General features: G+C 37.9%; 1 protein-coding gene and 1 long non-coding RNA gene across 2 annotated transcripts; both read left to right on the forward strand.

Annotated features, from left to right (window-relative positions):
• The first annotated feature begins 1,352 nt into the window (after positions 1 to 1,352).
• On the forward strand, positions 1,353 to 26,403 carry LOC114460164 (uncharacterized). Its single transcript, XR_003673561.1, has 5 exons — positions 1,353 to 1,476; positions 1,548 to 1,611; positions 25,161 to 25,550; positions 26,095 to 26,154; positions 26,289 to 26,403. It is a non-coding gene; the product is annotated as an uncharacterized LOC114460164 (long non-coding RNA).
• A 33,978-nt stretch (positions 26,404 to 60,381) lies between these two features.
• LOC114460155 (trace amine-associated receptor 13c-like) lies at positions 60,382 to 61,486 on the forward strand. The gene is made up of 2 exons (XM_028442195.1): positions 60,382 to 60,554; positions 60,676 to 61,486. Exons 1-2 carry the CDS (start codon positions 60,382 to 60,384, stop codon positions 61,484 to 61,486), a joined length of 984 nt encoding a protein of 327 aa, XP_028297996.1.
• Positions 61,487 to 72,089: the final 10,603 nt, after the last annotated feature.

Consider the following 72,089-nt stretch of genomic DNA (forward strand, 5'->3'; position numbering starts at 1 on the left):
AGTCAGTTCTTTTTGTTTTGTTTGCTTGAAAAGTTTACCACTCAAGTGTTTCATATAGTGGATGCCATCATTACTCAGAGGTCTATTGTGCTATTGTGACCGCCTACATTTGCACAACAGATTCCTTTTAAAGTAACAAGTTTTTTGCAGACTCTTTAAAGAGTTTTTGTAAGAATTGTTATTTCTAATCATTTAGCTCATGCTTGCTGAGCTATTGGAATTACTTGTAATACGATATATACAGTGTTGGGAACGTTACTTTAAAAAAGTAATTAGTTATAGTTACTCACTACTTGTTCAAAAAAGTAACTGCGTTAGTAACTAAATTACTCTATAATAAAAGTAACTAATTACCAAGGAAAGTAACTATTTGCGTTACTATTAAAAAAAAAAAAAAAAAGTTGCTCTATGTCAAATCATTCACATTTTTTAGATACGTATGTCGTGAGGTGCTTCATTAATTTTGAGTTGCTTACAACGGATGTGGACAAAGTCTTCACTCCTGGATATAATCAACACTTTACATACACGTTCTTGCCTTTGACCACAATTAATTTAAAGTAGCGTTTGTATCGTCACCTTAAAAATGTACAACTTTTCATCAGATTGCTCCAAGCTCACTTTCTCTGCTGATTCATCAAATCTGCTGTGTGTGTGTGTGTGTGTCAGGTGCTGGCACGTCGCCTTAGCCAATCATAATCGCTCACCTTGTTTTTAACCCGCCTCCTTTTGCTGGCACATGTGTGAAAACACTGGCTCTGATTGTACAGTACATATTTGTCACTGTGAGGATCCTAGTCTATTTGCTTTGTCTATGTTTTCTCCTCCCTGTGTGTTTTCCTTAGAACTGGCTCCACCCACCTTGTCTGCAATCAAGTCTGCAAAGCTGCTTCTCATCTCCAATCAAGCTACCTACACACTCCACAGTATAAGATCAGGCTCATTCTACCACTTGATGTCAGATCATCAGTTTACCAACCGTCATCTTTACACTTCATCCTGCAACTGAACGTGTTCAGCCCCTCCACCTCACATCTGGATCACATCTCACTCACTGAACATCAGGAACCTGCACCTTGGACCTCCTGCCAGCATCCTACAAACAACAATACGTTCTTTTGTAAACCTGACCTAAGACTGTTTGTGTAGCCCTGATAACTATATATGTGATTAATATTTATAATATTAATCTACATATTTATATAGGATTGACAGTGTAATTCATACTTATACAGAATTATATTTATTAAATATAATAATAAAGTATTTAAGCTTTAAGTTCAGTTGGGTGGTTTTGAAGGGGGTTCTTTGTTGCTAAAACTCATTTCTTTAAAGCGTGTGACGTCACTTCCTCCACTCCACGTTACTCTCGCGAGATTACGTTCAGCCAATCACGTAGCTCGGTCACCTATTGCAAACAGCTGTGTTTGTTCCCTGTCAGAGAGTGACGACACACACACGGAGCTGCTACAACAGGTTGGTTCTTTAACATCTACTTTAGGTTTTTAACAACTTTAGTCCTCACTACAACCTTTGTACACCTTCAGACTTCACCACCTCAGGGATAGGAGACATTTAATCCTGCTGAGCTTGACGTTTGAAAAGGAATTGGTGAGTTTAAATGTTTGTTGCTCAGGAGCATGCTATGCTAACTGAATGCTAATGTAATGCCATTGAACTATGTTAGGTGGCTAATGTTGTATTAGATACATTATGTTGAGTGCTGTTACCCCAGTATAACTGTTAACACTATTTAAGTATTGATTTGTGTTGGTTGAGTGAGTGTGGTGGAGCCATTTCAGCAGCAGAGGGCGCTAGAGGAGTGTCTCTACCCTAATCAGCCATAAAAGGAGGCTGTAATGAGCGTCAGGTGTGGCACTGGAGAACAAACGCTTTTTATCATGTGGAATGTGAACATCTTTACAACATAAAACGCTTTGGTTACATTAGGCCTGGGTGATATGGACCAATATTCATATCTCATAGATTATATAAACTCCATTTATTTATATTTTTCAATATAGTTTTAGAAAAAAAAAACAATAGGTCAAGGAGAAAAATACCACAAAGACCCTTTTATTAATCACTAGCAGCACAACATCAACATTTTGTTCCACTTGTGACTTTTTCCTTCATTAACCCTTGGGGCACCTTTACAAAAAAGTTCATCTTTGAGCTTGGGGAACAAAACGCTACACTGTAAAAAAAAAAAAAAAAATAAATAAATAAAAAAACATTTTTTACAGTAAAAAAACTGGCAGCTGTGGTTGCCAGAGCATTACCGTAAACCGTTTTGTTAGATTAAGTGTTTATCCAGACCTTTTACATTTAGGAACTACCGGTCTTGTCAAAATATTACCATCATTAACACTGTTTCTACCTTTACGGTAAAGGAAGATTACCGTACAATTTACAGTAAGATTTGATCACTCTAAAGCATACTGTAAAAATATTTATCAATTAAACATTTTCTCATATAATAAACTTATGCAGTAATTATTTTGTTACTGTGAAAGACAATTAAATTATAATATATGACTATGTATTATAGTACAGGAAATAACTACTCCTGCTTTAAAATACATTAAGGGCACATTAAGGGTATATTTTTTAACAATGTTAAGAATACAAATCCATGAAATTTTCAATTAACATTTGCTCACAAACTGAAATTTAGTTTACTGAGTAATGTTTGTATAAAAAGACAATATGAATAAAATAAATGTATCAAATTTCTTTCACTTTTCCATATAACTTTGACTTTATTTTCAAGATCATTAATTGAACAATGAAGCTTTAATATGGTGTTTTCATCTCAGATTGATGGTTGTGAGTAATGTCAGGATCCAGAGAACAAATTAGGTCACTTCCTCTAAACGTCCATGGGCAGACAAAGTCATTTTTAAAAAGTCTTTCAGCTGGATCAGTGGGTGTAGTTGTTGTGTTCCTTTAGCAAAAATACATAAAAAAGGTTGTTTTATTATTCACATATCTTCTGGCTGAGTACAGAAACACACCTATCAGCCTGGATCAATGGGAGTTTCCAGAGTAGGATGAAGCAAAGTGGAAAAATAGGAGAAAAACAAAGCTTTCAGAGGTTTTTCTTTTTTTAAAGAACATTTTCTTAAAGAAACAATGAGGAAATACTGCCTGTGTCAGTACAGTAGCTTTAATTGTACCCTGTATGTTCAATGGTTGAATAAACTTTAGCTTTATTTAACACAAGCAAAGGTATTGTCTCTTAAAATTCGAATATTCATTCAAACCTGAAGGTAAATGTTCATATTTGAACTGAAATGAGACGTTCAGTTAAAATATTTTTTACTTGTTGTTCTACCTCACCTTTATTAATTTCAATAAATGTTCCTTTTTTTTTAAATTGAGACTTTTAATGCATTTGTTATCATCATTGTGTAATTTTTATGATGTAAATTGAGGGAGCAAAAGTAGTATCAGCTCAAAACTGAAACACAGCAAAGCTCCGGTTTGTACACGGACCCAGAGAGAAGTGACAAAACTACCGCTGATATTTCCCCAATCTTTCATTTCTAATCACATGCTAATGTGTTTGTTAGCCGCCAGACTGTGATTCAAATAGGTATTAATTAATAGGATTAGGTCTGAAAGCATGTTTATCACTGCACTCAGTGAGTTAGTGACGTACACACTTTGAAATACTGTGTTTTTCAGAATATAAGGTGCACCGGATTATAAGGCGCACTATCAATGAATGGGTCTGACCGGGTCTATTTTCATACATAAGGCACACTAGTTTATTATTATTATTATTAAGGCACAATAAGAGAAACAAAATAGTCAGATAAGTCAAACTTTATTCAACTCATTATCAATTCTCAACATTGTTCAGGTTTAACACATAAAATACAGAACAATACACTGACTTTTTCAGTTCAGTATGTTAAAGCACAGTACGGTACATATCACTCCATAAGGCTCCTGACTACAGTAGCCCTGAAGCACCAAAAATCCATCAAGCGGTGCAGCTTCATAGTTTACCAAAGATGTACTAAAACATTTTGACATGTTAATACATACATAAGGCTCACCTGATTATAAGGCGCACTGTTGATTTTTGAGAAAATTTAAGGATTTCAAGTGTGCCTTATAGTCTGAGAAATATGGTAGTTTTTTCTGCACTAGTGTTTATTCTGAACAGTAAACATCTTTAATTTATCATCAACTGTGTGATTTGGATAACATTAAATAGACATTTCTTAACTTGTAAGGATTCTTTCAAACAAGATATCTATTCTTTTATTTAATAAACTTGATTTAAGTAAAAGGAACTCTGATTGGTTTAAACCTCATTACCTCAACAACCTGGAGGTTTGTTCCAGCTTTTTAAAGTGACTTATTTACACTGACTTTATTTAATACTACTACTTTGTTCAAGACAGCTGACACTAAGTTTGTGATATTTAATGTATCATACCTGTCAAGTATCCCGTTTTGGCCAGGAAACTCATGTATTTTATACCCCTTTCCCGCCACCTTCCCGTATTATTTTCCCTGTAAAAATCCCGTATTTTAATGTAATCATCATTAAAATATAGATAAAAAACATTTGTCCGCCTCTCCAAACTGGACGCTATCACTAGCCTCGCGAGAACTGCCGCCTCACGTGACCTAGGTTGAAGTTCACTTCTCGCGAGAGTAGATGCAACTTCCTACAGTGGGAACAAACCCGGAAAATGGATGGATGTGAAGAAGACGCTCCGGCGAAAAAAACTAAAAAGTCATGTAAATACCTTGAGAGATGGGACAGTGACTTTACTTTTATAAAGAAGAGCAGGATGGGGTCCAATTACCGGTTCTGTATGATTTGCAACTGCGATTTTAGCATCACCTACGGAGGAAGGAGCGACGTAAATCAACACGAAAAAGCCACTAAGCACAAGCGCCAGCTTGAGGCAAAGAAACATGCTGAGAAGATGTCAGCATTTGTGACAAGAAATCCCAAAGAGGAAGATGAGGTCAGTAATGCGGAGGTGAAAATGGCAATGCTGTGTGCTAAAAAACAACGTTGCTTTCACCTTCTGTGATGACATCAACAAGTGTGTAGCTTAGATGTTCCCAGATTCTGCTATAGCACGAAAATACTCTGCTGGAGAAACCAAAACTACGCAACTCATCAAAGGTAAATTGAGTCAAATTAAGTATGAATGATTATGTCCTGCATGCATGTTGTAGATTAATTTTTACCTAACATTATTAACTGGCTACGTGGGGTAGAAAATGGATGATATTAATTGGGCACTCACTCAACAGGTGCCATAGCAGCAGAACTGGATGACGAGTTGGCCAAAACATGTCGATCTCAGCCCTTTTCACTTTTCTGCGACGAATCGAACAACAGAAAAAGAATTTGTCATCCTGGCTAAACTCTATGATGAGGCCACTATGCAGGTCACTACACGATTTATGGAGATGCCTACATGCAACGTGGGAAATGCTTTTGGCTTTTTCTCCTGTAAGAGACAGCACGTGTGAGTGAGTTCTGTAGTGTAGCTTGTTATGGGGAAGGTCTGGGTTAGAACGCACTCATTAATCCATCTAACTGACATTTACATGTGTCTGAGAAGTAAAAGCAGTGACTCCTAAAACTAGTATTTTTATACAAAATATATCTATAAATGCAGTTGTGTAGTTTTCTATATCGCCAAAATAGAAAGTGATTTACGTGATTCTTTCCGCTGTGGTAGACGTTAAAATCTCAGTGACTAATCTAAAGGAATGTGTAACTGTCACATCCTGCTGCTCTTTAGGAAGATAAACCCTACATCACATTTTACAACATATTTACACCAGTTCTTTGTTGTTTCATCATAACGTCTTCATCCATCTCTCTTATGAGTTGTTTCCTGGTTTGTTGCTGCTGTCGGCACTAATTTAATTTAATTTAATTTAATTTAATTCAATCCAATTCAATTTAATCAGATCTAATCAAATCTAATTTAATTTAATTTAATCAAATCTATTCAAATCTAATCAAATTAAATCTATTCAAATCTAATTTAATTAATTGAATTGAATTTAATCAAATCAAATGTAATCAAATTTAATCAAATCAAATTTAATCTCCAGGCCATTTCAGGTCACAGTTCTCTTCAGAGGCAGAGGAATGTTTTTTTTACATTTAATTTTTAATTATTACATTAAAATATGGTAATATGATATTTACAGGAAAGAGGGGTAAAATACTGGAGTTTCACGGCCAAAACTTGATACAAGAAAGTGGGAATAAACAAACAGGTTTTCTCTTTCTCATGGCCCGGCCCACCGGCCCAATCCCCGGTGTCCCCAGATGCCAGTCCACCCCTGCCAAGATGAGACTGTTTTCTTCCATCCATAACATTAGGAATACTCTCAGGTGATTAGATGTGAAGGGATTATTGTATTTCTTCAGCCTGTACTGTTAGTCTGACAGACTTACTGTTTGTAGGCTGTTCTCATTTTACAGGTGAAAAAAACATGAAAATAGTGGTGGGAAGTTGTGACTGGGTCATAGATTATTGAAGCTCATCTGTGTTACCTGAAATAAGAGTCTCTGCAGAGTCTCCATCTTGTGGCTCACTTGGTGATGCTTTTCAGGTTGTTTTTAATGTTACTCAAAGCAGTTTTGGGATTTTTAACATCCACAGTTTGTGATCTGTGAAGATCATCAGAGATGCAAAAACCAGACGAGCTTTTTAACCCAGACACTAACGTTGAAACTCTATCATCACTCTCTATTACAGTCCTAATCAAAGCCATAGCAGAGGCTGACATAATCTCAGCCTCTACCATGTCATCATGTCTACTTGGTTTAGATACATTTAGGTCATTCAGGGAATACGCTGACTCATATGTTTTTCATTATATAGCTCCAAATAGCTGAAGCTGTGCATTTCTGCTGGTATTTACAGTGAGCTGAAGGAATGTTTCTAGTCTGTGTGTGTGTATATTAGACTGTAGTTTGCCCTGAAAGGAGCTCAGCTTTGTTAATAACTACATATTTTATTTATAACCTTGTCAACAATGAGGAAGCAAAGTGAAGTTAATCAGGAAACATGCAAGAGTTTTAATAAATAGATCAAAAGGACAAAATATACTAATTTAGTAAATATGAATGCAATAAATTTCAGTCAGGACTGCTTTAGTCAAAATAAATGATTTATTTACAATAAATGTGCATTAGGATTTGTATAGTGCCTTTGAGTGCTTTACATGGATATGCATACAATCATATATTTGGTGGTATGGGTCTGTTCTGGGACCTCCTTGTCCTTTCCATGAGCTTACATGGAAAGCCGGAGGCAGGGAGAGCACTCCTCCCTGACCTTCCCTGAGCCCTAGCTAAAGGCTAAAGCAAGGAGAGCGGTTTAGCAGAAACCCCCTGGAACAGATCACAGCATATGTTAATGATAAAAAAATGACACCCAGTTACTTGGATACACACTGACCAGGAGGAGTTGGGGCGGAGGTGGGTTGCGCAATGCTTGCTGAGGAGGTAAAAGGCAGCTGTCGCAGTTTAAGTCGTGCTTCCTGTATGCTGTGACCAATAAGGGGCCAGTTTGTTAACTGAAGGTGTGGCTGGCTTGACGCCAGAGGCCTAAATCTATTTAGTTTATTTAGTTACTATCATGCTTAAAATGTAAATAATGTATATATAATAATTGCTCCACTATTTTTGAATCTGTCAAACACCTTTAATGGTTGGTTTTCTTTAACTCTATGACAAAGTTGTTTATGATGTATATGCAAACACTCATCTCACGTCATATATTTAAATCCAGCTTCAGGTCGTCCAGTTTGTTTTCCAGGGAAAAGACATTAGAACACAGGATGGAAGGAAGCAGCGTTTTTTGAGGATTAGCTTTTAGCTTGGTCGCTAGCCCCGCTCGGCATCCCTGCTCCTGCTTCTGATCACACCGCTTATGTCTCCTCTGCTGGCGGACACCGCTGGTACGAGACTCCACTGCTTCACAGGCTGCTGGTTGTAGCTGGCTCCGTAGGAGGTCCAGATCTTCACATCTACCGGACTATAACTCTTTATTTAGCCTAAATCTAAGATTTCCTGGTGGTCGTATTGTATTTTATAGTAACTACGCTGCAGGTTCACTGAGAAATGATTAGAGGTGACTGAGTTATCTGCTGATATATATCTGTTGCTAACGCGAGCCTCTACAGACGCAGCCTGTAGAGATTTTATAGGATACATGGGGTGAAGCTGCCCCGTGTAGTTAGTACCACCTCACTCTACAAACTTCTAGAAGATTGAAGGTCTTCTGCTGTGTGTGGGCTTGGTGAAATCCAGGTAGTAGATGATATATGCCTGAGACGGCGTTGTTCAGGGACGACTTCTTCTTCCTGTGTTGTATGGCAGGTGACACTCTCAGGGATGGCTCTGCTGTAAATAGGCTTATACTCAAAAAGGTACTACAGGTTGGCCAGGCCAGCAATATTTATTAATGTTTATATAACTATATAATCTAAAAATAAAACAACTCATATAACATGACAGCTAAGGACATGTTTCTTAACACTCATATTAAGATTTTAAGTATTTCAAACATATTTAAAAACTGAAAATGTACAATATTTCTATATATTGCACCTTTAATAAGGTTCCTCCTGTCAGGGTTTGGTGTAGGTGTGGACCTAAACACAGAGAAAGATGGAGGCAGAATGCAGGCGTAGCATTCCTGGAAACAGTCCATGTTTATTCCAAACTAAAAAAGTAAAAGGGCAGCACAAAGAAACCAGGGAACAAACACAGCAGGACATGAGGAAGGTAGACATTGGCAATGAACCAGCAAACATTCAGTGTTCAAGCACTCAGCTAAATAGTAGAGGAGGCCTGATTGGGAACAGGCCACACCTGGGTGGAAACATGAGGGAGCTAATCAGTCACAAACCAAGCACACAGACATCACTGGGGGGTGGAGCCACAAGCAGGAAACCCTGGAACACAGAGACAAGAGTTCCAGTAGAAAACAGAATAAACAAAGACTCAGAACACAAGGACTAAACACAAACTAAACAGAAGCTGACACCTCCATCCTGTTTAAAATACTGATGATTCAGCAGAAAGGCTTTGAGCCTGCTGGACACAAACAGCTTGGGTCAGTCCTTTTTTTACTGGTTACATGATGAATTATCAATGAAGAGAGACTGTTTCACTTTAATCTAATCCTCTATCATTAACCTTCTAAATGAATCCTTTAGAAATCATTTTTTAACGTTCTGACCAACAGTGTGCATTAGTTTGAGCTCTACTTCTCCCACTGATCAGTTGATGTCTCCACTACTGACCTGAGGGCCATTGTTGGGGTGTTGGGAAGCATCAGTAGACAGTCCCATGTCTGACGCTCACTGTTGTCATACAACACAAACTCTCTGATCTTGACTTTTACTCCACTGTTGAAGTCAGCAGACAGCTTCATGAATCTGACTGTGTGATTGTCCTCCATCCTCACCTGGTAACACAGAGAAACTATTAGGTCAGCACACTGTTTTAACTACATATACAAAAACTCACCCATTCACAACATTGACAATCAGAAATTAAATGAAAACTAAAATAAATCAGAGGTCAGCCAATTGACACACTTTTAGCAGGTTTAAAATACATATTGTTAAAGCTGCAGTATGTACTTTTTTTTTTTTTTTTTTTTGCTTCATTTGGTCATAAATCTGGGGCGACCGTGGCTCAGGTGGTAGTGGGTCGTCTTCTGATCGAGAGGTTGGGGGTTCGATCCACTACCTGACTATGTGTTGAAGAGTCCTTGGGCAAGACACTGAACCCAAAGTTGCTCCCAGTGGTCGACTAGCGCCTTGCATGGCAGTCCTGTCCCACTGGTGTGTGAATGTGAGAGTGATTGGGTAAATGAGCTGATATGTAAAGCGCTTTGAGACTGCTTCAGTGTGGTGATAAAGCGCTATATAAATCAAGTCCATTTACCTTTTTTTACCATCCATCCTAACCTTTGATGACATAATTAAAAGTTTTCTGAGAGAACTCTGGACCTCTGCTCCTCATGGCTCTGTATCTGAGCTTTAGAAAAACAAGGGGTGAGACGCTACATTTCAGCCAATCAGAGATCTTTTTACTGAAGTAGATGCGTGTTCACATCCTTTCTGTAGTAAAAGTGCAATGGTGGACCTTTCAGCAGGAAAAGTGGCTATTACAGCGTTAGCACAACAGTTAAAGAGGAAAAAAGAAGACCGACATATTGAAGCAACAGTTTAAAGCACATGTGTCAAACTCCAGTCCCGGGGGCCAAATCCGGCCCTTTAGAGCATCCATTTCGGCCCTCAGGAGCAAGTAAAAAGGACAGAGAAAACATGAATTATTTTTTAAATGACCAAAAACACAGTTGTAGATCTTTCAAATTCATCAACTTCACAATAAGTTTAGAGGTTTGTGGAGTTCACTGCTCTGATAATAAGCAAAGGTTCTCAACCTTGCGGTCAGAACCCCATTTGGGGTCATAGGATACTGTGAGAGGTCCACCAGGTACCTTCAAGAAACTAAGAATATTTTCTGAACAATTTTTATCCTTTTTCGACAATTAAACCAAACTCTCCATATTTTTAACCAAGTTCATCACTTTTTCTTGCCATATTTTTGCTCCTTTTAATGCATTTTTGCAACATTATTTCTATTTCTGGCACTTCTACATCACATTTCAATGCCTTTTCTGCACATTTTTTCCACATTCCAGACATGTTCAGCACTTCTAAACCCTTTCCACCACTTTTCCACCTAATGTCACATATGTTGACCCATTATTGTCACTTTTAACCTCTTTTCACCACATATCATGATTATTTTTGTCAATTGAACCACATTCACCATTTGTTATGCTCATTATTCACCAGTTTAAACTAATTGTTCCAATATTAACTCTTTGAACCCTTTTTTACCACTTTTTCTGTCTGTTTTTGCCCACTCTAATTTGCAACATTCAACCAATTTATCTGGTTTTTAAAATCTCATTTCACCACTTTCTTCATAATTTTAGTGTTCCATAACCAGGTACAGGAACAGCATAATTTCACTGAGACTTGGTAAACAATCCAGACTATAGGTGTCAAACGTGCTGGGGGAGGGAAGCCCTAGTTAGTCCAGTGTCCAGAACCTCTGCCTATCACTGGAGAAACAGAGACTCAAATATTAAACCTATGTTTGTATTTTATTATAAAACATCAATGAAAAATGCTGAAAACTAGGGATGTAACGATTCACTCAACTCCCGATTCGATTCACGATACTGGGTTCACGATACGATTTTCTCACGATTTATTTTACAAAATGGGAATGTTGACAAATGACTGAAAAATATTCCTTTATTTTTTGGGGAAAATACTATACTAATTTCCTTTTATTTTTCATTGTCAAAAAAATCCCTTGATAAACTATTCAAAATGATGCAATTTAACTGAAAATAAATCTTGAATGAAATAAATAAAGGAATAATACAAATGAAGAAGAAGCCTATTAATTTAAATTCTGGTTCTATAATAAACAATTCAAAACTGCGTAATAGTTCTTTTTCTTTTTAAAAGTGCAACTGAAAATGTATTTTGTGCCTTAACAACTGGACTTTTAAAAAAAAAAACAAAAAAAACCCAGTCATTTTACTGTATTTACGTCAGATATTTGTTTAGACCAGCAGAGGGCGCTGGTAACCCAGTGGTTGGTTGGCATGCAGATATTCCACCAGTGAAGAAGAGAAGCTATGCTAGCAGACAGAGCTAATAGTAAAACCTGACTTTTACAGATATTCACGTAATATTACAGATATTCTTTCGGTGCTAAAGGAGTAAAGAATCATTTATGAGCATGTTTAACAGTAAATGGCGGCCAGAAAGAAATAGTAGCAGATTCCGCCTGTCATGTCCGCTTCTGGAAGGATTAATATATAGCACCCTCTGCTGGTTAAAAAAAGTACTGCAATTCACGTTTCAGAGCATCGATGTGAACCGTGGTACCTATGAATCGATTTTTAACTGCCTTACGATTAATCGTTACATCCCTACTGAAAACATGAAACAACAATATTATGTATGTGAACTATATTACACGCACTAAAACTAAAATATAACAAAATGAATGAGTGTAACAAATTGTCAGCTTAACAACATTCAGCAAAAGCTCTTTTGCTGGTAACTATGGCAACATTCTGTTTGGAAGAAATGGAAGCTTTAGGCTCTAAAATGCTTTGATCTTTGAAGTTCTAAAATGCTTTGATCTTCACATGATCTTCATTGTCAGAACATTTCACAAACTCCTTGGACTCAGTGACTTTACTTATTGTATCTCTGAAAACAGCAATAATTTTGATCTAATGATGGAAGTGCATCAGTTTAATGTAAAGAGTCTGGAACAAACATGCTTAGAAGCTCTGAAGGATCATCTCTGTCCAGAAAAATGCATTGGGCTGTGGCAGTTTACTAAAGTCTGGTATATTCCCATTTTGTTTCAACTGAAATATGAGGCCTTTCACTTTATCTGTGAGAATTTTGAGGAGATTTCACTCTGTGAAGAGTTTTTGCGGCTTGAGGTGCAGGAGCTGGCTGATATCCTGGGTCAGGATGACCTTACTGTGACCCAGGAGAGCACAGTTTATCAAAGTGTTTTAAGATGGATAAACCACATGCCTGAGGAACGACAGGGAGCCATTTCTACTCTGTTACCAAAGGTACTACTGGGGCTGATGGACAAAAGTTACATCACAGACAATGTGCTTAACAATGATGTGGTAAAAACAAACCCTGAGTCCCACCTCTTGGTCTCTGATACCCTTAAAGTCATGTCTCAACCTTCGTTACTCTGCTCTGAGTCTGGGATCAACACCTTGTTTTGTCGTCGTTTGCCAAATGCCGTGTTTAGATTATTTTCTAAGACCATAGAGGCCTTTGACTACAGAACTAACAGCTGGATCACAGTTCAGACTAATTCTAGTCTGGAGAATACCATGGCTCACTTATTCCTCTACAGCACTGTTTTCCTTGGTAGATGCTTCTACATTGTGGGTGGTGGTTTAAGATGGACCAACCCCTCTAACAGAGTGTGGAGGTTTAACCTAGTCACACACACTTGGCAGGAGATGTCACCAATGCAGGAGTCACGGGCCTTAATGAGTGTTACTGAGCTAAAGGGATACATCTACGCTATGGGAGGCTGCAGGGATGATGATGTTACCTCACTAAGAACTGCTGAACGCTACCAGCCCAACATCAACCAGTGGACGTTCATTGCATCAATGAATGAAGAGAGGTTCAGTGCCAGCTGCACTACACTGAACAACAAGATTTACATATGTGGAGGAATGAATAATAGAGTACTGAAAACTGCTGAGTATTACAACCCAGATACCAACCAGTGGACACTGATCACTCCTATGGGAACACCTCGGTATGGACTTGGAGTCATTGCATATATGGGCCACATTTTTGCAGTTGGAGGAAGCAATGGGTCCGGACGTCTGAGGTCTGCTGAGGCTTATGACCCAGTGACCAACACCTGGTACGATGTCCCTGAAATGGTCCACAGACACAGATAATTTGACATTGCAGTGATGAACAAGAAGATCTTTGTTGTCTCTTGTAGCACAGGAAACAGAATTGTTGAGTGCTATGACTACACTACAAATACTTGGTCTGTGGTATTTTCTGGCATGGACCACAATGATTTGGTGAAATGCTGTGTGATTTCTGGACTTCCCAACATGGCTGAGTACTGTTCACCTCGTGAACCCATCATACCCAGGACACAGGTCTAAAAAAAGTCTAAACTAGATACTGAGATGGAGCAAATGTTATTTTCCATGATCCTAACTGGGAGTGTAACCTGCTCTGACCAGGTCTGTGTGTATCAATAAAAGTGTTTAAAGACATTAGAAGAACTAATGTGTGAATAAATGGATCAGTTCATGTCCCAGCTCAGATGGGATGGTTTTAATCAGCCTGGATCAACCTGAGTTGGTGATGATCTAGAAAAAAAATACTACATTTTAGTGGTGACAACATATAGCAGACAAATTTCATTAGAATTAATGTTGTGATTAGCATGTATTTACTTTAAATATCAAGACAGAACAATGCAATCCTGCAACACAACAAATCATTGAACATTTTTTAAAATATTTTTATATTTTAACATTTAGAATAATGCACTATTATAATACAATACCTACAGGTATAGTGTAAATGTCTCAAGGGAACAATAACAACAATGGTGCAGGACAAGGACATTTCTACTTTCTGTTAGTTTACTACTAGTTTACTAGTCAGTAACACAAATCTTAAAATCAAAGAACACAATGTGTGAGAAGGCCGGCCCTGGCCTACATCATAAGGTGGACAATATTTATATTTTATAATATCAACAGAACTGAGGCTCTCTGTGTCACCAACATAATACATGAATGAATGAATGAGGTTTTATCAGCTGACTAATGTAGATATTAATCTATATGTTTCCTATAGGATGTGATGGTAAATAAAGGATAAATATTCTCTCTCCTGTCAACAACACATCAGATTCACACACAGACGTGTTCACAACGATCCTACTTTTATTGGACAGCTTGTTTTCTAGGAGAACTTATTGTCAGGAGGCGGAGCTTTAGTGCTCGCTCAGATCCTAGCCAGAACATAACCTGGTCCAGACCAGGTTAGGTGTTCAGCCTAAGTTACCATGGTGATTTAGCCTGGTAAGAAGTTAGCCAGCGTCTGAGTACAGCACACACTGATTAAATGCAGGAAGTTAGAGACAGAGAGAAGAGGAAATCCAGCTTCAGAGGACAGGGCCTTTGTGTATTCTTCTTCTTTTTTGTTTATTAAGTTATTCATGTTTGTTTGGGGTATTTTCCAGATTTTTTTTGTGCATATTTGTGGTCATTTTGTGAAATTTCACAGTAAATTTGTGTACTTTTTTGTCCTTTTGTTCATTTTTGCTATTATTTTGTGTGTTCCTTCATTTTGAGCGTTTACTTTGGGGGTGTGACCAATAATAGACTGAGTATTGTGTGGCCCACGTCTGGTCCAAACCTAAAGCTAATAAATGATTGCTAATCAGGAAATGTCCAAATGAAGCTCTGTGATGATGGGCTTTTATTGTTAGACACGTTGTCCTAACCAACAGGACAGAGGAGTTCATCTGTTGACCAATATCATAGTTAATGTTGTTGTGGACTGTCCCAGAAAAGCTGCTGCTCTCTATTTGATCTAAAAACAAAGCCTTTGCTGTAAATTAGAGATAAAATATAAGAAAAAAACACTACATTTGAGGAGAATTCTTAAAACAAGAAACATTATCTGTCCATGCAGCAAGTTAAATTTACTTAACAAGAAATCTTGAAAAAAGATGTTGAATCTTAAAATAAGAAGATCCTGATAAGTATTCTAAAGGGTTAAAATAAGCAAAAATGGAAGAATATTAGATTAAATTACTTAAAATCAAACTTCCTACAGCACAATGATAAGTGAAATATACTGACTATAAACACACAATTCTTGTTAAAAAATGTTATATATTTCTTTTTTAATTTTGGCAAATTAAAGCTTCAGAACAAGAAGAAAACAACTAATCTAAGTAAAAAATGACTCAGCATTAGTGAAAAATGATTAAGCTGTTTCTTGATACAAGTTGACTCATCTTGAAATAAACATAAATCTATATTAAAACTAAAATCAAAACCTTAAAACCAGTTTTTGTTCTTAGAATAAACATCTTATCAGAATCACAACCAGGAGTATGAGCACCATCAACATTTATTAACAGTATGAACCGTACACCAGAAACAGTGGTTGCTGCACACTTTTTATGTCAAATTTAAGACAATTTAAGACTTTTTTTTTAAAGCAAAACCAACAGCAATGAACAAAACACATAATATGCTGCTGTATAAAGTGCTGTGATTTGTCACGTGAAGAAGGCAAAAACAAAATGATCAAACATTTGTGCAACACTACAATGTAAAGTATTCAAACATGTCTCAGTTCAAGGTCCATCTAACATGGGAGACCTAAGGACACTGAGGGAAAACTTGTGGCGTAGCTAGCCAAGTCAGGCACAAAACAACTTATTCAAAGGCATTGCAAACAAAAACAAACAACAGACCTGACAAAATGCTGCTTGACATTCACCTATTTTTCAACCAATGATTTCCAGAAACATGAAAACGTAAAAACCAAATACAGATAAAAACGGTGTATTTCTGATTGGTTTTAAATTTTCAATAATCCAAATAACAATGGTAACATATTTTATTGTTTAGTTTGTTTGTCTTTTTTAGGTGACGACAGTTGCAAACACTGCAGCTTCTCTGTGAACTTGTAATAGAGAATAAGAACGCTACGTCAACTGTATCAACTATGGAAGTATATCTGTACCATAATTCAATTTAAAATCCATTAACAGAAATGCTTTTTCATTTTCAGAATATAGCTGCATTTTTAACTCATAAATAAAATGAATAATAAATCATCCATTTTCATTTTCTTCTTCCCTTAAACATGACGCTCTGGTGGGAGGAGTCAATGCAGACTGGAGAAGAATTACAAACGGTGGAAAATCAGATGATTTCAGGTCAAAATAATGTGAGCAGCTGATTTTCTGAGGGTGCACAGATCCTAGATGACTAAGATAGTTTATAAATGTGATGACTGGACTACAATAGAGTTACACAGAAGTAGTTTGATATTTGCAACCACTGTTTATTTGTCAAAGGTCACATAATAATTCAATTAAACTTTATTTATACAGGGGCAATTCCAACAATAGTCACCTCGTAGCGTGAGATAACAGGCAACACATTGTGTGATCATTGGTTTCTAAGAAGGGTTTACAGATGAAAAGCTCTATTATAGCTAAGTGTGTGCTAATATGCTAATTATTGTAATATACAGTTTTTAATAGCAGACATGATATTTACAGTCATAATGTTACGGGCCCCAAGCTCAGGGGCTGGCGTAGCAGTGATATGTGCAATCTGAAAAACACTGAAAAACACTGTGAATGAACACGAGGTGTGCTGCCTTCAATCCAGATTGCATTTTCTTTAATCATTCACAAATCACTCTATTTCAGTACCACAAAAGTACACTCCACACTCAGTTTCCATCCACAACATATCAATATAAACACACAAGACACATAACATCATTTCACCAAATTAACATGGCATCATTTATCACTTGAGTAGAGCCTTTCTTGGACTGGAGAGGTTGCAGCAGACAGGACTTGGTTCAGTTGACTTTGAATGTTATAACGAGCGAGTAACGTTTGCACATCTGCATCACTAGTGCTTGGTTGTTGCTGTAGAGTGGGAACAGTACGCTCTCTACTACCAACCTCTTCCTCCAAGAGCACAGGACCTCGGCTGCGACTTACAATCTTCCCATCAATGATACATTCAAGTCTCTTTAGTAGCGGCAATCCTTGGTCTTCCCTTTCCAGGATTGCTCGGCATGTCAAGTACATGGTTAGATACTCAATGCAACTCTCTTCATCATCTTGGCTTAGCTGTGTTGCATCAAGTCCTTGGACTTCGCCAATAGTGGTTATGATTAGGTGAGCTTCAGTACCTGTCAGTTGGTGAAGCTTCTTCTTTATGCTCCAAACAAGTTGTTTTCTTTCGTCGGCTGACATCCTGCTGGTCTCAGATGCTTGGGTTCGAAGTGTCGCACTGTGCAGGCTGTGCACCCTCTTCGCTGGTCACTGGTCCCTCTGTCGCACACTGGGTCACACCTGGCACCGAAGCACAGCAGTCCCGACGTTCAGTATCACTGGATCAGCAGCAGCCCATGGACGAATGGCGTGCTGATCCCGGACGAGCCCCCACAATCTGTTACGGGCCCCAAGCTCAGGGGCTGGCGTAGCAGTGATATGTGCAATCTGAAAAACACTGTGAATGAACACGAGCAATGAACACGAGGTGTGCTGCCTTCAATCCAGATTGCATTTTCTTTAATCATTCACAAATCACTCTATTTCAGTACCACAAAAGTACACTCCACACTCAGTTTCCATCCACAACATATCAATATAAACACACAAGACACATAACATCATTTCACCAAGTTAACATGGCATCATTTATCACTTTCTTAATAAATGTTCTTCTTCAGCTACTAAGCTCACTCACAAAACACATTTAAGTTTTAACTAACACTTAAGATGGTCAGAGATCATTAACTTAAATCCTAAAATTAAAGTAAAGTGCATATTAACAGTTATAAAAGTAAATTAAACTCCCAAAACCGGAGTCACACATCTCGCGTGACTTCACACGTGTGGGAAAGGTTCGCCTGCTCTAACCCTCACACAAACATCGGTTCTAAAACACCAGTAATGTTTTTAACAGCAAAACATACACATAAACAACAAGGTAGTTACCTTACAGTGTGATAAATGACAGATTTTACTGTGTACTGACCTGAAAAACACTGTGAATGAACACGAGCAATGAACACGAGGTGTGCTGCCTTCAATCCAGATTGCATTTGACGGGAAACAGGAAGTTGCACCGTAAAACCCAACCCGGGGTGCAGCACCTCCAACACAAAGGTTCCTCTCTGCTCTCTCACCCTGGCTCAAATCAGGACAGCACTAATGACATGTGAAAAACCATCTATTTATTACTATAACATACAAAATAATAAAATAACTAAAAACAATGTGGTCACATTTTTAGGTGCACCACAATAATATATTGTGTTTCTTGGTGTGCAAAGGCTACAAATGTGTTCCAGTGAAATAATATTATTTTGACATTTATTTGAAAATATGTTTTAATTAATATTCCATCCCAAGGTACCTTTTTCAATGCAGATATGGTAAACAACACCAAAATTCCATATATTCACAATAATAAAACTATATAAATCTCCCCCATGTGACCAAACTATAACACTGCATTTTTATTATTTCCATTCATTATTAAATAATGACATGTATGGTGACCATACGTCTGGTTTTAGTCATGTCCTCTTTTGTTTTCATGTGGTGTCAGGGCTGTGTGGGGATGTTTGACAAAATACTGACATTTCTGAGTTTCCCAGGGACTTTGAACGCATCTCGAGGCATGCGTTAATTTAACCCTCTGGGGCCGACGGACGCGAGTTAGTTTTTATGCGATTCTTAGTGAGCAGAGATAAACCCTCCCACCTCACAGGTGTGTCATATCAACATGCTGATCATCATCAAATTCTTTCACATCTCACAAGATAAAACAAGTACAACTTTTAGCTGAGGATACAGATGTGGAAACTCCAAACATCAGCAGGGGGAATTTGCAGTGTTTTAGCAGCATTAGATAAATAAACGTGGTAATAAATAATAGGAGATATTTACACACACACATGGGCCTTTACACAGTACAGTGAGAAAGAGGGAAGATAATGGTGCATGAGTGACTGTGTTAAAGGACACAAAGCTTCAATTTAAAACAAACTGCATATCTCAGTTTTACCAGTAGGAGGCAGTGTGGTGTCGTGTTTCTTTCATGAACTCTCTGTTCGTGAACTCGTTGTTTCCTCAGTTTGCTGAGTCATGCTTTACTGAACAGATGCACTGTCGTATTCCTCATCTTTTCTCCTGTTTACACAGGTTTGTGAAGCTTGAAAACATGTCAACATGTGTAAGAATGTGGTTTAACACTAAAAGACAAGCTAAAACATAAATGAAAGGTAGTTAAAGAATGTTTTTGTTAAGAAGCAGATACTTTTAATCTGTGTTACGTGCAGGCCAAAATAGCATTGCTGATCGTAATGTGTTTGTGATTACTACAAAATAAGAGTCTGGTTTAAGTTATTGCTCCAGTACATTTCACTCAGTAATAAATATTGTGTTTCTGGTAAAAATGTAAATGTTTATATTATTAGGTTGTAGTCATTGTTAAACATGTTGAATGATAAAAGTATATAAAAGCTTGTAGTTGTTTTAACAAGGAAACACAGATAAATATGTTTATTTTTGATATTATTTTGATGGTTTACCTGAGGTATATTTGAACTAAAGGTAAAATAATTAAGTGCTGAAAGAAAGAAATTCTGTTTAATGGCTGAAAGAAATTTAATCTATGCAGTTTTACACTGTTCACACTTAGAAATATGGTAATGGTGATTTGTGTACATATGTCTATTGTGTGACTGAAAATGATGTTATACAGAGAAAAGACAGTAAAAATGAATTCATTTTAAATATTGATTGAGAATGCTGAGTGAAGCTGCTCTGAACAGACGTACTGTCGTCTTCCTCATGTTTTCTCCTGTTTACACAGGAACTTCATTAGTTTATTTGTCTTCAGTCTGAGACCTGGAACACATGACAGAACTTTACACAATAAAACATGTAATTCTTAAATAGACTTTTTATATTTTGTTTAGATAAAATCTAAGTTTAGTTTTTTAATTCTTAAACATGACAACAGTATAATGTACATTATAGTAAATTATTTTCCTTTTTAAAAAGCTGCATTTATTACACTTTGACATAATTCAATGAATGTTATTGTTTTTTTTTTTTTATTTTCAAGAAGTGATTACATTAATATCTTCTGTTATTATTTTTATTTTATTTTTTACTGTCGGCAAACTGGACATTTCAAAAGGCCAAACCAAGAGCAAATAAAGATACTTGATGGTAGACTACATTAACTGCCACTTTTAATCTTAAAGTACATATTAATACAAGAGCACATCTTAAACAAATATATAACAATTATAATGTAGTTGATAATGGAAAATTAAAAACACATTTTCCTGATATGTTACAGTGAGAAAAACACAGTTGGAGGATGTGGGAACCTCTCACTTGCACAGGTATAATAATCTTATTATTATCCTGCTGTGTGAGTGTGTGTGAAACAGGCTTTGTGTTGGTGGATTCTGAAGAGAATTCTTCTTCTTCTAATCATCAAATAATCATCTTACAGAACATTCTAAGAACTGTTTACAATCTATTAGAAAAACCTTTTTACTGTGTTTTTCTTTCTAAAAGATATTTGTGTTCTTTGTGGTTATCATGACCTCTGACCTTTGTGATAATCTAAGACAAAAATCACTCACTCTCTTCCTGTAAATGCATTTTAATTCTAAAACTTACAGTTGAATGAATTATTCCTCCTGTACAAAGTAAACACACAAAAATAAATAATACAATAAACAATATTACAATAAACTAAAGATGTGATGCAGATAGCTTCCCTCCAGAAAAAAACTATTACATATATTATTGCATACACATAATTTTGGTGTTTGAAAGGGAGTGGGTGGAAGTATAAACGTATTAGTCCCACCCCTTTTCCTACATTACAGTAACAAATCAATGTTCAGCATCCTGTTATCAGATCATTGCTGCTGTTAAGAAATGTATTGTCTCATCTTTAGGATTTTGATTAAATGCACGATTTAAATGACCTGATATTTGTACACTTTCAGTGATGATTCAAAGGAAGAAAATCACAATGAAAAAAAACAATGAGCAATGGAACCAATGTGTCACATTTATTTAATTTTAAACACTGAACAACAAACTTTGGTAACAATAAACAGTCTAACATACCAACAGGCAGCAGCAACATAAATCAAACATTAAACTATGGACACAAACAAAAGACAACTAAACACTATTCAACAATAACAACTTCCTGAACTGTTGGTGTCCATTTTCCAGCTGACAGCAGGTTTATGTTGGAATCCTGTGCAGCCTGATCTCTGGGTTCTTCAGTCCAACACTGGAACCAGAAGGTGTCGTCACCATCCGTGTGTCGCTGGGATATGAAGATGATTCCTGCTCCATGTCTCCATCCACACAGAGATGTGAGTGGAGAACAGATGAAGTGCTGAAGGTCTTCCCACACTCATCACATCTGAAAACATTCTTCTCATGAACTCGTTGGTGGTGATTAAGTTGAGATTTCCTCTTGTAAGATTTTCCACATGTGTCACATTTATGAGGTCTTTCTGATGAGTGGCTGGTTTGGTGACGTTTTAACTGGTAATATGTTGTAAAAACTTTGTCACACTGGTCACAGGGACACACTTCATGTCCAGTGTGAGATCTCAGGTGTTCATTGAGAGATTGTTTGTGTTGATATATTTTCCCACAGTGATCACAGCGATACAACTCTGTTCTGGAGTGAGTCTGCATGTGCAGAGTTAAATGTGATCTTAGTGTAAAAGCCTTTCCACACTGTTCACATCTGTGAGCTTTGATTCCACGGTGAATGAGGACATGTTGACTGAGGTGTACAGATTGATTAAAAGTCTTTCCACATTCATCACACGTGTGAGGTTTCTCTCCACTGTGAACAAGCTGATGGCGTTTCAGGTCATTCTTCCGAGCAAAAGCTTTTCCACACTTGTCACAGATGAATGTTTTTTCTCCAGAATGGATTCTTTGATGTATAGTGAGGTGTGATTTCCAGGTAAAGTTCTTCCCACACTGGTCACATGTATGTTTAGCTTTAACTCCAGCTTGGCTCTGCTGTTGAACTCTTTGCTCTGAAGTTTTTCTCTTAGATTTGTTTCTTTGTTGTGGCTGAGCTTCATGGTTCTGAGAGCGTTGAGGTGTCACTTTGTTCTGGCTTCCAGAGTCCTGTAGAACAGTTAGAGATTAAACACAGCGAAGGAACCAAACAAACATTTGTTTCTAAATGTGTTCCTAGAAAGAACAGTGGCTGTTAAAGATGGATCAGACATAGCATTAGGCTTCAGTAGGAGATCAACTTCAATAGAACATCCACATGGATGTCAGGAACCAAAGTTTACCAGCAGAACATTGACCAAAGCATCACTGCCTCCACAGCTCAGTGGCAGGATGGACATTAGCACTTGTCTCTGATCAAATGAAGCTTATTTACATCTTATTAAATAATCAGGAGAAAATATGAGGAGAAGCTAAACTTCAATCCACTCATTTCTCACCATGTTTGCTGTCACGGCTGAGTGGTTCCACAATCCTCCATTCACCTGTAACATCAGCATAGAATCAGCTCCACCTGAAGGATGGAAGAGACAGAATGAACATGAAGGATCTAGAAATATTCATCCATCCTTTGCAGTGTCATCACTTTGAAATTGACTAAAATGATCAGTTTGTTCAGAGATCACATGATGTGGAGGAAAATATTTAGATTTTGTGGCTGAATAATTTAAATTCCCATTGATTTGTAAATGAAGGTCTTCAGAGGAAACAGTTTGACTTTGAGGTTTGACTTTGTTCTTACAGGATTAATGAACAACTTGTAATGAGCTCATGATTGGCTAATTATGGTCCTATATCTGTGTTAATAGAATCATAGACAGAATGACAGAATCTACCAATAAAAATAAAATCCACTGTTTAATGCAGAAAGTGACATAATGTGAATGAATAAAGCTTTTATGACAAAGTCGTTCTAAGATCTTTACATTATCATCTCATTCACACAAGATTATTACTAAATATGTAAATAAGTTTAGAATAAAACAAGCAGTATTTACTCACAGGTTTTGAGAAAAATCACAAAATTAGTCATTAAAGTTGACATTATTATTATTAGAAACTTTGGTCCCAAACGTTGCTCACTGATGACATCTGCTGGTCAACGTTAATCTATATTATTAAAGCTACTTTAGTCGTTTCTGACGGTGCACAAGGAGATTCTGTAGAATGGTGAAGATTCTGCAGCTTTCATCTTTGCTTGAGTTGCTATGACAACCTGTCATCATTGAGCTTTCATCTTAGCGTGAGTTGCTATGACAACCTGTCAACATTAAGCTTACATTTTAGCCTGAGTTGCCATGACAACTTCTCAACATTGAGCTTCTATTTTATCCTGAGTTGCCAGACAACCTGTCAACATTGATCTGTTTGAAGCTGCTTTTTGTGATTAAATGTGTGTCATAATATCATAGGAATACCTGACAAGTGTGTGTGTGTGTGTGTGTCTGAGTTTGTGTGTGTGAGTTTGTGCAGTGAGCGAGCAAAGTGGGAGAGGTGCTCTGAAACAACCGTAAATATGAAACTCATAACTTCAATACTTACGACCTAAACTCTGTGTGTGTGTGTGTCTTAATTGTTCTTTATCCTGTCACACATGGTCCTGGGGAGCTCCTGTCCTGCATGTCTCAGGTGTTTCACTGAATCTAACCAAGTGTGATAACGAGCTGTGTTTTTCAGTGAACAAACATGTGATTGTATCTGACCTGAGGGTCACATGATCAACATTTAGAATAATGACCAATCAGAGCATTGACAGGAAACAACAAAAGATTTGTTTCCTAATGTTTTCCTTTTGTGATGTTTTGTGTATTTAAAGGCATTTTGTTGCTTTTTTAAATATTTCTGTGTATATTTGTAGCTGCCTTGTGAGTTTTTGGAGTAATTGTTTGTATTTTTGTCATCCTGTTGTGTATTTTTACCAGTTTGCTTTGTGTATTTTTTGTCATTTTATGTATTTTTGGCACATTTTGATGTATTGTGATGTGTCATCACTGTGGAATGTTGATCATGGTTCATAGGAACCTGTAGTTGTCAGCCCTCTGTGATTAATAAAGTATACATTAGTTATTATTGCCAACTTTTTGTGTATTTTTACTGTTTTGTGTACTTTTCTGTCTTTTTCTGTTAAAGGCATTTTATTTTTGTTTTTCATTTATTTATGTGAATATTTTTAACAGTCTTGTGTGTTTTTGGAATATTTTTCTTCTCTCTTTGTGTATTTTTACTGTTTTGTGTACTTTTCTGTCATTTCGTGTGTTTTTGGTGGCTTTTTGTCTATCTCCTTTTATATTTTGTGTTTTTTTTGTAGTTTAATGTCATTTTGTAACTTTTTCTCACATCTTTTGTAGTAGTTTTCTCTGTTTTTCTTATATTCCTGTGTATATGTGTAACTGTGCGTAGTTTTGTGTATTTTTGTTGTCCTTTTACTGTTTTTTGTGTATTTTTCTGTGGTTTTGTGTACTTATTGGATGGCTGCAGTGACCCCTGGGCCTCTTGATCTAAAACATGCAGGACAGAGGCTCTCTAGGGCTGATTTGGAGGAGTGTAACACATACACATTGTGTAACAACGTAACACACTGAGCCCTAATGGTCACATGACACCAGAACAGGATCAATGTTTGACTTTAATCTGTGTTTTTCTTCTTGTTTTCTGACAGTTCTCCATGATTGGTTCTCACTCCACCAGCACAAATGATCCTCCATCTTCTTCCTCCTCCTCTTCCTCCTCCATCATCCCTCCTTCCTCCTCCTCCTCCTCCATCATGTCTCCATCCTCTGAGGTGAAGGTGTTGGACCCGCCCCCACCTCAGAGTTCTTCCTCTCTGAGTAGATCACAGTTTGTGGAGCGTGTGCGTCACAGTAACCAGGCGTGCCAGCAGGGGGACTTTTCATTGGCTATCCAGCTCTACAGTGAGGCGCTGACCTTTCACCCCCACAACTACATCCTGTACAGCAACCGCTCAGCAGCCTACATCAGAGTGGGCCGCTATAGCCCCGCCCACAACGACGCCATCAAAGCTCAACTCATCAACCCCAAGTGGCCATAGGTAGGAGCTAATTTAATTTAATTTAATTTAATATATATCTGTGGTTGAGTCCACTACCACGTCCTATCAGGGGATCATTTGTTATTAGTGATTAATGCTGATTAATGGTGGTTTATGGTGATTAATGCTGATTAATGGTGGTTTATGGTGATTAATGCTGATTAATGATGGTTTATGGTGATTAATGCTGATTAATGATGGTTTATGGTGATTAATGCTGATTAATGATGGTTTATGGTGATTAATGCTGAATAATGGTGGTTTATGGTGATAAATTGTGGTTTATGGTGATTAATGGTGGTTTATGGTGATTAATAGTGGTTTATGGTGATTAATGGTGACTTATGGTGGTTTATGGTGATTAATGCTGATTAATGGTGGTTTATGGTGATTAATGGTGACTCTCACTATTAACTCTCACTAACTCTCATCCAGTCAGTGTGCTGTTAAACTTCAGAGCTCCAGATATTTGTTGTGAAACTCAGAGCTTTGACATCTTTTATATTTTCTAATGTGTGTTTACACTATTTACCATGATACTCAGGTAGCGCTGACTGTCTCACACGGTGAAGGAACAACATGAGATCCAGACTGAACATCAGAGGTGAGGCCACGTCAGAGCTCAGCACTCACACCTCTGTACATCAGTGTTACACTGTGTGTGTGTGTGTGTGTGTGTGTGTGTGTGTGTGTGTGTGTGTGTGTGTGTGTGTGTGTGTGTGTGTGTGTGTTTTCAAGGACCAGGAAGAAGCACACATCTGGATCCGGACTCAGCTGTCTGTCCTTTAGAAGTGACTATTCCATGGACAAAGTCATTAACTTCAAAGGAGGTCCATCTACTGACCCACAGTGAGTCCACATAAAGAAGGTTGCTGGTTGTCTTCCTGATGGTCCAGGGGCCTCATTTATTGATCCGTTCATAGAACTGGTTCTAAATACGTTCAGACCAATGAAATGTAGAATGTGCACCAGTACAAAAAGAATCAGTATTTATGAAGCGTGTGGACAGAGGTCGTACACACAGCAGTGTTGATTAATCCCACCTGTTCTAAAGCTAGCACACGTTCAGGCTCATTTACATTAAGACACGCCTCCAATTGACCATATTTGGTAGCAGCAATCCCTTTAACCCTCCTATTATTCTTAGGGTCAATTTGACCCCATTCACTGTTTATCACTGAAAAATAATAGACTTTATTTGAAGATTATAGGAGGTTCAGAATGTGTGAACAGACTTTTTCCAGTGGATTCTGACCAAAGCTATAAATGAAATCAAGGATCAACTAACAAACAAACATCCCGAACAACGACTCAGTACGTAACCGTATCCCTCTATGACCCATAGAGATGTTGTAATAAATCATCAGAGGTTGATCAATCATTTCTAATCATTGTAACACTCACCAATGGAGGCTCTGATGGTGGTTTATGGTGGTTTATGGTGATTAATGGTGACTGATGGTGGTTTATGGTGATTAATGCTCATTAATGGTGGTTTATGGTGATTGATGGTGACTGATGGTGGTTTATGGTGATTAATGATGGTTTATGGTGGTTAATGGTGGTTTATGGTGATTAATAGTGGTTTATGGTGATTAATGGTGACTGATGGTGGTTTATGGTGATTAATGGTGATTAATGGTGGTTTATGGTGATTAATGGTGGTTTATGGTGATTAATGCTGATTAATGGTGGTTTATGGTGATTAATGGTGACTGATGGTGGTTTATGGTGATTAATGCTGATTAATGGTGGTTTATGGTGACTGATGGTGGTTTATGGTGATTAATGATGGTTTATGGTGATTTATGGTGATTAATGCTGATTAATGGTGGTTTATGGTGATTAATGGTGGTTTATGGTGATTAATGGTGACTGATGGTGGTTTATGGTGATTAATGCTGATTAATGGTGGTTTATGGTGACTGATGGTGGTTTATGGTGATTAATGGTGGTTTATGGTGATTAATGGTGACTGATGGTGGTTTATGGTGATTAATGCTGATTAATGGTTGTTTATGGTGATTAATGCTGATTAATGGTGGTTTATGGTGATTAATGCTGATTAATGGTGGTTTATGGTGATTGATGGTGACTGATGGTGGTTTATGGTGATTAATGGTGGTTTATGGTGATTAATGGTGACTGATGGTGGTTTATGGTGGTTTATGATGATTAATGCTGATTAATGGTGGTTTATGGTGACTGATGGTGGTTTATGGTGGTTTATGGTGATTGATGGTGACTGATGGTGGTTTATGGTGGTTTATGGTGATTAATGGTGGTTTATGGTGATTAATGGTGACTGATGGTGGTTTATGGTGATTAATGGTGGTTTATGGTGATTAATGGTGACTGATGGTGGTTTATGGTGATTAATGGTGACTGATGGTGGTTTATGGTGGTTTATGGTGACTGATGGTGGTTTATGGTGATTAATGGTGACTGATGGTGGTTTATGGTGATTAATACTGATTAATGGTGGTTTATGGTGATTAATGCTTATTAATGGTGGTTTATGGTGATTAATGTTGACTGATGGTGGTTAATGGTGATTAATGGTGGTTTATGGTGGTTTATGGTGATTAATGGTGGTTTATGGTGATTAATGGTGATTGATGGTGGTTTATGGTGATTAATGGTGACTGATGGTGGTTTATGGTGATTAATGGTGATTTATGGTGATTAATGGTGACTGATGGTGGTTTATGGTGATTAATGCTGATTAATGGTGGTTTATGGTGATTAATGGTGACTGATGGTGGTATATAGTAGTTAACGGTGTGTAACTATTTTAGATCAGGTGGCTCCTGTTAAATCCAATCTATCTATCTGCCCATGCATTAATGAAGACATCCTAATTCTTAAAAAACTGTTGAAAGACTGAATGCTCACATATCTCCTGTTCTAAAAGAACTCCATTGGCTGCCAGTGTCTTATATGATACATTTTTAAATTCTGGTTCGAGTGTTCAGAGCCTTGCAGGGTCAGGCTCCTTCTTACATCAGTGATCTGATCCAGCCTTAACCCCTGCTCAGGCTCTGAGGTCTGTGGATCAGTATCTGCTGATGGTTCCTTGCACTGGATTTCAGACCAGAGGAGCAGTGACGTGCCGTCAGGGTAGGCAAGATAGGCAGTGCCTACCCAAGGGTGAATTGAAATTTTGATTATTTTATTATAAGTTTTTTTTTTTTTTTAATTATAAATTATTTATTTTTTCATTTCAAATAGCCTACAGTACCTATAAGTTTGAAAGTGTCCGCATTTTGTGCGTTTCATAGCCCAAATTATTAAACAGCGCTGTTTCCTGGAACAGCTGCAGTCTTTTTTTTTTTGCTTCGCTGTAAGGCAGAGGGAGGCCACGCCCCCTCCCAAAGGCCTGTCGCTCTTCTACCTCCGTTCTCATTGCGTGAGTTTACGCGTTTGTGCATGCGCAGTCAGGTCCCCAATATGACATCCATTTACACATAACGGCAGCGTAGAGAGGTGCCTTTGCACGTAACCGCGCTATGCTAAATGCTATACGTATGTTCACAGCACATTAGTGAATAGATGACACGTGACTGCTGCTGCTACGTTCTCTAGCTAGTGGGCGGGTGACAGCGCTAGAGATGATAGAGAAACTTTGTTTTGAGGAAAAACAACAGCTTTTAAAAGATGGAGACCAACACCTGAGTTACCAGAGCTTCAGCTAAGGTAAAGTCAGAACATTGTTGGTATTTTCCACAGTGAATGGTACAAAAGGAAGGATTGACTTTGTGGATGCTCCTCACTGAGGATGTTCTGAGTTGTCTTTTTCTCTGTTTCTGTGTTCCCAACACAAACAACAGATGTGCTGTCGTATCATGAGATATATCTTGTTGGAGAGTATGGAGGCTATATTAAATAATTGTTTATGTTTCTTTAATGGTTTTTATGATGTTGATTTTGTTAGATGGCTAAATGCTTGTTCATGTGGATCTTATTGGGTTTTTTCTTTCTTATTATGAATTTTATATTTTGATAAGCGCATTGAGATGACTTTGTTGGAAATTGCTTTATACAAATAAAATTGATTTGAATTGAATTAACACTTGACAGCAGAAACAAATGAAATTGTCATTGGTGGTTTTGATTTGCAACGTGCCTACCCAGCCCTAGTGGTCACGGCACGTCATTACACACGCCCCTTAAAATACGGAATCTGTCCTTATTTGGCCATTGAATGGGGCGTCCCGTACTGAGCCAAAACGGAACACTGTTTGTTCTGTATTTGCATAAGTCATCTCCGTCAGACCGTCACACACACACGCACACACACAAACCTACTAAATCTGAGAATAATGATCAAAATAAAACACAGGAAATGCCAAGGCCAGCAACATTGTTGTGGCAGGGTCTACATAGGACCACCTCTATCTGTGGTGTGACCTGTGTACCTGGCTGTGTGTGTGGTGCTTTCAAGGACTGTTGGAGAAAGACATACGACACACTGGAGCTGTACAAACCCTAAACATGTCCAACTTTAGAGAGTTTTGAGTGTCAAACTGTGGAGTGTTTGACGTCAAACAGCTTCAGGAAAACAACGCTGTAGATATGAACAATCATCTATCATCATCTCCTGAGGCTGATACAGTAGATACATCGTGGTTGGATTGATTCAATGGACTACTTGGATTTGATTTAATGTTTAGGATGTGGAGATTTTAAAGTCAAATGAAATACAATAAATTTAATTTATTATTATAGTAGTAATATATACATATATTCCCTAGGTTGAAAACATTTGTAGATATTTCTATATATTGTAGTGGTTCCCAAACTGAGGTATATGTAACCCTAGAGGGACTTGAACACCTTTCAGGAGGTACACAGATATTATCACAGTATCACAGATTTATTTATTTTTTTTTACATGTGCACAGTCTTTTTTCTCATCCATCAATAATAATTTGAGGTACAAGTAATGAAAATACACCAAAAGGTGTAATTCAAATTTCAAAACAAGAAAAACTTCAGAAATAAATGAATAAAAAGGCCTAAATTCAATGTTAATGTTAGACGAGACACAGGAAAGAGTTTAGACGAGCCTGCAGACACTAACAATGTATAACAATGTAAAATATAGGAAAGTACAGCTGTAGTAGGTGAAGTTGAGTACATAGTGGCATAGTTTATCACACTAGTGGATGCAGTAATAAAAATCACCACTAGATGTCTCAGCCTGTAAAATGCCTTTTTGTACATAGTTTGCATACTATTGTTGTATAGCTTTTGTATATTGTTTTTGCATATTATAAATGTAGCTTATGTATAGATTTTTTTGTTGCAAACAATGTGGTTATTAAAATTTGATGTTATATTATGTACCTATAATATTGTAATGCTATTATTTATTCACTGGATTTGTTGTGTTATACATTAAAGACAATAATAAAAACAGATCTATTTCATTTTTTTGGTTAGGTATATTTCATTTGGGGGAGAGGGGGGGACGCCAAAGAAAATCTCACCTTGGGCTCCACATTGGGTAGAGCCGACTCTGCACATACTACTATTTAAACTGGACTTCTAACTGGTTAACATTTTTTTCCTGTTCTACTGCATTATCATTGTTATTGTGAGGCTAATGCTAATGCTAATTGTAAGGCTTTCAGGGACAGACAGAGCTGAGACTTTCAACATGGCTGCTGCTTGGTTCAAGGATGTGCAACATCAGATTTGTTTGGACTGCAATGACACCATTCATAAATTATTTCTTAAATAGAGCTTAGATTAACATCTTAGATTAAGCAGATTAACTAAATGTTAAGAATATTGTAGATGATGTCACAGGTTTTCTCAAATAAAGCAAGTTGCTTTACTGATGATGATGTCATAGCTTCTCTCAGAGTCCCAAGCCCAGATAAAAGAGGATGGTTGGACGTTTTCGCTAGCAATTCCACCCCACATAACAAACTTTTAATTAAATCTGATATTTTAACAATTAACAATACATGACTAAATGTATTTATGTAATGTGGGTCTAAAGCATCAAAGTCATGAAATAATTAGATAACAAACAGTGAGGTCTTTGACCTGCGTTTTGTGCGATAACACGTGTTATAAATTGGTGCTATACAAATAAAAATTGATTGATTAGTGAAGTTATTTTTAGATTTAATGGCTTCTTTCAATGGCAAAATGAAGAAAATAAAAATCAAGAATCAAGAGAAGAAAGTTCATTTTTAGTTCTAACTTTGTCTCTCTCTCTCTGCAGATGTATGCTAGCCTATATTACAGTGCTAAATATATACATACATCTTATGGCCACTGCACTTGTTAATGTTAATGATAGGTTCATGCTAATGGTAAGTTCTTATTAGCTAATGTTAATGCTAGGTAAATGCTATTGATAGGTTAAAGCTAATGCTAGGTTGATGCTATTGTTAGGCTAATGTTAATGCTTGGCTAACGCTAATGTTAGCCCAATGCTAGGCTATTTCTAATGCTATGGTCCTTGAGCCTTGGCTCCTTGGGGCTTTCTCGGTGTGTGTGTGGGGGTAGTGGCTGCTTCTGGACCTAAGATCTCTAAGGCGTCAGGAGGGGCTGCTCGCTCATGAGGGGGGTGGCCTGGAGCTTGGCTCCCGTTGTTGCTGCCGGCCTGGCTGCACCTTCGAGCCCAGGGCGGAGCCTGGGTTCGCAGAAGCAGTTCTTCCAAAAACATTGGTCATGGATGCACTGGCCTAGGGCCGTGGGATAAACTCGTACTGGGTTTAATCTTAGACACGTTGGTCCCAAATACCTGTTGTAGGTAAAACCACTCACTCCGAAGCTGGGTGCTGTGTCACCACCTTACATTTCTCAACACTTGTCATCAGACTGGCTGAACCAATTACACAACACAAGAAACACAATATGCACAACTATAGCGTCACATTTCACTCTCAACTTAATTTTCCTACCCTAATCCCTCTTCCCTGTTCCCTTCCCCCTCACCTATGTGTAACACTGCCCTCTCTTTTTATATCCTCCCTTAGATAAAGTATTTCTTACCCTTCCTTAGAGAGGGCTCATAAGGGTCACAATTATAAATAAAAATAAATTAATCTATCTATAAAAGCAAAAAAGGTCTGTGTGTGTGAGCGCGTGTGTGTGTGGAGCGAATATCCCCCCTTAGTCAACCTGTTCCAAGTACCCCAAGTATGTACATTCGTTATTTTGGAGTAATTTGGTGTTGCAAAATGTTCAAAACGTTTATTTTAAGATTACGAACCTCTCAGTAATGAGCGCGATATTGAGCGCGCTACTTCCGGTTCCAGGTTCATAACGTCACTGTGTCGCAGCTTGTTTGGGTTCAAAGAAGAAAAAAAAAAGTTAAATATTAACAACGTTTTTCTACCGCTAAAAGTCATTTAAGTTAATATTTCATGGTTATGAATATTATTCTCGTGATTCCAAACTTCCTTTAAATCGCGGGTCACGGACGTCACTTCCTCTTCCGTCTCCATGACTGTGGGCGGCGGCTTTGCTGACGGCCGTTAGCCAATCATATCACAAACATTTTGCTTCTTCAGACCGAGGAATGTAACGTTTTTGTGAGCGGAAGGGTCCACAACATGGCTCCACTATGATTATTGTTTGTTCTGTGCAAGGGTGAGGGTTTCTTCTTTTATTATTCTATGTGTTAAGATGCTAGCAGCTACAATGTAAACACACACACACGGCTGATGCACGTGCGTGCACTACAGCAGGATATACATGCTGAACTTGCGACTTTGGTGTTGCAAAACGGTTATTTTTTGGTGGTACTTCCTTGTGTCTTTTTTTTTTTTTTTTTATTTCTCACCAACTTGTGACGGATTACATGCATGACGTGCGTGTGTGAGAGATAACGCACGGAGATGGAGGTAGACAGGGACATACACCACACACACACATACACACACACACACACACACAAACACAGTATTTATAATAAAAATATACTAAATGAGTAAAAGAAAACAAAAAACTAAACAATATTCATACAAAAAGTACACAAAACAAGAACAGAAATGCACAAAAATATACAAAAAGGCTCCAAAAGCACACAAAATGATGCAAAACAACATACATTACAGAAAAATACACCAAACAACAACAAATATGAAAATGACTCAAAATACACAAAAATAAATATTTATACACAAAATGACAACAGAAATGCATAAAACTACACCAAAAAAGATACAAAAATACAAAAAATGTACCGGGCACGGCAACAAAAAACTATAATTACAGAAAAAATGTGCAAAAAGACAGATACAAAAATACACATACATTACACAAAAAAAAAAAAAATATATATATATATATATATATATATTTTATATATATATATATATAAAAATTTGTGAAAAAAACAAACACATTTATCAAGTTCATGTCCCATAGAATTAAACCAGGTAAATCTCACTCACACTATTTTACTTTGCACCTGCAAATAAACCCCTTTATAACACTACAGAGTACAGAGTATGTACACTTATTTGTACATTCAACCTTCAAAGCACATACTCATTTGTCCATAATTGACAACTCTACTTAAGCTCCTCCCACTATGTGAATGCATACGTGCGACGGGCACTGCACTAGTTCATTTATTTGCGATTTTAAAAAAAAGACCATTGACAGCATGTGCAGATAAGGCAAAAAAAGAGCAACTGTTCCAGGAATGTCTGGCTCACAAACCATAGCCTTCAAACATTATGGCCCACAGCAAGATGTAGTTGAATAGCCCTGCACTACATACTACACACCAGTGTGCTGTCTACTCACACACTCAATAAGGCTAACTGAGTTATGTTAATATATATTTAATTATGACTTTTTTTTATTTTTATTTCAAAGCATTGTTTTCCTTTCTTTCTATCTCTTCTTATTGTCAGTTACACTTTACACTTTTTCACATTTTTGCACAACATCATATTTCCAACTCCACACAGGTGTCTTTTTTTTATTGTCAATGATTATAAATGTTCCTCATTGTGGGATTAATTATTTTATAGCTTATAGTCTGTACTGTACAGACTTTATTGAGTTTAAAGCCCCCTCCACCAAAAAAAAAAAAAACTAATGTTTTTACTGGTGGTTTATACTGAGATAAATGAAACTGTTTTGAAATGTTTAATCATATTGTGTTATTCTGTTCATCTGTACATTTCACTGCAAGTCAATACATTAATGAACAGCTGTGTGATGTGGTGTTTTCCCAGAAATGAGGACACAAGCACTTTTATTTCACAGTTATAGTTTTTATTTCATAAATCTATAAAAGTAACATTGTAAACAACAGGTAAAGTGTGATCTAATAATATTTGATAGTCTACTGCTTCACTTCATTGTTTCTAATAAGCAATTGCCGCCTAATTTGAACTGACTTAACACTTTGTGTTTTATTCACATATGAAACGTGTTTGTTTCATCATTTCTATCATTTGTTGAACTCGACAGAAATCAACTTGCTGTGCATGTGATTGATGCACATTTATCTCCACATCAGCAACTTCTGATTGTTCTTCAGATCAGTTTTACACAAAAATATCAATAAGTAATTTTTTTCAGGTTAGTTCACTCCACCATGCTTTCATAGTCATGACAAATCTCCAAACATAAACAAAATAAGTAAATTGTTATAAGATTTACAGTATGTTGGCCTCACTGGAGCCAGACTTCAGGATCTGAAGAGAAAAAACACATTTCACACATTTCCTGAACCAGGGATACAGAAACACATAGATCACAGGGTTAAGCAGAGAGTTGAAGTAAAACAAACAAATAACAAAAATGTAAGATGATGGATTTTTCTCTTCAAACCCTGTTGTAAGTGAAACAATTTAAAATTGAGTTAAACACAATAGAAACACAACAACCACTACACCCAGAGCTCTAGCAGCTTTCAGCTCTGACCTGTTAACCTTCAGTGAACTCTGAATTGTTACCACTGTAACATGAGAGCGCATGGCCTGGGCCTGAGACACAGCCACTATAAACACTCTCACATACAGGACCACTATGATGCTGAATGGAATGAAGAAAGAGAAAATTAGATCAATAACTCCACCATGAATGTTTGTGTGATTAATGCACATTAGTTTCATCTGAAACAATAACATTCCACTGTAAAACATCCCCAAGTTGGTTTTAACTTTAATAATGATAAACAGTTTTGACTTCATAATATCAAATACAATGTGTGAAATCATTTTCTAGAAACATCAGCAGGTGTTTTCTTTTCATTCATGGCTAAAGTAAACAGAACTCTAAAAACATTCATCACATATCACCACAGTTTTACAGTGACTGTATTAAATCCCAGCAGCACATTGTCACTGACTTTTCCTCTTTACAGTATGTTGGCCTCACTGGAGCCAGACTTCAGGATCTGAAGAGAAAAAACACATTTCACACATTTCCTGAACCAGGGATACATAAACACATAGATCACAGGGTTAAGCAGAGAGTTGAACAAAACCAGACCTGTAACAAAACTGTAAGATGATACACTTTTCAGTCCAAACGTTGTTGTTAGTACAGCAAGGTAAAGTGGAGTTAAACACATTAGAAACACAACAACCACTACACCTAGAGCTCTAGCAGCTTTCAGCTCTGACCTGTTAACCTTCAGTGAACTCTGAAGTGTCACCACTGTAACATGAGAGCGCATGGCCTGGGCCTGAGACACAGCCACTATAAACACTCTCACATACAGGACCACTATGATGCTGATTGGAATGAAGAAACTGAGAACAACATTCATAATTTTAGCAACAGGATGGACATAAATCATACATTCTCCAGCACAGGAATCAAACTGACCTGGATTTTCTATGTTATAAATTTGCCTCAGACAGTGAAAGACAGTAGAACCAGACCAACATAGAACAATGCATATCTTAGCTCTGTTTTTAGTGACTTTAGTTTGATAGTGCATTGGATCACAAACAGCCACATAACGATCAACTGATATCAACACAACAGTTCCTATTGAAGCAGAGGCGGCAACATAACCTAAAACAGTATTAAAAACACACCAGCCTGCACCTAAAAACCAGCATCCATCAATAAGAAATATCAGAAGAACCCAGACAAACCCAACAGAGAAATCTGACACAGCCAGAGAGAGGAGGAGGAAGTTGGTGGGAGTGTGCAGCTTCCTGGAGGAGTTAGAGAGAAACACACTGATATCATTATATGATACAACAATTATCATCAAAGCAGAAAACAGCAGGAGTCTAACAACATAACAAGTCATAAAACAACAGAACATGTCAATACCTGAAGTGTGAGATGGAGATGATGACCAGCAGGTTGAGAGTTAGAGTGAGCACAGAGATGGAGGACAGGATGATGTGAAGGAGCACAGACACTGAGTGAGAACGCACGATCCTCCTGCATGAAGAGTTTCCCAGGTGTGGATAGCAGAGCTCAGCTTCATCAGGTGTGCTCATAGTGAGGAGAAGAAGATGATGAGCTCTGCATCGTTCTGACTCAGCCTCTCTGATGAACAACTGATATATTATTCCTGCTCCAACACAGGGATGTGGAGGCTGGACCTGAGGACTGGACCTCCCTCAGAGACCGCCTGCTCTACACATTACGTAATGCTGAAATAACTTTATTTAAATTAGTTCCCTGTGGAAGCATCAGATACATCACTTTAACTGTGTTCTCCAAACATGTGGAGCAGACGTTCTACTCCAAAGTCCATTAAAATCCAAAGGTGTCAGAGTTCCTCTCCTTACCTTGAAGGCCAGCTAGCCTGAGTAGAGAAGTTATTTAGCTGTTTTTATCTGTGGTTGTATTATTTTTGTAGAATAGACCTCCTGATTGACAGATTATTATTCTGCTCCTACATTATGCAACACTAAACAATTCTGACCTTTTTCATTTATTACTGAATTCTATCAGCTTAGTAAACTCCACACTCAGCATTTATTAAAAACACTCACTGCTGAGATCTGATTCTTATTCTCATACATTGATAATCTTTTCATAGGAGTGCTGTAGACATATTTGTAGAATCTGTGAAGCTTAACACCTGTGATTAATTTATTGTCACATTAATTTTAAACCTTTTTACTGGAATCATTAATTAGGGTCTGAAGTCTTGGAATGGAATGTAGGAACCCATTGTTTTTGCATTTATTATTACTAGGTCAGTGCCCGTAGGAAGTATGTATTACTATAGAAAAGTGGGAGGTTCAGTAGCTTTTTCATGGATGGTTAAATGAGGTTGTGTTTGAAGGTGGGACGTCAGGAACATTTAGGTTTGTTGTGAAATGTGTAGAGTGATAAATATTGTTTTCATGTATTTTGGCTTTGTGTAGGGAGTTGAACCCCATCTAATTCCATTCCAGTTTGTTGTCCTCGCAGATTCGGGTCTCCTCAGACCAGAACAGACTTGGTCCGGACTCGTTTAGTGTCATTAATCCACAACAGTCAGTTTAGATGCACACGGATTCTGTAAAGCATTTATGAAACAATTTATTAACGGTATCATTGCAGTCCAAACAAATATGACGTCGCACACCCTTGAACCAAGCAGCAGCCATGTTGAAACTCTCAGCTCAGTCTGATCTTTTTTTTTCTTGACTGCAAAAGAAAAAAAAAACTTCAGTTTAATATTGGCAAATGAAAATAGTGTTTTGTTGAGAGTTGATGAATTTGTCTGTTGTCATTGATGTCTAACTTCACCACTATTATCATCAGTAACTATCTAAACTGGTCATTATAGAAGCTGATCCACAGAGATATTTGAAGAACACACACACAGACCTTCTTCTTCTTCTGTGTTGTTTTATGGCGGTTGGCAACCAAGGCAATGAACATTACCGGCAATTATTAAATCCTAAACCCTATTCATTAACCCTTTTTGCACAAGGAATGTAATAAGCTGGTGTCACGGCAAATTTGCGGTTGACTTCATTTGGAGACATGATTTATGCTCTTGTTGAATGATGCTGTTCAGTCACAGCATGATGATTTTATAAAAAAGGATTTATTATAAACTAAATGAAAAAGAGTACAAAAAAGGTGTCCCATCCTGTTGGGAGGAAAGGAGGCCAGCCACAACTGACTGGGAAAGTTCCACAGCTTAAGCTTTTATACAGATAGAGAAAAAAGTTTCACCCTGGAGACGTTGGAGAATGATGAAGAGGTGGATGCATTGAGGAAGGCTGGCGCCACTGCTATCTGTCCTTGACAGTGTGTGTATCTGAATGTGAGTTTTAGGTTGGCCTTGGCTGGTTAAGATGGAGCTGTGTGTATGTAAAAGAATATGAGTTTTAGGTATGAGGCCTTCAGCAGAGACTGTGTGTTGCTGGCACTGTCTGTACTGTTAATTTAACATGACTCAGCTGTTCAAAAGTGCAAAGAGTAATGCAGTCATCGTGTATTAAAACATGACAAATTGTACACATGAACACACATTTGATGATATGACGATGAATATAATAATTGCCATAACACTGGTTATTAATATTAAACTGATGAACTCCCTCTCTCTTTAATTCCTCCATCTGAACACAGACCTTCTTCTTCTTCTTCTTCTTCTTCTTCTTCTTCTTGCTTTTAAGAGGTAAGGATTAATGACTATAATACATTGGGACATTGGAATATTAGGACATTAGAAGATTGGAACATAGGGATGACATTATCACTGTAGAGGTAGAATGATGACATCATCACTGAAGAGATAGGAACAATTTTCTTCTTCTGTGTAGTTTAACAGCAGTTGGCAACCAAGGAAAGGAGCATTACCGCCCACATAGGACCAATTTTCCAATTCTAATGTCATAACTGATGACATCACTGTAGAGCTAGGACTGATGTCACTGAAGATTGGAACATAGGGATGATCATCACTGTGGGCTGTAATGCTCCCTGCCTTGGTTGCCAATCGCCGTAACCCACAGAAGAAGAAGACATTGTCACTGTTGATTTGGGCGTCCAAACAAATCTGACGCTGCACACCCTTGAACCAAGCAGCAGCCATGTTTAAAGTCTCAGCTCTGTCCCTGAACCACAGAGATGGTTGAGCCACACACACACACACACAAACACACATTTTGCTGCAAAGTTGCAATGCTAATTTGTGTTAGTATGCCAACATTTCAAAATCCCTATAACTGTGAAACACAAATTTACTGCTTTGAAACATTTCCCATCATGCCTTGTGTTTTTGACTGCCGCCATTTACGGTCATGTTCCCTGTTAGCAATTATAGCAAGCCTTAATAGAAAAATGCATATAGCTCTCAAATACAGTGTTCAAACTGCTTCATGTTTGATACATATGATGACTGTCCATCCCTTAACAAGACTCAATGTGAAAATTACCCCTCATGCCTTGCGTTCTCAGATGGCGTTACTTTTATTGGCGTATGACGCTAACACCTCTAGGGGAAAGGTGATATGTTGAGATGACCTCAAAATACCGTTGGATGAATTTAGACAGATTTGAGCAGGTTGCTGATGAAGAAAAAACAAGCTGTGATCAGTGGGAGGGGCCTATTATGTCACCAGAAAATCATTTGCCATTTCCCCGCCATTACATTCTAAATGCTGTATCTTGGCTATTTTTCAATGGATTCGCATCAAATTCACTGAGAGTGATTTTTAACTGGTTTTCTCTTTTTACTGGGTTTTTAACTAATATTACTGTGTAAACAGGCCTTCAAATTGGTTTTCCTTGTTATACTGTTTTTTCCTGTCCTACTGCAATATCATTGCTATTGCTAGGCTAATGCTAGTTTATTGCTATGTCAATGCCAATTCAATTCAATTCAACTTTATTTATATAACGTAAATTACAACAAGGTCATCTCAAAGCGTCTAGAGCGGATCAAACAGGCCAATTCTAGAGTTATTGTTTCCGCCGGTCTAAGAGCGTTCCCATTCAAAGTCTAGAGTGATTAGGTAATGTATAAACACAAGCGCACTATTGACAGGAAGTGTGGGAGATGATATAGAGTGCACTGTTTTCCAGAACTTTATAGCATCGAATCCACATCTCCTTTAAGTGGGAGATTGTGGCCTTCCTGATCAACTGTGTACTTTTATTCCTGCATTGCCTGAAGGCAAGCCAGTCAACATGGGACTGAAAGGAAAAGGTTTTCCTCTAAAGGACATTTTTGTGATAGATAAATTCTGCCAGGTCATGGGAGAATCAGGGACTATAACAATTCTTGGTCCTACATTTTTTCAGGGGGCATGTTTGTTGATGATTAGGCTAAAAGTATTCTTGAAATATGACCAGGCACCATCTAAGGAGGAGAAATGATTGATTCACTGCTGCAATGTCTTGAAGAAATTACTGCATGTTAAAGTTCTTCAAAGAGCGCTTGGTCACAATTACTGATGGCTATTTGACTATGAAGCCAGAATGTGTACATACAATGACAAAAAGGTCACTCATTTGGCTGAAAACTCCAGGTTGATAGTTCGAAAAAGCATTCGTAAGAATTAAGTCATTTAATGTGGAGGATGAGGGGGATTTGGGGTTGGGTCTGGTAGGCTCAGATATAATGTGGGAGAGGTTTTAAGCCTTACATTGCTGCAATACTATGTCATTTGGATTGATCATGTCCCAGTTTAATTCACCCAGGAGAACAATTTCAGAAGAGACGTAAGGTGCTAGGAGTTGTATACTGGCCCACTTAAAGCACTGTATTTACATGTGGGAGAGAGTGAAGGTGAAAATGAACTGATTTAATGAACTACGCTGCTCTAACTGTAGGTGACAAATAGCGCTGGTGTTTGTGGATGAGGTGCTATTTGTTCTGAGGCCTTTTTTCCATACAAAGGTGGCATATTTACACAAGATTTATGAGTATTCCTTCATTTACATAAAGTCAAACAGTTTGTGTTTATATCATGGTTTACGTATGCTGTGTGAATTGCACAATGTTATTCTTTCTGTGGTTTCCTGTTGTAAACGCAGCACAATTCTTTTGAAGATCTGGCCATTGGTCATGTTGTGGTCTTGGTTCATTCTGGTCTCGGGCAAGTCTTGGTCTTGGATAATGTGGTCTTGAGTACAACACTACTGTAGGCATTGCACATTTAAGTTTACGTGGTATGATGGTTGTGGTCTTTCTCTTGATTTGATATCAGTTGCGGCAACTGGACTTGAAGTTTATTTTGGGGACATTTCACCTCTCATTTGAGAGGCTACTTTAGTTTAATTTAAAGCATCGTCACTTCATCTTTTAAAGAAAATGTTTCAATTATTATGCATGATGAAGGCTTCTTCTCTGGAATTCACAAGTTTGACAGACAAAGTCCAGGAGCTTCTAACCAATTTGGTCAAAGATGAGGTCCAGCATGGTTTTCCTGCTTCCTCCCCTTACATCATGGCCTCTCCAGGCCTTTAAAACAGGGCTGAAATGCAAAGAATGGGGTTAGTATACATGAAAATATATAAAAGTATAAAAATATATATATATTTATATATAAATATATAAAATATATAAAAGTATACATGAAAATGTAACATGAAAATACACTGATTTAATGAACTACGCTGCTCTAACTGCAAGTTGCAAATAGCGCTGGTGTTTGTGGACGAGGTGCTATTTGTTCTGAGGCCTTTTTCCATACATGGGTGGCACATTTACACAAGAGTTATGAGTGTTCCTTCATTCACATGAAGTCAAATAAGACCAGCGCAACTGGTGGCTGCGGCACAGTTTGTGTTTATATCATGGTTTACGTATGCTCTGTGAATTGCACAATGTCATTTTGTCTGTGGTTTCCTGTTGCAAACACAGCACAATCCTTTTGAAGATCTGGCCATTGGTCATGTTGTGGTCTTGGTTCATTCTGGTCTCTGGCAAGTCTTGGTCTTGGATAATGTGGTCTTGAGTACAACACTACTGTAGGTATTGCACATTTGAGTTTACGTGGTATGATGGTTGTGGTCTTTCTCTTGATTTGATATCTCAGTTGCAGCAACTGGACTTGATGTTTATTTTGGGGAAAATTCACCTCTCATCTTAGAGGCTTCTTTAGTTTAATTTAAAGCATCATCACTTCATCATCACTATGCATGATGAAGGCTTCTTCTCTGGAATTCACAGATTTGACAGATATTAAAGTCCAGGAGCTTCTGACCAATTTTGTCAAAGATGAGGTCCAGCATGGTTTACCCGCTCTTCTCCTTACACCATGGCCTCTCCAGGCCTTTAAAACAGGGCTGAAATGCAAAGAACAGGATTTTTATTCACCAACAAACTGGCTGACTCAAGGAATGTGTTAAATTCAGCTTCTGCGGTCAGATTCAGAATGTTCAGAGACAGAAAATTCCTACTTTTTCACACAAAATCCATCCTCTTGCATCATAATTTGAGAAGACGCTTTATTATCAGGAGAGCAACATGGTTACATGACTAAAGAATGTTGTTGCTCAGTGAAACACGTTGGTTGAATGGAGGGTTGGGTTTACCTTCATGTGTTTACTTTGTTTTTCTTCACACCTTTGATTGGACCAATCCCTGTGGGACTGAGGCTGAGTCAGCAGGTAATGATACAAGGTGTGGCCTCAGAGAATAACACACACACAGTGTAGTTCTCTATCACTATGATATCTGATGTAATGAATCTTCTCTCTACCTGTGAACAGCCCCCAGAGTCAAACCTCAAAGGTCAGGTACTGAAAGGTTACAGGTATAGTGTATATGTGAACATTAAATATTACATGTATCTTTGAGTCTGAGGTTTATCTTGTTTTCTAATCAGATGCTGTCACTGATAGAATTAATACAAATGTAGTTTAATACCAATAATTTCTTCCTAAATTCGTACCAAGTAAAAAATCCAAACTGGTGGTTCTTCATTTATTCTACTTCATGTTGGAGCTTAGTCTCACTGTGTCAAAACATCAAAACTTCTACCACTGGTTCTCGACTGGTGTGGCTTTGGAGCCCAAGAACCAGCCATGATCTGAAAATCATCAAGCAGGTAGCTTGACCCTCAATCTGTCATCAGCACCAGTTTTTAATCTGAAACAAACTGAATCAAACTAAAAGAGCAAACAGAGAAAGTAACATTTATCAGTATTAGAAACAAAGCATGTGACCCTCTGTAAACAGGTCTGTGAGCAACTGAAAGATCTCCATCCACAAGTTAAGTCCTGTCCAAAGATCCCATTTAAGAGAAACCACCATCATTACCTTTACTGGTCTTAGTGAACATGGACTCTATACTCTGACATTTCCCCCAAAGGAGAACATATGTTCAAAAAGTCTGATATTTGCAAGCAAAAAGAGACAAAAACAAATAGGCAGCACATCTCACAGTTTTGATTTACATTAAGGGTTCTCATTCATGAAAGGGGAATGTTCACTGCAGTACAGGTAGGTACCAACCCAATTATCACAGATCTGTTAAAAAAAATGGAAACTGCATATTTTATAAAGACGTGATGCAATAAATGCTGATTATTTGCAGCCAAAAACGGATCATTTACACATTTAAGATTATTAGGTATATGCTATGGGACCATTATTGTAGCAAAAGTATATGCAAATGTACTTTGATGTATAATCTGTAAATATTGGGCCGAGATTGGATGAGTTCTGCGACTTTTGCTACACTCTATTTGTAGAAAAGTCATGTGTGTGCAGCGATTAGTCAGGTTTAGTCAGGTTATTTACTTTAAAAGTCCTTTCAGAGCAGACAGGAGATAATTAAACATTTGCTGCTATTTTGTTCAGAAGAGTCGTAGTGCCTGTTGTGACACAGTTGGTGACCAGACTAAATGGTTGTTCCAGTTGCTCCAGTGGAGCCACCATGAACCACCAGCTCTGGTAGCTGATTGTGAATATTGGTAGCTGAAACAAAGTTGCTGGAGTTTGTATTTACTCACTGACTTCAGCCACCTGGTGCTACTGAGTGGACAAGAACCACCATTGTGTTGGGTCACAGAATTTATCACAACAACTGTCCGAAAAAGTCATAGTTTGTGGCGTTGTGATTGTGTGTCCATTGAAGGATATTTCTTGTTTCTTAATTTCTCTGCCTTTTCATTTATTAACTTACATTCTCCATTTTTAGCTGTTTTTTTTCCTTGTGCTGCTGCAGTGTTGTTGAAATACATAATACATAAAGGAAAAAACAGCTGTTCATCAGCCTGTTATTGATCAGCCCACCAAGAAAACTCCTGGTACTCACGATGGTCCATCCACCCCTGTGTGTACTTGTTACTGTTTGATCATTTTGCCTTTGGAAACTCACCAAGAAGATCTGTTTGTTTTACTATAAAAATATCAATATTTTCTTTCTTTCAGTTTATACACATACACACTCACCTCAACTCTATCGTGTGTTAGCAGCAACTAAGAGTTAATCCATTTATTAGTGTTTTCCTCATATTTTAGGAAAATCTTCTTAAAAAATGTGATTACAGATTCTGGTGTCCACATGGACCTAATGTTAAAAATATTATAAAATGACTCAGAAAGGTATATTTATTCAGTTGCCCTTGAGTTTTGGCTTTTGACGTAAAGAACATTTATTATTGGCTGCTGACAAAAGTTAACCTAATTTTCTCTTTTAAAAGTAAACAAAACATTTAAATTCTCTTCCAATTTTAAAGTTAAAAACAAGTATACGCTAAAACTTTTTTTTTTTATTAAAAAACATATAGATACAGTATATATTTAATATCTCAAACACAAACATAAAGGTACATTTACACCGAATGCGACTTCAGTGACTATAGTTGTTTAAGTCGCCCGTGATGAGTCTCTTGAACATAGTCACACTTTTTGCTCACTTCATTCCTTCATCTACCTCAGTGGGAGAAACTCATTGTTGATTGGAGATCATGACACAGCATCACTCAAAGTTGCTTAAAAAGTTCAACATTTTTAACTAGTTGCAACTTCCAATGACTTAATCTCGCGAGTCGCGTCACTTCAAGGGAGGTCGCTTGATGTTGCGTCATTCACATAGATTTTTTATATTATTTTTTTTAACTTTTATTTATTCAGGAAAAGTCCCATTGAGGTTAAAAACCTCTTTATTAAGGGAGTCCTAGAGAAGTTACACTCACAACATTCTGACAATTAAAATAATTTAAAAAAAACTAAAAACTGTTAAAAGCAATTAAAGTTTAAAATTTTGAATCTAATCTCGTCGCTAAAGTCGCGTTTGGTGTTATTTAAAGGGGTCATATCATGCTAAATCCACTTTTTTAGCCCTTAAATGCATTTTTGTTGTATATTTACAGTGTTTAGAAGTACATAAAAGTTAAAATTAGTCTCTTCAGGTGCTCCGTTGATATCTTTATATTCTGTTTTGGTCATATTTTTCAATCTGTTTCGATTTTTTGATTCTCTATTACGTTTTTTGAACAATAACGTCAGCGGAACTGCCAAATTAGTACATCAACTCCAGGTCCAACACTTCGAGCAATCCGCCATTTTTATTTCTTGCTTTTATTTTGTAGTCCAAGCTCCAGGATGCAGAAGTTACGAGAGGATAAGTCAAAATGTTGGGTTGTTGGATGTAGTAACCCACACGCTTCATTACACCGTCTCCCAGCATCAGAACCTTTTCAAAGTGTCTGGTTGAGTTTTATTTTTCACAGAAATGTACCCACATCTGTGGGTAAGGTCATTTTTGTGTGTGTGAAGCACTTCAAGGATGACTGCTTCATCAACCTCCGCCAGTATAAAGAAGGATTTACAGAAAGACTTTGTCTGATTGAGGGTTCAATTCCTCCTATCTTTGGAGACGACAAACAGAGCACTTCGGTAAGCTGTAAATAACGCTAAAAAATGATGATAAGATGTACCTGTCATTGTTTTGTTAGCATTAGCATTAGCAGTTGCACCGCCTTCATATGTTAGCGCTGTGTGCTCGTTTTAGATCCTTGATGATATGGCCTACGTGATTTAATTTAAGTCTAAAGTTTTCATTAGTCATTTCATTTTGCTGTTTTTGTCTCTATAAAAACTGTATTAAAATGCATTTCGTGATGTTAGCTTGGCGCTAGCGTTAGCTCGGTGCTTGTGTTAGCTCACTTGTTAGGGTTCTGCAGGTTCATCATCTTCATTTTCATCTCGCTCCACTGGGTCAGACTCTGGCTCAAACATGTAAAGCTGGATGGATAAGTCTTCTGTTGTTGACATTGTGTAAATAACGTGTGAATAAACTTTTTCTGCACCGCTACATAGCCATATCTCTTCTATCAAACTACAAAAATGGCCGAGCAGGGTGGAGTTGAACCTGGAGAGGGGGCGGGGTATGGAGTGTCTCATTTGCATTTAAAGAGACAGCACCAAAACAAGTTGCTCTCAGAAGAACATCAGAAAAGGGGTAGAAAGCATTGCAGTTCCGCTTTATATAGACCACAACTGTATGATTTACATGTAAAAAGGAAGGATTTAAAAGCCTGATATGTCTCCTTTAAAGTTTGATATATAAGAAGTGAGAAAATGGTTCTTGTGGTCTCTGAAATTTGCAGCAGGGGTGTTTTTGACCTCATTATAACGATATACTCTGGTGACAATTTTAGCGATTCATCAAAAACATTAAATTATCAAATAAATATATTTAAAAAATGTATTTGATGTCATTTGATATCAAAATGTTGACAATGAAGAGACACATCTTCAATAAAACAATTTCAGTCGCTTCTAAATCGATTTTGGCATCAGATGACAGAAAGTAACAAATTAATAGTTAAAAACATTTTGACTTCACAATAAATGTTGCTGTAAATTGTCCATGACATCATCAATATACACGACAGAGTATTGTTTAGGGTCTTAAAATGATACCAGTTCATTCCAAATTTGGGTTACTTTAATTTTTTTTTGATTTTGCCAAAAAATTAGGGAATAATGTTAGTACAGGGACTATATTCACGCAATAATTGTTGAGTCTTGTCAAAAATTTAAATTTTGGGGAATGGACTGGGATAAGTTTAAGACCTTAAATAATACTTTGCCGTGTATATTGACAATGTTATGGACAATATTGCAAAGGTCAAAATATTTTTGACTATTATTTTGTAACTTTTTGTCATCTGACGACGAAAATAGATTAGGAAGCAACCTATCTTGTTTTGTTGAAAATGTGTCTCATCGTTGTTGACATTTTGGGACCAAATATGACATAAACAAATGTTTTAAAATAAATGTATTTGACAATTGAGTGTTTTTGATAAATCACAACAATCTTCCTCAGGGTAAATCACTAAAAACTCATTAAGGACTACATGGTAAATCTGACACCTGAAAATCAGTAACATAACAATAACATTTACGTTTTTGTCACTTTTTAAATGCTATTAAATTGATTTATAAACATGCAATTGTGTAATTAAAACTTCTAAATAGATTGAACTTCAAGCGCTCAAACACCAGCATCATTCAACAATTTGAAATAAAAGCTTCACCTTTGACTCAGAAGCTACCACTACATATTAATTTGAAGTTGACACATGTATTGAAATAAACAGGCTACAAGCTGGTTAGCAAACAATACAAAATCTAAAACTGACAAAAGTTCAATTAAGAACATATCTTTCCAGTTTGATGGCATATCATGTGTTTTCTCTCCACCAAAATAGTGAAAAAGTGTCAATGGTGATATTGTTAGACCCCATAATAGTGTAAGGATCATTAAAACAGAAAGAATCTCAGAGTCTGACCTGTCTGTTTTGGTTTCAGTGTTTATTGTTTTGTTTTCAGACTTTCTACGTTAAGGTTGTTCGTTTTTTGATATTAGAATGTGATTTTGATACCACATGCATCAAATGAAATAATAAAAATACCATTCTGATATAAGGCTGCAGAAAGGGCCTTATAGGTGAGCTTTGCATTTTGCACTAACTGATTATTATAAAATATCCTGAATGAAAAAAGAAAATGCAGAAATAATATCAGTTCATGGGAGTGTGGATTGTATTGTATTCTTTTCATTTTCACTGTTTAAATACTAAATGCAGGTTTAATTGTTTCATTCATTCAAATGTGCAGATTATTTAAAAAATAAATGAATTAATCAATAAACAATAAAGTTTGGTTGTTGTTGTTGCCATGTTATCAATCCATAGTAATACAATTCTATTTACTACTATTGTCTCAAAATTAAAATGATGTTAAAGTGGCAACTAAATTGGTTATTATTTCAGTTGTAATTCAAAATTATGAACATTTCTGCTTTTAATTAATCCAACAAATAACCTACAAAACTCCGTAACTTCCATAATAAATTGAGTCGTACTGTGCTCCTGAACATGGATTTTCATATATTTTACAGGATGTCAGCAGAGAGGCAGTCAAAGAGGACCAGGCTGAGCATGTTCTGAAAATGTGGAATTTAATGTTAAATAATGTAAAATTTTGTGTAAATGTTACAATTTGAAAAAATACCCTGAAAAACCATTTGTTATAAGGAGAGATTTTCAATTTTATGCAATCTGAGTCAGTAGTAGAACTTCATGAAAACAGCGAATTCAAATTCAATGAAAATATTGATAATTACCAGTAAAAGTTACACGACTTATTCTTGTAGAAATAACTCATATTTGTAAGTAAAGTTTACTTTACTTACAAATAACCCTTGCAACTTTATAGAATTTACTCAGGATTTCTGCGTGGAAAAACTTGTTCTAAGTAAATAGCACTCATTTTGGTTTTCAGTGACTGGTGTGGACCTGCAGCTCTTGAGGATGGTCACTATGAAGATGTGTAAATAAAAGAAATGGTTTGATTTCAATAAATTATTATTAAACCTAAATAAAAGTAGTTTTATGTTATTTGGAAATCAGAGGAAAAATATATGTAAAAGTAAACGTTTAGGTGTGATCTTGGATCACGGGATCTACTGGAAGTCACACATTAAATACATTAAAGGGAAGATGGTGAGGAGTATTTCTATTGCTGTCCTGGACAAAATAAGGCTCATTCTTAATTAAAAAAACATTTCACACTCTTTATTATACACTTATTTTACTATATTTGATTTACTGTCTAGAATTTTGGGGAAATACATACATAACAAACATCCAATCGTTTTTTATAATGTAAAAAAGATCCATCAGACTAATACATAATGCAGGATACAGAGAACACACACATGGATTATTGTTAAAAACACCAGATTTAAAACTTCCAGACCTCATCCAACTCTAAACTGTCCAAATGATTTATAAAACAAGTAAAGGTTCATTTCTAAAAGGGTTGAGAAAAGATTTATATAGAGAGAAGGAGAAAATAATTTAAGAAAATGACATGTAAACATACAATATGCTAAAACAACATTGAAAAAGATGAGTATAATAATATCGAGTTAAATTATGGAACTGTCTATAGGATGTTATAAAACAAAGCACCAACATAAACCAGTTTAAAAAGCTTTTTAAATCATATATCGTTAGTAAGTATAAGAAAGAAGAGAAACAATTTTACCTTGTACAGTAATAATATATAATATGTATATCATGGTATAAATAATATTAATACATCATAAACATGATAAATTATATATTGCCACTCTAAATTTAATTGATGAAGTTTGTGTCATAAATATGAAATAGTACAATATTAATATTATGTACATGTCATATACAGTATATTAATGTGTATGTATGTATATGTGTGTATATTTGTTTGATGTGAATGTATAGATTAGATCAGATGAGATAGATTTTATTAATCCCTTGGGAACGCTCAATCAGGGAAATTATAATTCCAGTAGCATTACAGAAAGAAAAGCAGCACTCAGAGTTGAAATAAAATATGAATACATAAATACAGAATATAGAGGGTATAAAATATTAATTAAGAAACCAGAATGCACAGAAATAGATAATAATTAAGCAAACAAGGTTGGTGCTACAGACTACAACTACTGTTACTTTAAACTGTATATAAAACGTGTGCAGAATATATATTAAATGTATATTGTAAAAATAGTAATATTGAGTTAAATTTTTTTTGTGTGTAATATTATCTAGATATTCTTGTTTTGTTTTGTTGTGATGGGGTAGATATGTACAGACCATTCCAAAAAATTATGGAAATCATGGAAAAGTTGTTTAATTTCCATTATTCCATTTAAAAATTTAAACAATTTCAATTCGATTTCTTCACATTATTCAATTTTTTTTAAAATCCTGTTTTCGTGGGTTTTCAGAATCAGAATCAGAAATGTTTTATTGGCTAAGTACAGTTTTTAGGACAGTACGAGGAATTTGACTTGATAGTCGGTGCGCGAAGCAAGCAAAAAAAACAAAAACAAAGAAACAACCCAGCAACAATAATAATAATAGTATTCAGACTGAACTGAACCCAAGAGTTATTATGGTAGCACAAGACAGGTACAATATACACACAAAATACCAACACCAAGCACATCAGAGGGAAATGAAGAGGAATGGTCTCAGGAGGTCATGATGTTCACGATTTAGTTGCACAAATCTGATTTGGTTTCATTGAAAACCAATGAAGTGTATCTTTTATAATCAGTGCAGCCCTACAAATGTAACATTTGGATTATGTTACATTTATTATCAAATGTATTTATGCTTATCTGCACTTTGTTATATGATGACTTTAAATACAACAAGGGTGGGGCTTTATTTATTTACTCTGGTTAAGGTTATTCCAGGCCTTCAAACATCCTTTGAACATGATCAGGATTTTTTCAGTTCCACTTTATGCAAAACAAGTCATCTCATGGCACCCGTCAAAAAGAATGAAGTTATGTTTTCATGAAAAGAACACAACATTTCCACATGAGTAGCATCAGCCAGACCCTCCAGGAATTTGCGATCGCAACTAGAAATGCATATTCAGCCAAACCCTGCAAATACTGTCCAATCACCTCAATTTTAATCAATCTGACTAAAGTTTTCAGTTGACTCGGTGCCATAACGCGGCTGAAGTCTGTCCACTTTGTGTAAACCACATCAACTTCTGAAGCCGGCAGCCACCAGGAGATCCTCGATGCGACTGGAATCACCATTTAGTCTGGTTACAGACTGTGTCACAACAGTTAAACTGACTCTTTCAAGCAAAATAGCATCAAATGTGTCTAAGAAAACAACCTGATTAAACCTTTGCTATTATATATGACCTTTGACAGAGCTTCATTACCGGCACCATCTAAAACAGCCAATATCATTGGTGCTTGCGCCCCCTGGTGGTATCTCTACGCAAACATTTACAAATTGCTGAACATATGAGACTTTTCTGCAGCAAAAGTGTTTGTAGCGAAAGTCATGAGTGCATTGATGAGATTCTCACAGGAAAAGAACCATTTATTTATTTTAGGATTTTTTTTGTTTTTGTCTCAAAAACTTAAACAAACTGATTGTCTGTAATATTCTCTGCACTAGAAACCTTTAAACTGTGACGAAATAATCCATATTGTTCTTAAATTATTGTAAATCTGAGCTCTTTTCTCTATTGTTATAAAACAATTCTGTGGTAATCAGGGTTTTTGGCAAATTGACCAGTTTAGGCAAAGTTATAGAAAATAATAAAGCCTCAAAATGACACAACTTTTGCAGCAGTTTTTTTTTTTTAAAGCTGCCACAAAATCAGGCATTTTAGGACACAACAATCACAGAAATTCAAATCAAAATGTTTTTGACTTAATTTGTTTATTTTTGTCACCTGACGCCAAAATCGATTTAGAAGCGACTGAAATTGTTTTATTGAAGATGTGTCTCTTCATTGTCGACATTTTGATATCAAATATGACATCAAATACATTTTTGAAATATATTTATTTAATAATTACATGTTTTCGATAATTTGCAAAAATCGTCACCAGGGTATATCGCTAAATTGAGGTCAAAAACACCACTGCTACAAATTTCAGAGACTAATAGAACCATTTTCTCACTTCTTATATATCAAACTTTAAATAAAATAGGATTGTGTTTTGTTCTACTATGGGGAGGGGGATCTGATTTTATAAGGTGTGTTCACACCAAACGCGACTTTAGCGACTAAATTACATTCAACATTTTTAACTTTATTTGCTTTTAGCAGTTTTTTATCATTTTAATTGCTGTCAGATTGCTGTGAGTGTAACTTCTATAGGACTCCCTTGAAAAAGAGGTTTTTTACCTCAATGGGACTTTTCCTGATTAAATTAATAAAAAAATAAACAAATAAAGGTTAAAAAGTTTTACAAATATATATAAAATGATGCAACGTCAAGCGACCTCTCTTGAAGCGACGCAACTCGTGCACTTTAGTCGCTGGAAGTCGCTCCAAGTTGAAAATTTTGAACTTTTTAAGTAACTTCGAGTGACGCTGTGTCGTGATCTCCAATCAGCAATGAGTTTTTTCCTCACTGAGGTAGATAAAGGAATGAAGTGAGCAAAAAGTGTGACTATGTTCAAGAGACTCATCACGGGCGAGTTAAACAACTAGAGTCACTGAAGTCGCATTCGGTGTAATTTAAAAAAAAAAAAAAAAAAAAAAAAACAGTTTTACCATATACTTGTTTTTAACTTTAAAATTGTAAGAGAATTTAAATATTTTGTTTACTTTTAAAAGTGGAAATGTGTTGATTGTGTTATCTGCTCCATAGGTTACCTTTTGTCACCAGCCAATGATAATTGTTCCTTACGTCAAAAGCCAAAACACAAGGACAACTGAATAAATGGATTACAATAGTTAATTGGGTTTCAAATGATCAATATACCTTTCTAAGTCATTTTATAATATTTTTAACATTAGGTCCATGTGGACACCAGAATTTTACTAAAATGTGAGTAAAACACTAATAAATGGATTAACTCTTAGTTGCTGCTAACACACTATAGAGTTGAGGTGAGTGTGCCGACATGTATAAACAGAAAGAAAGAGAATATTGATATTTTTTGTAGTAAAACAAAAGTAAAATGATGAAAACAGTAACAAGTACACACAGGGGTGGGTGGACCATCATGAGTACCAGGAGTTTTCTTGGTGGGCTGATCAATAACGGGCTGATGAACAGCTGTTTTTTCCTTTATGTATTATATATTTCAACAACACTGTGGCAGCACAAGGAAAAAACAGCTAAAATGGAGAATGTAAGTTAATAAATGAAAAGGCAGAGAAATTAAGAGACAAGAAATATCCTTCAATGGACACACAATCACAACGCCAGCCACTATGACTTTTTTGAACAGGTGTTGTGATAAATTCTGTGACCCAACACAATGATGATTCTTGTCCACTCAGTAGCACCAGGTGGTTGAAATTAGTGAGTAAATACAAACTCCAGCCACTTGGTTTCAGCTATCAACAGTCACAATCAGCTACCAGAGCTGGTGGTTCATGGTGGCTACACTGGAGCAACTGGAACAACCATTTAGTCTGGTCACCAACTGTGTCACAACAGCCACTACGACTCTTCTGACCAAAAAAGCAGCTAATGTTTAATTATCTCCTGCCTGCTCTGAAAGGACTTTTAAAGTAAATAACCTGACTAAACTTTTACCATTATAGATGATCTTTAATAGAGTTTAAAATGTGCGTGACATGGTGGTATTCCCACACACAGATTTACAAACTGCTGCACACACGTGACTTTTCTGCAAATAGAGTTTAGCAAAAGTCACAGAACTCATCCAATCTAGGCCCAATATTTACAGATCACATATCAAAGTAAATTTGCAAATACTTTAGCTACAATAATGGTCCCATAGCATATACCTGATCATCTTAAATGTGTAAACTGATCTGTTTTTGGCAGCTAATAATCAGCATTTATTGCATTACATCTTTATAAAGTATGCATTTTTTAACAGATCTGTAAATATTGGGTTGATACCTACCTGTACTACAGTGAACATTCTCCTTTCATGAATGAAAAACCTTAATGTAAATTAAAAATGTGAGATGTGCTGCTTTTTTGTTTTTGTCTCTGAATAAATGTCTCTTTGCTCCCAAATATCAGACTTTTTGAACATATGTTCTCCTTTGGGGGAAATATCAGAGTATAGAGCCCATGTTCACTAAGACCAGTAAAGGCAATGATGGTGGTTTCTCTTAAATTAAGTGTTGTAATGATTACGGGAACACGTTTTTTGTAAACTCAACATTAAGCTAGTGGAGGTCGTGGGATCTTTGGACAGGATTTAACTTGTGGATGGAGATCTGTCAGTTTTCAGAGGGTCACATGCATTGTTTACAATACTGATAAATGTTACTTTCTCTGTTTGATTCAGTTTGTTTCAGATTAAAAACTGGTGCTGATGAAAAGATTGAGGGTCAAGCTACCTGCTTGATGATTTTCAGATCATGGCTGCTTCTTGGTAGAAGTTTTGATGTTTTGACACAGTGGGACTAAGCTCTGACATAACGTAGGATAAATGTGTTACCCAAAGAAATATGTTAATGCATTGATACAGTTCATAAGGTATGTTAAAGTTTAAAAATAAATAAGTTAAATATATTATAAAAATATGGGTAAAAATAGTGTTTCATTCATGTTTAACAATATTTCATAACTATTAAAAGTACCAAAGTATAAGTTAAAAACATGTAAAGTATAAGATGCCTTTGGTGTATTTTATTTTTGTTTTATTGTGAAGAGCTAGAAGGAAGTGCTGTGTATACAACTGCTGCCAGTCATTTGTTGTATTAGCTTTACATGAGTAAAAAACCGGAAATGATAGGCAAGGAGATGCATTAGCTTGACCGCGAGTACCGGAGTAAAAAAGTTGAGATGTGTGCCGCTGTTTGAAAGAATAAGTGAGTTTCTGGACCGTTAACCCAATGGTCGGTGATGTACACTTGTTTCATGCTTCCTGGAGGATTACCTATGGACTTTGTCAGCCCGAGATTCGTCCTGCAGTAAGGTATTTCTGAGACTTTGAAACGGGTTAGCGCACAGACTTTAGCATTCACTGGCTAGGTGGATGCTGCACACGTGGAGTAGTTTAGCTAACTCAGCTTGCTACAAGGACTACTTTTCATCATTCCGGCCTGGATGTGAAGATTAGTCATAACTGAAGTGCTTAAAGACTGCCAGAAGAGTGTCTTTGGGTGTATCTTTTCTACGGACATCACTCACGGAAGACTAGGCCTGGACCAGCAGATGGAGATTCCGCCGCCATCTTGGAGCAAACTTTGCCTCCGCCGCCATCTTGGAGCAAACTTTGCCTCCGCCGCCATCTTGGAGCAGACTTTGCCTCCGCCGCCATCTTAGGGCAGAGTTTCTTCTCACTTACACCTGAATGTGAGCCACACACTGAACTACTGAAACAGGTACCCTTTTTATTTGTTTTGCTCACAGAGTGAAGTGGCCATTAAGTTTTGGGCCTCACCGCTCCCAAGCATCACTCAGGCCTGCAACGACTAGGTTTTATTTGCTAAATAAGCCGGCTCGTGTGAGTGTGTGTGTGATTGGTGAGTGGGCCCCTCACATAACACCTATTATAGTACATAATCTTACAGACAGAGGTGATCTTGTTGCAGAGATGTGTATATTGTTTGTTAATATGTTTAGTAAAGTATAAGATCACTCTTAATTTACAGTTTGGTCATTTTGCATATTTACAGGTGTGTGACTGTGATTTGATCATTGAGTGTGTTAAAGGTGTAATGAGAGTTAATATAGCGTTTAAAGAGTACATAGGACTTAATAGTTAGTAAAATAAATGGAGTAGTTTATTTTTATTAATCTTTAATGGTATAGGAAGAACTGAGGAGGCCCTTACCTGATATAGTGGGTATAGGTGGGCTACAAATGAAAAACCACCAGTTTGGATTATTTACTTGGTTTGAATTTAGGAAGAAATTATTGATATTAAACTCCATTTGTATACAATCTGTCTGTGACAGCATCTGATTAGAAAAAAAGATAGACCTCAGACTCAAAGATACATGTAATATTTAATGTTCACATATACACTATACCTGTAACCTTTCAGTACCTGACCTTTGAGGTTTGACTCTGGGGGCTGTTCACAGGTAGAGAGAGGATTCATTACATCAGATATCATAGTGATAGAGAACTACACTGTGTGTGTGTTATTCTCTGAGGCCACACCTTGTATCATTACCTGCTGACTCAGCCTCAGTCCCACAGGGATTGGTCCAATCAAAGGTGTGAAGAAAAACAAAGTAAACACATGAAGGTAAACCCAACCATCCATTCAACCAACGTGTTTCACTGAGCAACAACATTCTTTAGTCATGTAACCATGTTGCTCTCCTGATAATAAAGAGTCTTCTCAAATTATGATGCAAGAGGATGGATTTTGTGTGAAAAAGTAGGACTTTGCTGTCACTGAACATTCCTTGAGTCAGCCAGTTTGTAGGTTAAAAAAGACCCATTCTTTGCATTTCAGCCCTGTTTTAAAGGCCTGGAGAGGCCATGATGTAAGGGGAGGAAGCGGGAAAACCATGCTGGACCTCATCTTTGACCAAATTGGTCAGAAGCTCCTGGACTTTGTCTGTCAAACTTGTGAATTCCAGAGAAGAAGCCTTCATCTTGCATAATAATTGAAACATTTTCTTTGAAAGATGAAGTGACGATGCTTTAAATTAAACTAAAGTAGCCTCTCAAATGAGAGGTGAAATGTCCCCAAAATAAACTTCAAGTCCAGTTGCTGCAACTGATATCAAATCAAGAGAAAGACCACAACCATCATACCACGTAAACTCAAATGTGCAATGCCTCCAGTAGTGTTGTACTCAAGACCACACTACCCAAGACCAAGACTTGCCCGAGACCAGAATGAACCAAGACCACAACATGACCAATGGCCAGATCTTCAAAAGAATTGTGCTGCGTTTACAACAGTAAACCACAGAAAGAATAACATTCACACAGCATACGTAAACCATGATATAAACACAAACTGTTTGACTTTATGTAAATGAAGGAATACTCATAAATCTTGTGTAAATATGCCACCTTTGTATGGAAAAAAGGCCTCAGAACAAATAGCACCTCATCCACAAACACCAGCGCTATTTGTCACCTACAGTTAGAGCAGCGTAGTTAATTAAATCAGTTCATTTTCACCTTCACTCTCTCCCACATGTAAATGCAGTGCTTTAAGTGGGCCAGTATACAACTCCTAGCACCTTACATATCTTCTGAAAATGTTCTCCTGGGTGAATTAAACTGGGACATGATTAATCCAACTGACATAGTATTGCAGCAATGTAATGCTTTAAACCTCTCCCACATTATATCTGAGTCTACCAGACCCAACCCCAAATCCCCCTCATCCTCCACATTAATTGACTTTATTCTTACTAATGCTTTTTTGAACTATCAACCTGAAGTTTTCAGCCAAATGAGTGACCTCTGTCTCATTGTATGTACACATCCGATTGGGAACGCTCTTAGACCGGCAGAAACAATAGCTCTAGAATTGGCCTGTTTGATTGGCTCTAGACTTGTTTTGGGAGCTCACACAACCTCCTTAATCCTAGAACATTTTACCCACTCTAGGGTCTGTCGGTGTCAACGCACCTTTAAATGACAAAAACTTAAATATATAGTTTAATCTGAAGTAGATGAAAAGATTGATGAAAGTGTTGAAAGTAAAAGCAATATATATTCATACATTGCATATTTTAACTTGTATGAGTGGAACCATCTTGGGTCCCTCAGCATTTGGATTTTCAAGTAGGTTTAAACTAGTCATTCTGAAGATAAATAACCCCTCTAAAATTAAAGGAACAGGATTAGTGTGGCTTATTTCATCCAGATTATTTTTTACTGATTGTGTTTCATGATCTGGTGGAAAAAAACGGCTCTGTTTCAATATACCATACAAGTACGAGAGAAAGTCCCAAAGTTGCGTAATGTGTAGAGCAGGTGGTGTCTGTGGGAGGTCCAGTCCTCAGGTCAGGCCTCCACATCCCTGTGTTGAAGAAGGAATGGGGAATGAAAATTTAGTTTTTTTGAGACTTGATGAATTTGTCTGCTGTCATTTTTGCCTAACTTCACCACTATTATCATCAGGAACCATCTAAACCGGTAGTTATAGAAGCTGATCCGCAGAGATGGTACTTCCGTGTCTCTCTCTTTTTTCTTTTTTTTGTATCTCTCAACAACCTGCGACAAATTATGCACACACACACACACACGCACACACACACACACACACACACACACACACACACACTTCTTCTTCTTCTCTGCAGTTTTACGGTTGGCAACCAGGCAAATCTGACATTGCAAATCCGTTATTGCAAATCCATAATTGCACACCCTTGAACCAAGCAGCAGCCATGTTGAAAGTCTCAACTCTGTCTCTCCCTGAACTGCAGAGATATTTGAGCCACAGACACTCATACAGATTCCTTGCTTTATAGATATGTTAGTTCATTTTATTGCTTAAATGTGACCATCAGCAACACTCCCTAAGGAAGGGTAAGAAACATTAAAGGGAGAATATAAAAAGTGAGGGCAGTGTTACACCTTGGTGAGGGGAAAGGGAACAGGGAAGAGGGAGTAAGGGTAGGAAATGTAAGGGGTGGGGAAGAGTCGACTGTTTTAAGGTGAGAGTGAGATGTGATGCTATAGTTGTGCGTATTGTGCTAATTGTGTTGTGTAATCAGTTCAGCCAGTCTGGTGACAAATGTGGAGAAATGTAAGGTGGTGACACATCACTCAGCTTAATTATATTGGTGGTGGCTGTGAACAGAGGGAAGGAGTGAGTGGTTATCCCTAAAACTGGTATTTGGAATCAACGTGTCTCCAGTTTAGCCCAGTCCGAGTTTATCCCACTGCCCAAGGCCAGTGCATCCATGACCAATGTTTGTGCAAGAACCGCCTCTGCGAACCCAGGCTCCGCCCTGGACTCAAAGGTGCAGCCAGGCCGGCAGCAACATCAGGAGCCAAGGAGCTCCAGGCCACACCTCCTGTGTGAAACCAACTGACAGTCGCTACTAGGCGAAGTAGCATTAGCCTAGCGTTAACAAGAACCTTGCATTAGCATTAGCCTAACAATAGAATTAGCCCAGCAATAGCTTAAACCTAGCAATAACATTTACCGAGCACTAAATCTTCCAGTGCCATTCACGTAATATTACGTCATTTCAAATCCAAACGCTCAGTGCCATTCACGTAATATTATGTCAATTACATTTTTTTCACAGAGATTACGAAAACACACCCTGGCAGAGGTCCTTCATAAATATCTAAGCTGTAGTGTTATGTAGTTACCAACTGGTGCCCTGAAGGTGGCAGCAGTGCACCTTTAGATGATAGATTAGCCACTAATGCTACCATTAGCTAAGGAGGAAGAAGCAGGGACGGGGGAGATTATGGCGCTATGAAGTGATATTATGAAGTGTCCAGCAGCTCACAGCTCCATATACTAACACAGAACATGAGTGGACCTGAGTAGTTTATTGATAATGTTGCGATCGTGAGATAAAACCATCAACTAACCGGGCCAAACGGCTCATCTCTGCGTGCCGGGAAGAGGAGGAAGTTACGTCTGTGTGACTGACGGGGGGAGGAGATACAAAATACAGTCAGCAAAACATTCAACTGTGAGCCAGATAGCAAAATAATAATGTTGTCATCAAATGTTGTTATTTATTTATTTTTTTTATAAGGAAACCAATGTTCAGATGTTATAGTTTTCAATAAATCAAAAAAAAAAAAAAATGCCTGCTCCACATGTTTGGAGAAAAGAGTTAAAGTGATGCGTCTGATGCTTCCACAGGGAGCTAATTTAAATAAAGTTATTTCAGCATTACGTAATGTGTAGAGCAGGAGGTCTCTGAGGGAGGTCCAGTCCTCAGGTCCAGCCTCCACATCCCTGTGTTGGAGCAGGAATAATATATCAGTTGTTCATCAGAGAGGCTGAGGCAGATCATCTTCTTCTCCTCACTATGAGTACACCTGATGAAGCTGAGCTCTGCTATCCACACCTGGGAAACTCTTCATGCAGGAGGATCGTGCGTTCTCACTCAGTGTCTGTGCTCCTTCACATCATCCTGTCCTCCATCTCTGTGCTCACTGTGACTCTCAACCTGCTGGTCATCATCTCCATCTCACACTTCAGGTATTGACATGTTCTGTTGTTTTATGACTTGTTATGTTGTTAGACTCCTGCTGTTTTCTGCTTTGATGATAATTGTTGTATCATATAATGATATCAGTGTGTTTCTCTCTAACTCCTCCAGGAAGCTGCACACTCCCACCAACTTCCTCCTCCTCTCTCTGGCTGTGTCAGATTTCTCTGTAGGGTTCGTCTGGGTTTTTATGATTTTCCTTATCAATGGCTGCTGGTTTTTAGGTGCAGGCTGGTGTGTTTTCCATTCTGTTTTAGGTTCTGTTGCCACCGCTGTTTCAATAGGAACTGTTGTGTTGATATCAGTTGATCGTTATGTGGCTGTTTGTGATCCAATGCACTATCAAACTAAAGTCACTAAAACCAGAGCAAAGATGTGCATTATCCTATGTTGGGCTGGTTCTACTATCTTTCACTGTCTGAAGCTAAAGTCTAACATAGAAAATCCAGGTCAGTTTGATTCCTGCACTGGAGAATGTATGATTTATATCCATCCTGTTGCTGAAATTGTGAATGTTGTTCTCAGTTTCTTCATTCCATTCAGCATCATAGTGGTCCTGTATGTGAGAGTGTTTATAGTGGCTGTGTCTCAGGCCCAGGCCATGCGCTCTCATGTTACAGTGGTGACACTTCAGAGTTCACTGAAGGTTAACAGGTCAGAGCTGAAAGCTGCTAGAGCTCTGGGTGTAGTGGTTGTTGTGTTTCTAATGTGTTTAACTCCATTTTACCTTGTTGTACTTACAACAGGGTTTGGAGTGAAAAGTCCCTCATCTTACATTTTTGTTATAGGTCTGTTTTTCTTCAACTCTCTGCTTAACCCTGTGATCTATGTGTTTCTGTATCCCTGGTTCAGGAAATGTGTGAAATGTGTTTTTTCTCTTCAGATTCTGAAGTCTGGCTCCAGTGAGGCCAACATACTGTAAACATACTGTAAAGAGGAAAAGTCAGGGACAATGTGCTGCTGGGATTTAATACAGTCACTGTAAAACTGTGTGATGAATGTTTTTAGATTTATGTTTACTTTAGCCATGAATGAAAAGAAAACACCTGCTGATGTGTTGTTTCTAGAAAATTACATTATATTTGATATTTTGAAGTCAAAACTGTTTATCATTATTAAAGTTAAAACCAACTTGGGGATAATTTACAGTGACATGATATTGTTTCTGAGGAAACTAATGTGCATTAATCACACAAACACTCTTGGTGGAGTTATTGATCTAATTTTCTCTTTCATCTTTCCAGTCAGCATCATAGTGGTCCTGTATGTGAGAGTGTTTATAGTGGCTGTGTCTCAGGCCCAGGCCATGCGTTCTCATGTTACAGTGGTGACACTTCAGAGTTCATTGAAGGTTAACAGGTCAGAGCTGAAAGCTGCTAGAGCTCTGGGTGTAGTGGTTGTTGTGTTTCTAATGTGTTTAACTCCATTTTACATTGTTTTACTTAAAACAGGGTTTGGAGAGAAAAGTCCATCATCTTATACTTTTATTTGTCTGTTTTTCTTCAACTCTCTGCTTAACCCTGTGATCTATGTGTTTCTGTATCCCTGGTTCAGGAAATGTGTGAAATTTGTTCTTTTTCTGACTCCAGTGAGGCCAACATACTGTAAATATTATAACAATTTGCTTATTTTGTTTATGCTTGAAGATTTGTCATGACAGTGAAAGCTGGTGGAGTGAACTATATCGAGAAAAAAACTTTTAAGTGATCAATCTGTTGTTGTTTCACAGACCTGACATGTTTTTATATTTTTATGTAAAACTGATCTGAAGAACAATCAGAAGTTGCTGATGTAGAGATAAATGTGCACCAATCACATGCACAACAGGTTGATTTCTGTAGAGTTCAACAAATGATAGAAATGACAAAACATACATATTTCATATGTGAATAAAACACCTCATCTATTACAGTTTGTTTAAACAAAGCATAAAGTAAGTTAAAGTTAGGCAATAGTTTATTAGGAACAATGAAATAAATCAGCAGACTATCAAATATGATCAGATCACACTTTACCTGTTGTTTACAATGTTACTTTTATTGATTTATGAAATAAAAACTATAACTGTGAAATAAAAGTGACTTGTGTCCTCATTTTTGGGAAAACACCACATCACACAGCTGTTCATTAATGTATTGACTTACAGTAAAATGTACAGATGAACAGAATAACACAATATGATTAAACATTTCACAACAGTTTTATTTATCTCAGTATAAACCACCAGTAAAAACATCAGTTTTTTTGGTGGAGGGGGCTTTAAACTCAATAGTCTGTACAGTACAGACTATAAGCTATAAAATAATTAATCCCACAATGAGGAACATTTATAATCATTGACAATGAAAAATAAAATGACACCTGTGTGCAGTTGGAAATATGATGTTAATCAAAATAAAGTATAAAGGTGAAAAAGTGTCACTGACAATAAGAAGAGATAAGAAGAAAGGAAAACAATGGTTTGAAATAAAAAAAAAATTATAATTCATAATTAAATACGTATGAACTCAGTTAGCCTTATTGAGTGTGTGAGTAGAAAGCACACTGGTGTGTAGTATGTAGTGCAGGGATATTCAACTACATCTTGCTGTGGGCCATAATGTTGGAAGGCTATGGTTTGTGGGCCAGACATTCCTGGCACAGTTGTTTTTTTTTTTTGCCTTATCTGCACATGCTGTCTAAGGTCAACACTACCTGTAGTGCACTCTTTTTAAATCAACAATGCATGTTTTTTTAATTTTTTAAATTTAATTTTTTGCAATTAAATGAACTAGTGTAGTCCCCGTCAGAGGTATGCATTCATATAGTGGGAGGAGCTTAAGTAGTGTTGTCATTAATGTCCAAATGAGTATATGTTATGAAGGTTGGATGTACAAAAAGGTGTACATACTCTGTTACTGTGTAGTGTTATAAAGGGGTTTATTTGCAGGTGCAAAGTAAAAGAGTGTGTGTTTGGTTTACCTGGTTTAATTCTATTCAACATGAACATGATCAATGTGTTTGTTTTTTTTTTTTTACTCATTTTTATATTTTTTTTGTTTGGTGTATTTTTCTGTAATGTATGTTTTTTGGAGTCATGTGTATTGTTGTATCTGTTGTTTTTTTGCACATTTTTTCTGTAATTATAGTTTTTTGTTGCCGTGGTACTGTGATTCTGGAGTTATTTTGTGTGTTTTTGTATCTTTTTTGGTGTAGCTTTGTGCATTTCAGTTGTCATTTTGTGTATAAATATTTATTTTGAGACATTTTGTGTGTTTTTGGAGCCTTTTTGTATATTTTTGTGCATTTCTGTTGTTGTTTTGTGTACTTTTTGTATAAGTATTGTATAGTTTTTTGTTTTCTTTTACTCATTTAGTATATTTTTATTATAAATACTGTCTACCTCCATCTCCGTGTTATCCCTCACACATGCGCGTCATGCACATAATCCGTCACAGGTTGTTGAGAAATTAAAAAAAATTTAAACAAAAGAGACATGGAAGTACCACAAAAAATAAACGTTTTACAACACCAAAGTCGCAAGTATATCCTGGTGTAGTGCACGCATGCGCATTAGCCGTGTGTGTGTGTGCTTACATTGTAGTTGCCAGCATCTTAACACATGGAATAATATAAGAAGAAACACTCACCCTTGCACAGAAAAAACAATAATCATAGTAGAGCCGTGTTGTGAACCCATCCACTCACAAAAATGTTACATTCCTCTGTCTGAAGAAGCAGAATGTTTGTGATATGGTCGGCTAATGGCCGTCAGCAAACCCGCCGCCCACAGTCATGAGACGGAGGAGGAAGTGAAGTCCGTAACCCACGATTTAAAGGAAGTTTGAAATCACGGGAATAATTTTAAATAACCATAAAATATTAAATAACCATGAAATATTAACTTGAATCACTTTTAGCAGTACAAAAACTTTTTTAATATTGACCTTTTTTTTCTTTGAACCCAAACAAACTGCGACAGTGTGATGTCATGAACCCAAAACTGGAAGTAGCACGTTCGATACTGCGCTCATTACTGAGAGGGCCGTAATTTAAAATGTAACGTTTTGAACATTTTGCTACACCAAATTACTCCAAAATAACAGATACACACACTTGGGGTATTTGGAACCCATTGACTAAGTTACAGGTCGAACTCATACCGTGTCGGGGAGATATTCGCTCCACACACACGCACGCGCGCGCGCACGCACGCACGCACGCACGCACACACACACACACACACACACACACACACACAGACCTTTTTTGCTTTTAGAGATAAATTAATTTATTTTATTGTATAATTGTGACCATCATCGGCCCTCGCTAAGGAAGGGTATGAAATACTGTATCTGAGGGAGGATATAAAATGAGGGCAGTGTTATACATTGGTGAGGGGGAAGGGAACAGGGAAGAGGGAGTGAAGGGAACAGGGAAGAGGGACTCAGGGTAGGAAATGGAAGGGGTGGGGAAGAGTCAGGAACAGTTCAGCCAGTCTGGTGACAAGTGTTGAGAAATTGAAAGTGGTGACAGCACCCAGCTTTGGTATAATGGTGGTGGCTGTGGACAGAGGGAAGGAGTGAGTGGTTTTACATCAGGTATTTGGGACCAATGTGTCTAAGATTAAGCCTAGTACGAGTTTATCCCACAGCCCAAGGCCAGAGCATCCATGACCAATGTTTGTGCAAGAACAGCTTCTGCGAACCCAGGCTCCGCCCCGGGCTTGTAGGTGCAGCTTGGCCGGCAGCAAGAACGGGAGCCAAGCTCCAGGCCACCCCCCTGATGAGCGAGCAGCCCCTCCTGATGCCTGAGAGACCGTAGGCCCAGAGGCAGCCACCGCTTCCACACACACACGAGAAAGCCCCAAGGAGCCAAGGACCATAGCATTAACATTAACGTTGGGCTAACATTAGCATTAGCCTAGCATTAACATTAGTCTGACAATAGCATTAACCTAGCATTAGCATTAGCCTGACAATAGCATTAACCTAGCATTAGCATTAGCCTACCATTAGCATTAGTGTAACAGTAGCATTAGCCTAGCATGAGCACCTGCTCTCCTGTTGGGGGGCTCCTGTCAGCCCTGGATACTGGTGGGGGGGCTGTGGCCTTTGCTTGGGGGGCGGGCGTTGCTGCGCCGGGTGGGGTGGCTTGGGATGGGTTTGTTGGGAGGTCTGGGGTGCCGCGGGGGGTTTCCGGTTGTGCTGCTCGGCGCGTCTCTGGGGCCCGCGGTGCCGTGTGCCCGTCTGCGCCGTCTGCCCTCTCCGGTGGCCCGCAGTGCGAATGGGCCGGGCTCCTACCAGACAGGCCTCCTACATGGACACTTCATATCACTCACTCCCAGCTGGTCTGGCTCACCCACTTGTTGCACCACACTCACATACCCAACCCTTGGGGGGCTGGATGATGTGGCTGGGGGTGGAGGGGGCCTCCGCCTGCGCAACTAAGTAGTGGCGCAGGGGCGGCACTCCCACTTCTGGCTGCCCTACTTATCCCTCCAATTTTTATTACACCTCAACACACCACCCCCCGGAGGGTGGTGTGTTGAGGTGACCACCACTTCCACCCTCCGGAGGTATTGCACCACATACACATATATACACATAGGCTGGATGGGGAGCACCGCTCCCCTCCATCCATCCTTTTTAATAGCACTTCATACATTCACTAAACACATACATTCACTCAGGGGATAGGGAAGTGGGTAAATTCACACATCTGGGCCTTTCGAGTGGGGGCGCGGCCCCTCTGTTGATGGCTGGGCTACCGTGTGGGGATCGGTGTTTGTGGAGGGGTGTTGCTGGGGGCTCCCTTTGCGGGGTCCCCCCGGGCGGTGCCGGCCTGGTGGGGCGTGGGGGTGCCCCTTCCCTGCAGGTGGGGCTTGGCGCTTGTCTCGTGTCCTGGTTTCCTTGGGGGCACGCCTTGCAGCGTGTGGGTCCGGGGCAGCTTGCCACGCCGGTGTGGGGGATGGGCGCGCTGGGGGGTGCCGGCGTCTGCGCCGGGGTTGGGGCGGGGTTGCTTGGCGCGCCGGGGTTGTGCTCTTTGCTGGGGGGCGGCTCTAACTGTTCCGGGGGTTGAGGTCGGTATCGGCCACTTGATAGGTCTGTCCTGCATTCTGCGGGCTGGCGGGTGGGTGGGTTTTGCGCCTTTGGCTGGGGGCTGCTGCTCCGCATCGGTTGTGTGCCATTGGGGTCCCTCTCTCCTGTGGTGGCGCCGCCGGTCGCTCTTGCGCTGGGGGGGGCATTGCCCCATGGGGGGGGGGGGGGGGGGGCTGTCTGGGGCACATTGCGCGGGTGGCATCAAGGAAAGGCAATGTGGCGCGCTCTGGGGTGCCAGGTCGGTGTGCCTGGGGGCCGGCGGGGCGGCTTGCAGCATCCCCTTGGTGCCCTCAGCGACTATGGGCGTGGTTGTCGTCCCTGGGGGTGCTGCTCTCGGTGCTGCTTCCGTTCCGGGTCCTTCTGGCCTGGGGTCCGGACCCTGCTGGCTCTGGGCCCACCGGCGCCCGCCGGCTGTGCGTTCCGCGCGGCTCTGGCCGTCTGCTGGGCGGGGGCCTTGGCTCCTCTGCTGGTGTCTGGGGCGGGCGGCTCTCTGGGCCCATCCCTCGGGGGGTTTGGTGCTTGAGTGTGGGTGGGTGGGGGGGGTGGATGCTGGCGGGTGGCCTTGGGGTTGGGGGTTGGGGTCGGTGGGGGGATGCGCTGGGTGCTCGGCTGCTTGGGGCTTCCTCGGATATGTGTGTGGGAGGCGCCATGGCTGCTTCTCGGCCTGGGATCTTGGGGGCATCTGGGGGGTTGCTCGGCCGCGGGGGGGTTGCCTGGGGCCCCCGCTCTTTCTGCTGGCCTGGCTGCATCTGCGGGCCCAGCGCAGTTCCTGGGTTTTCAGTAGCGGTTTTTTGCACATATACTGGTATACGATGCACTGGCACGCCTTGGGATGTGGGACAAAACTCATACTGGGCTTAACCTTAGACACGTTAATCCCAAATACCTGCTTTAGGTATTACCATTCACTCATTCCCTCTGTTCACAGCCACCACCATTATAGCTAAGCTTCACACTTGTCACTATACTGGCTGGATTACACAACATAATAAGCACAATATATTCTACAACCTCACATCTCACCCTCACTGCAAAACAGTCTATTCTTCCCCACCTTTTTTATTTCCTACCTTGAGTCTCTCCTCCCTGCTTTCTTTCCCCTCCCCCTCCCTCTCCACTTAAGTGTAACACTGCTCTCCCTTTTTATATCCTCCCTATAATAAATGGTTTCTTACCCTTCCTTAGGGAGGGCTGGTGATGGTCACAATTAAGCAATAAAATAAATCAATGTATTTTATTGCAATAACAAAATATGCATTGCTGTCTCATAATGATTGCACTTCCTGTGGTGTTGACCTTTGACAGCATGTGCAGACAAGTAAAAAAAAAAAAAAAAAAAAAAAAAATGGTGATATTTGATATAAATCTAGATAATTTTATTAAATAAAGTCTGACCAGAAAGACAATTCTGGGTTTAATTTGCTGACACTAAATGCCACACAGGAACATTTATTAACAAAAATCAGCGACTCCTAAAACTAGTATTTTGTTTCATATGATGTATGAAATATTATAGTTTTCTATATCGCCAAAATAGAAAACTCAATACATCTTGAATCTCAATATATCGCCCAGCCCTAATTCCTAAATTATAAAACAGTCTAAATAAAAACATAAATGTGTATATGAAGCACATGTGTTTATTTAATATACTTACAGTTTATATACAAATCAAAACGTTGCATATTTACTGTTAATTTTACGTTGCTTGTCTTTAAGTTAAAGATTAACATTTTATTTTCATTATATATTTTTTGATAATTTCTCATGCTCACTCATGTGGTTCTCTGGTATTCACTAATGACTTATTAGACACATTTATTACAGACTTTACATTATTTAACACTTTATAAAACAGTGTATATTTGTGGAGCTTGTGATTGGCTGATTTTTCATGGTGACGTCTTCATTCATCATCTTTTCTGAGTTGTTTCCAGGTTTGTTGCCGCTGTCAGCACTAATCTCGCGAGGACTGACACTCAGGCCATTTCAGGTGGCAGTTCTCACAAGGCTTGTGATGGCGTTCAGATTAGTAAGGCATCTTTTCATTATTATTACAATAAAATATGGGATATTTACGGGAAAATACTAATCCGGGAAGATGGCGGAAAAGAGGGGTGAAATACGGGAGTTTCCCGGCCAAAACGGGATACTTGACAGGTATGTTTTAGACCTACATTACATAAATACATTTTGTTTTATAATGTTAAAATATCAAATTTAATTGAAAGTTTGTTTTGTGGGGTGGAATTGCTAGCTAAAACGTCCAACCCTCCTCATTTATCCGGGCTTGGGACTCTGAGAGAACCAATGACATCAACATCAACAAAGGAACTTGCTTTATTTGAGAAAACCTGTGACATCATCTACAATTTTCTCAACACTGAGTTAATCTGCAAAGCTGTATTTAAGAAATATTTAATGAACGGTGTCAATAAAGTCCAAACAAATCTGATGTTGCACATCCTTGAACCAAGCAGCAGCCATGTTGAAAGTCTCAGCTCTGTCTGTCCCTGAAATGCAGGATTCCTTGCTTTTATAGATAGATGTAACATTAGCATTAACCTAGCAAAGACATTAACGTAGCAATAACTTTGCATTAGCCTCACAATAGCAATGATAATGCAGTAGAACAGGAAAAAAATGTTAACCAGTTAGAAGTCCAGTTTAAATAGTAGTATGTGCAGAGCCGACTCTACCCAATGTGGAGCCCAAGGCCAGATTTTCTTTGCCCCCCCCCAAATGAGATATACCTAACCAAAAAAAATTAATAGATTTGTTTTTATCATTGTCTTTAATGTATAACACATGTTACAAAATATAGATGCTTAAAAAATGATAAATAATAGAAATCAAATATAGCATCAATAATAGATGCTTATAAATGACAATAATAAAAATCAAATATAACATCAATATCTTTACAACAAATAAAAAAATCCAGTGAATAAATAATAATAATAGCATTACAATATTATTGGTACAAAAATTTACATCAAATTTAAATAACCACATTGTATGCAACAACACAAAAAATCTATACATAAGCTACATTTATAATATGCAGAAACAACATACAAAAGCTGTACAAAAATACTTGTATACAAACTATGTGCAAACTATGTACAAAAAGGCATTTTACAGGCTGAGACATCTAGTGGTGATTTGTATTACTGCATCCACTAGTGTGATAAACTATGCCACTATGTACTCAACCTCACCTCACCTACTACAGCTGTACTTTCCTATATTTTACATTGTTATACATTGTTATTGTCTGCAGGCTCGTCTAAACTCTTCCCTGTGTCTCGTCTAACATTAACCTTGAGTTTAGGCCTTTTTATTCATTTATTTCTGAAGTTTTGCTTGTTTTGAAATTTGAATTTCACCTTTTGGTGTATTTTAAAGAGTTGTACCTCAAATTATTATTGATGGATAAGGAAAAAGACTGTGCATGTAAAAAAAAGTATCTCTATTCTCCTGAATCTGTTTGATGTCAGACAATCCACAGTTTGACACTGAAAACTCTCTAAAGTTGGACATGTTTAGGGTTTGTACAGCTCCGGTGTGTCGTATGTCACAACAATGTTGCTGGCCTTGGTATTTCCTGTGTTTATTTTGATCATTATTCTCAGATTTAGTAGGTTTTTGTGTGTGTATGTGTGTGTGTGTGTGTGTGTGTGTGTGTGTGTGTGTGTGTGTGTGTGTGTGTGTGTGTGTGTGTGTGTGTGCGTGCGTGCGTGCGTGTGTGTGTGTGTGTGTGTGTGTGTGTGCGTGTGTTTGTGTGTGTGTGCGTGTGTGTGTGCGTGCGTGTGTGACGGACTGACGGACATGACCTATGCAAATACAGAACAAACATTGTTCCATTTTGGATCAGTACGGGACGCCCCATTCAATGGCCAAATAAGGACAGATTTCGTATTTTAAGAGGCGTGTGGCAGCACTAAACAGAACACTGAGCTAAAAACTGATACAGTTCAACCATCATTACATTACTTTTTTCTTTCTCCCGGTTTTCCTCCTCTTCGTGTATATATATATAAATATATATATATATATATATATATATTCAGATAAATACAGGCAACCTGCTGAACCTGCAGAACCAGATTCTGCAACCAGGATTTTGCAGATCCTGGTTACCTGTATTTACACGCACCCATAGCTCTTCTTCTCTTCTTCATGGTGTCTATGACTCAGCAGAGTTGGAACTGTCGCCTCCTGCGGTCACAGATTTTTCCGGGTCACGGATTTTTTTTATCATAGTTTGGTAAACAAAAGAGGTTTGCATCGACTTTTTTAACATTTACTGATTTTTAGAGCAACTGGCACCCTATCCAGGGTGTACACCCGCCTAGCACCCAATGAGAGCCGGAGATTGGCACCGGAAGACCCACGCGACCCTGTAAAACAGGAACAAGTGGGTCTGAAAATGGATGGATGAATGGATGATTTTTAGAGCATCCCAAAGCAGCACAATTTGTCATTTTGACTAAAAAAGCTGCTAAATGATCCTGAATGCTTTCATTCCTTTACAACTCAATGGACTGAAAGAGGTGATTTTCATCATCATTGATGTCATTTCAACATGGCACTGCACAAACTCAAAAATGGTAAAGTAGTCCTATATATAAAAGTTAATAAAACGAATATGTTACAAAATAATGCGTTCTGTTAGACATAGATCTTCTAATAAGGACATTTCAAAGGTTTTAGGCCACATTTGTAAAAACAGTGGAGGATCACTTTAAACAACCAAATAAACACAAGAAACTGAATTCTGATTCTAAATGACACATGAACATTTAAATATAAAATATGTAGCAACTTCTGTATAAGTGTAGCAAAAGATTGACCTTTCTTTCCATGTGTAAACTTCACAAACACGTCTAAAATTGGAACAATTTCAACTTCAAGTTGAACATTATGTTAAAAACGCATGTAAAGAAACAGTCTTTCAGTGTGGTTCAACCAAGTGTGTTAACCTTTCATGATTTAAAGTGAAATCACAGTTACTCATTCAACAAAAGGTCATTTTTGAGGCTCAACACTCTAGGTCTTAACTTTCCATCTTCCAGGACCATCAAGACTTTTGGATGAAGTCACAAGTATTGGTCAAGTTTTTATGGTAACTCAGGTGCAGTGCATAAATTAGTCAGAAAAGCACGACATACCCTTCAGCCAGTGTGGGGAACTCCACAACTATGTTACCCTCAAGCACAACAGCAACCTTTTCAGGGAAGAAGCCAATAGTATCTGTTGAACCAGCACCAGACAGGAGAAGACCAACTGGTACGTCATTGATTTCTGGTTCATCTGGCTGTGGCACCTAAAGAAAGTAACTAATGTTATACAGTGAATGAAAATAAATACTTACATCACATGTCTTCAGAAATCCAGAGTCATCTTCATGCAGATACGTTGGGTGGGTACCGAGGACAGCAG

The sequence above is a fragment of the Gouania willdenowi genome, unplaced genomic scaffold (assembly GCF_900634775.1).
Source record: "Gouania willdenowi unplaced genomic scaffold, fGouWil2.1 scaffold_412_arrow_ctg1, whole genome shotgun sequence".
NCBI classification, from domain to species: Eukaryota; Metazoa; Chordata; class Actinopteri; order Blenniiformes; family Gobiesocidae; genus Gouania; species Gouania willdenowi.

Excerpts from the sequence above, each read along its gene's own strand:
- LOC114460155 (XM_028442195.1), top strand. The coding sequence starts at position 60,382 with ATGAGTACACCTGATGAAGCTGAGCTCTGCTATCCACACCTGGGAAAC. Across the intron at positions 60,555-60,675 it reads ATCTCCATCTCACACTTCAG|GAAGCTGCACACTCCCACCA; the intron begins GTATTGACATGT and ends TAACTCCTCCAG.